Consider the following 65,389-nt stretch of genomic DNA (forward strand, 5'->3'; position numbering starts at 1 on the left):
CTGCCAATACTCCTAACTTCAAATAAAGGTTTCAGAACCTTGAAAACCTTTTTTGCAAGACTGAAAACTTGTTTCGAATCTCTGAAAAAATATTTTGAATCTCTGAAAAAAGTGTTGAATCTCTGAAAAAAGTGTTGAATCTCTGAAAAAAAGTGTTGATAGGCCGAAAAAAATATTCAAATCTCTGAAACACATTTTCAGAGTTTCAAATTTGTCACAAACACACTTTCAGAATATGCATTTTGGCACTGTTCTACCTGGGTATTATTTTGTTTTCCATGTTTGAAACCTTGTAAACTCCTGACTTAAAATAAAGGGTTCAAAAGGTTTGAAAGGTTTGAAAACTCGTTTTGAATCTTTGAAAAAAGTGTTGATAGGCTGAAAGTGTTTCTCAAATCTCTGTAAACACATTTTACAGTGTTTCGTCAAAACATTTTCAGAGTTTCAAATTGGTCACAAACACACTTTCAGAATATGCATTTTGGCACTGTTCTCCTTGGGTATTATTTTTGTTTTCCATGTTTGAAACCTTGTAAATGGGGATCGTTTTTGAAACTAGCAACTTTATTGTTGAAAGACTGGGAAAAAAATTCAATGGTTAAACTTTATTTTGAAACTGTGATTCAGCGTCACACACACACAGCAGCACACTCTCCTCAAATCTCTGAACGCACGCAGCAGCAGCAGAGGCAGAGCCTCAGAGGCATGCAGGTGCTGAAACTCATTCTACTCGAAACCTCGCAGGGAGGCGGGGGGGAGCGGAGGCGGGACCAGAGGCGGGGCCGTTTGACGTCCATTCCAATCACATTTTGTATTTACTGGGCTGGGTGGGACCAACAGCGGTCGGCCAATGACTGACGCTCATAGGGGATTGTCAGACTGCTCAGCCAATGAAAACCCACAAGATAGCCTACACGTCGCTATTCAAGGATTATTATAATAATAATAATATTATCATTATTCATTGCGCACTGGTCCAATACAATACAAACCAATGCGCTGTTGCGCATATCTAAACACACCCACAGCCTGGCACACAACATTCTATCTTCTAATTCTCCAGGAATGTCTGTGATTATAATTGTCCTATTATCAGCAGATGTGAGAGTGTCAATCAATTCCTTGTGTCAATTGCGTTTACATAAGATGATAGTCTATTCAAAGAAGACAATTTGTGCCACGCAATGCCATTCGCTCCAAATGACACACTTCAGTTTTATTCATGGTTACACAGGAAATAATGAACTGATTACAATAATATAAAATTCTCTCAAATCAGTAACAGGTAGGTGATACATATGCCCATCAAATATGGTTTTATTGAAAGGCAATCCAGGTACCAACATTCGGGGAATATCTGACGGCTTGGAGCGCCTCAGTGCGGCTGCAGAGTTCATCTTGGAATTTGTCATTACAATTTTACTGTAATCCACATTCCTAAACCCCCCCACTCCTACACCCCCCCCCCCCCCCAAGGGAACCCCCCCTGAACCCCCCCTGGCCCAAGGGGTCACTCATAATAATTGTATATCGGCATATTTTGCGCATTCAGACAGAACAGTTGAGATTTCATTTGGCCAGATCTCTGGCAATTGTACTTGAATTCTTATAATTTTAATGTTTATATGGTCTGTCAAGTTTATATTTTCATTTGGTATCAGTCATGAATTTATTAGAATGTATTAGAATTTATTTTCTCTATTGATATCAAGCCGGATTTTCCACGTGCATGCTGTAACATAATAATACACAACGTGTACTGTATATATAGCCCACTGTAGGCTAACATTTTTGGGGGTTTTAGCTATGGACCCCTAAGCTCCAAGCTCCACCTTAGCGCCGCTAATGGAGCAGTTTCAGAAAAGAAAAATGAAAAAAATTAAACAGAAAAAAAAAGGCGTGTCTGTCTGTCTGTCTGTCTGTCTGTCTGTCTGTCTGTCTGTCTGTCTGTCTATAAATCTATCTACATATCTATCTATCTATCAAACTATCTATCTCCAGCAATGTACCGCTCAGCAACATGTTGTTCAACAAATAGCAGATCTACAAGCTCACAACAACTGTTATTGTGAGCTTATCTGCTATTTTCAAATAGCAAATAGTATGTATAAAATATGTCTGAATTGGTTAGTGATTCATAATATAATCATTTATATCTGCGAAGTGGATTATTATAATTATAATTATTATATTAGGCTACAATTAAAGTAAGCCATCGGTTAGTGCGGTCTGTCTGTCTGTCTGTCTGTCTGTCTGTCTGTCTGTCTGTCTGTCTGTCTGTCTGTCTGTCTGTGTATCTATCTATGTATCTTGTAGATCTGTCTGTCTGTCTGTCTGTCCGTGTATGTATCTATCTATCTATGTATCTTGTAGATCGATCTGTCTGTCTGTCTGCCTGTCCGTCTGTCTATCTAACTATATATCTCCAGCAATATGTACCGCTTGCCTACAGCTCCCCCCCCCCATAAATAATATCAGTCCAGTAATGACAGCCCCAGATGTAAGCTCCCAACGCGGTGATTAGCAACACGTTGTTCAACAAATAGCAGATCTACAAGCTCGGTTATTGTGAGCTTGCAGATCTACTATTTTCAAATAGCGTATGTATAAAATAGGTCTGAAGTGGTTAGTGTATGGTTCATAATATAATAATTTATATCAGACAGACAGACAGACAGACAGACAGACAGACAGACAGACAGACAGGTTCAGTCCATTAATATTGTATTCAGAATAATAATAAAAAAATATTATTATTATTATTATTATTATTATTATTACCCTTATTATTATTATTATTACTCATATTATTATTATTACTACAACTACTATTACGCTATTGTTATTATTATTATAATTATTATAATTATTATAATAATAATAATAATTATTATTATTATTACATTAATGTTGATGTTCTGTCACAGCTCACTGTTGCGCGCACGTTGATTGACGGGTCAGTAATCACGTAGGCCTACTCAGAGACGCTCACATGCTGCAGGTTTCTCAGATGTTTTCTCGTTAATTAACCCACTTGTCACATCTCACATGAATAGTATACGCATCAGACAGACAGACAGGCAGACAGACAGATCTACAAGATACATAGAGACAGACAGACAGACAGACAGACAGACAGACAGACAGACACACCGATGCGCTTACTTTAATTGTAATATAATAATTATAATTATAATAATCCTACACTTCGCAGATATAAATGATTATATTATGAATCACTAACCAATTCAGACATATTTTATACATACGCTATTTGAAAATAGCAGAGAAGCTCACAATAACAGTTGTTGTGAGCTTGTAGATCTGCTATTTGTTGAACAACATGTTGCTGAGCGGTACATTGCTGGAGATAGATAGTTTGATAGATAGATAGATAGATATTTATAGATTTATAGACAGACAGACAGACAGACAGACAGACACGCCTTTTTTTCGGTTAAATTTTTTTCATTTTTCTTTTCTGAAACCGCTCCATTAGGTGGAGCTTGGAGCTTGGGGGTCCATAGCTAAAACCCCCAAAAATGTTAGCCTACAGTGGGCTATATATATGTACAGTACACGTTGTGTATTATTATGTTACAGCATGCACTTGCGTGCGTAGTTACGCACGTGGAAAATCCGGCTTGATATCAATAGAGAAAATAAATTCTAATACATTCTAATAAATTCATGACTGATACCAAATGAAAATATAAACTTGACAGACCATATAAACATTAAAATTATAAGAATTCAAGTACAATTGCCAGAGATCTGGCCAAATGAAATCTCAACTGTTCTGTCTGAATGCGCAAAATATGCCGATATACAATTATTATGAGTGACCCCTTGGGCCAGGGGGGGTTCAGGGGGGGTTCCCTTGGGGGGGGGGGGGTGTAGGAGTGGGGGGGTTTAGGAATGTGGATTACAGTAAAATTGTAATGACAAATTCCAAGATGAACTCTGCAGCCGCACTGAGGCGCTCCAAGCCGTCAGATATTCCCCGAATGTTGGTACCTGGATTGCCTTTCAATAAAACCATATTTGATGGGCATATGTATCACCTACCTGTTACTGATTTGAGAGAATTTTATATTATTGTAATCAGTTCATTATTTCCTGTGTAACCATGAATAAAACTGAAGTGTGTCATTTGGAGCGAATGGCATTGCGTGCTTCTTTGAATAGACTATCATCTTATGTAAACGCAATTGACACAAGGAATTGATTGACACTCTCACATCTGCTGATAATAGGACAATTATAATCACAGACATTCCTGGAGAATTAGAAGATAGAATGTTGTGTGCCAGGCTGTGGGTGTGTTTAGATATGCGCAACAGCGCATTGGTTTGTATTGTATTGGACCAGTGCGCAATGAATAATGATAATATTATTATTATTATAATAATCCTTGAATAGCGACGTGTAGGCTATCTTGTGGGTTTTCATTGGCTGAGCAGTCTGACAATCCCCTATGAGCGTCAGTCATTGGCCGACCGCTGTTGGTCCCACCCAGCCCAGTAAATACAAAATGTGATTGGAATGGACGTCAAACGGCCCCGCCTCTGGTCCCGCCTCCGCTCCCGCCTCCGCTCCCCCCCGCCTCCCTGCGAGGTTTCGAGTAGAATGTTTCAGAGTTTCAGCACCTGCATGCCTCTGAGGCTCTGCCTCTGCTGCTGCTGCGTGCGTTCAGAGATTTGAGGAGAGTGTGCTGCTGTGTGTGTGACGCTGAATCACAGTTTCAAAATAAAGTTTAACCATTGAATTTTTTTCCCAGTCTTTCAACAATAAAGTTGCTAGTTTCAAAAACGATCCCCATTTACAAGGTTTCAAACATGGAAAACAAAAATAATACCCAAGGAGAACAGTGCCAAAATGCATATTCTGAAAGTGTGTTTGTGACCAATTTGAAACTCTGAAAATGTGTTGACGAAACACTGTAAAATGTGTTTACAGAGATTTGAGAAACACTTTCAGCCTATCAACACTTTTTTCAAAGATTCAAAACGAGTTTTCAAACCTTTCAAACCTTTTGAACCCTTTATTTTAAGTCAGGAGTTTACAAGGTTTCAAACATGGAAAACAAAATAATACCCAGGTAGAACAGTGCCAAAATGCATATTCTGAAAGTGTGTTTGTGACAAATTTGAAACTCTGAAAATGTGTTGTCGAAACACTGTAAAATATGTTTTCAGAGATTTGAATTTTTTTTTCGGCCTATCAACACTTTTTTCAGAGATTCAACACTTTTTTCAGAGATTCAACACTTTTTTCAGAGATTCAACACTTTTTTCAGAGATTCAAATATTTTTTCAGAGATTCGAAACGAGTTTTCAGTCTTGCAAAAAAGGTTTTCAAGGTTCTGAAACCTTTATTTGAAGTTAGGAGTATTGGCAGTGATCCGATTCCATAAGTCAGTGCACTCGCCTCGCTGTCCCTTGTAGGCTACTGAATGGATGCGTGGAGACGGCCAGGACGCACAGCGTGCACCTCTGTCAATATGGTAATGGTAGACACCAGTTCTCTGGTTGAGATTCAACATCAAGTGAAACGCTGCACATAACCAGTGATAGGTTAGATTTAAAGCCTATATTCCAGTTTATAATGCGCGGAAGCCAAGCAACACTTTTGACAGAGAGAGGGGGGGAGCATGAGAGAGGGAGGGAGAGAGAGAGAGAGAGAAAACCCGACGTCGGATCAACAGCAATACAAATTAATAACTGCAAACAGATCCAAAGATTAGGCTATCAATATCATACAAAAGCAGAGAGAAGCTGTGATCTCACCGCTCTGATGGACAATAAATAAATAATCCTTTTGCAAAGGATCCGTTTTTGCTGCGCAGCTCCTGGTTTAAGTTAATTGCCTTCACCTGCTGCTGTGGTGCTGCACAACAGGGCAGATCTCCGCCAGGCCAGGTGGCCCTACCCAGGCCCATGAAATTCATAGGCAGTCTACAGAAGCCAATTAGAATGAAATCTGCTAAAACTGACTCATAGGCTACACTGATACAGATTGAACCATATATAGGCTAAATATTGTCTCTGACTCTCTGTCGGTTATTAAAAATTAAGAAATACTATATTTTAAATAGTGAAAAATCCAGAAAATAGGGGAAAATACATAAAATCTCTAATCTGTGATTCTAATGTGATTAATCACAATTTCCAAAAATAATTTGTGGGCTAATAATAATATAATATAATACTTTTTTTTTTTAAAGTAACTAAAAAGTAATATGTAATATTAATATATTACTGTTGCTCAGACAGTAATATGTAACGAAATGTAATGCTTTAAAAGGAAGGTAATAAGTAATAGTAATATATTACTTAAAGTAAAGTAACTTGCCTAACACTGTTTGGGAGTCAAATGTGGGATACAAATAAACTAGCTTTGCGTTGCCTTCCAATCTGTTTATAACAAATCATGTTCCACTGAATGAAAACCAGAGCTGGTAGTAATAGTACTATAATGTGTCTTTGTTCTTCTAAAAGGTGCTGTAAGTCATATCTTTTGGTTAAAACAAAAAGGCAAATTGCTAAAACGTTAAAGCTCTGTATTCTTCTGATTGTAATCATCATTGCTATAGGTTGTTTGTTCAGTAACAGGGATGCCCCCATCTCTCCAGTTCTATAATAAACAGAAAATACATTTTCAGGTGGCTCACCAATTTCATCCAATCGGGAGAGAGAACCTGTGTATCAGTTTCAATTTTGTAGTGTTCTAGCTCTACTTATGTCTGGGTTTTTGTTCCCAATATCAATTTCTCCTGTTTACCTTATATCCTGTATGAGTTATCTCTCTTGATTGGATGACATAAATTTCCTGACCTGTATCCTGTATTTTCTATTTACTAAGGAACTGGAGTTTGGAGAATAGGTTTGTTTCTGTACAAAACACTACTGTACAAAACACTACTTACTCTACCTTTATGCATAAGGAGCAGACTGGACCATGTACTGTTCTGGGGAAGGTATCGGACATGGTCTACCAGGTGCCACTGGTACCACGAGATGGCCCTTCACTGAGACGACTGGCTCCTTGCATCTCACCGACACGAAGAAATTGTGTTTTTTGTCACTGTATGTTTGCCTCTGCATCTACCCATCCTATAACTACTAGGAGCAGTGAGCAGCCATTAAGGGCCGGATCTAGGCATGGGCAAGGGGGGGCAATGCCCCCCCAAATGCCCTGACTGCCCCCCCCAAAAAAATCTTAATTTTTGGGTGTGAAAGCTACATTTATGTCATGATATGAAATGTGAGCTTACCATAATCAAAATAATCCTTAATCATTATTCCATCATGTATCATTGCACAATTCAAATAATCCTCTGCCCTGATTTTCCATGGGCAGTGTTGCCAGATATTGCGAGAGAAAGAAGCCTAGGAAAACAAGCCCAAAAGAACAATAGGAAGCAGTATTACACAAACAGCTGAAAAAAACAAAAAAAAAACGTGATTTTTTTTTCGTCACCTACCACCCCTCTCAACCCAGGGGACTTCTTTAGTTTTGCATTAGACCCAAAGAGTATGTTATGCAAGATGACATTATTGTCCAACATCCAGATGCTGATTTGTGGAGTTCTGCACTCTACAAAATCAATGCTTTTTCTAACTCACATCCACATGTTTGCTCTAAAGGATATCAAGATTTACGGAGTCGAACCCATTTTGAACATCCAACATCATGCACGTATCTACTCCTTTCCTATTGTGTTAAATAGAGCAGACAGGTATCCGTAGAATGAGATTTGCTGAAGCCAGATTGAAAACCAGGTATTATTTTTAAATGGTGTGTGTGTGTGTGTGTGTGTGTGTGTGTGTGTGTGTGTGTGTGTGTGTGTGTGTGTGTGTGTGTGTGTGTGTGTGTGTGTGTGCGTGCGTGCGTGCGTGCGTGCGTGCGTGCGTGCGTGCGTGCGTGCGTGCGTGTGTGCATGCGTACCTGTATTATTACTATAAATAGACATTGTCAGGACACTTTTCAATTCAATTCTCACAACAGAAATGGTTGTTTTATGGTTAAAAAAGATTTTTAGATATAGGCTTACAATTCAAATAAAATGCAGGTTGGGGTTAAGGCCCTGACACACTGAACGAGTCATTGACACGAGTCACACTATTGCAATCATCTATTGAATTATAAAAAACAGACTTTTGTTTCTAGATTGGTCAATAAAGTGAAAACAAACATTGATATGCACTGCAAAACGTGTTTGAAATAAAAATAGGTTACCTTTCTGTATTGCTCCAACTCATTTTGGATAGTCTGAGCCGCATGTTGACGCTCCAAAATAGAACCGAGCTCTGAACAGGTTTTGACGCACTCACTTGACACCTCCAGCAGCCGTTGTAAACAATGGGAGCCTTTGCCCCTTTGATGACGCAAGCTTCTGGCGCTTTCAGTGTGTCAGAGCATTTAGAGGTTAGAACTATAGGCATTTAGAGGTTAGGTTTATCGGTTGGGGTTAGAGTTGTGCCTGATTACTGTATACTTAGTTGTGCCAGAGGTTATGAGTGACACTGACAGCCATAAATATAAGTGAGTTGCAGTGAGAGTGGATTAATGCCAACAGCTGTACCTGGCAGTAGAGCTCACGGACAGGGAGGAGAACAGACAATCGATCCTCGTCTGTGGCAAATTTTCACAGGGGCCAGTTTCGATTAGCAACCACCTGTAAGTGCGGTTTTGAAGGAGAGTACGGATTTACACTCCTTTACGACAGTGGTATGGCGTTCCACATTTTTGTGGCGTAGCAGAAGAACGAATTTACCCCTCGTTTGAGCCAAATCTGGGTTGAACGTGATTAGTGGAGCTCCCTCTGGTTTTGTGATTGTGGACGTTATTGACGTTTTGGAAATAGTTTGACAGGCACATGGTTGTCTTTGTGGTGTAGTGTATCTTGTAGACAAGGCCCATTGCAAGTTGCTGTACTCTGTCCTCTACCCTGAGCTATCCGACACTAGCAAAATGAGCAGGGGTTAAATGAGTTGCCTGTAGCCTGTCCAGTTTGTTTTGGGATGTCTGGAGCCTTGTTTTTAAGGCCTTTGTGGTGCTATGGTACCATGAGGTACATGCATAGTCGAAGTGACTTTGGATGAGTGCTCCTCTTAGTGTCCTCAATGTATTCTTACTGACCAGTGAGGAGATCCTGTACAAAAATCGTGTGTGGTTGACTCTTTTGATCACTTTAGTTTGAGTGCCTAGAGAGGTTTACTATGTGGGTGATGATTGGAGCAATGGAGACGGCTAAGTCTCTGAGAAATTTGGAGGGAATATTGTCATGGCCAGTGACCTTGTTTTGTTGAAGGATGCTCAATTTTTTAAACACCTCATCTGTTGTCACCATGGTTTAGTTTAAAATCATCTTTGCGTACACCTAGATTTTTGTAGAAAGCTTGGATGTGCTCTACACCAAAACGCCCAGTTTTGGTGTAGCACTGTAAAGTTATTTATAAATAGAATGTATTATTGTTAATATTAAATAATCTATGCACAGTTAGACAACTTGAAATACAGTATTGTGTGTGAGTTTTGCCACACCGCCGACGCACAAATACACAGAGGGGGCGATACCAAAATAAACACACAAATTGTCACTTACTGAGACAAGCGAACCGCAAATCAAGCATGTTCTGAAGGACACACAAAAGAAAACAGATTGCTATAGTCTCTATAGAGCGTGCCAAAAATCCTGAAGTGGGCGTCAACAAGTGTCTTTTGGTAGCAGCGGACATCTTTGAGGGGTATAAACCAGGTTGACTGGTACACCAGAGGCAGCTCCACAAATCATGTTCAACCCATATTTGGCTCAACTAAGGGAATGAACTTGTTCTCATGCTATTCATCAAAAATGTGGAATGCCCTACCAAAAGGAGTAAAGGAGTGTAAAACCCTACTCACTTTCAAAACTGCCCTAAAGATACACCTTCAGGAGGCTGCAATTCGAAAATGGCCCCTGTCTAAGTCTTAACCTAAGGACATTACATGTCACTTATTAATGAATGGTTCAGCACCACTGCTGATGGACAGCAACAGGCCATGTGTGCACTGACCCAGCAACATGCCTTTTTTATACAGGGATAAAAGACACACACACACAAACACACACACACACACACACACACACACACACACACACACACACACACACACACACACACACACACACACACACACACACACACACACACACACACACACACACACACACACACACACACACACACACACACACACACACACACACACACTCTCTCACACACACACACACACACACACACACACACACACACACAAATAGCAACAGTTTAGCAATTACATTTAACCTCTTAAACCCTCGAGACTTAGTAAACTGGACCTTCTGTACTTGGACTGCTTTTTCCATCTACTCTACATCAAATCTCTTTGCCAAAAACAGCCGACACGTTGCGTTGTGAGGTTGTAGATCTGCTATTTTTGGCTAATGTTCCCCTCGGAATATGGATTCTGGGGTTCAAGTGGTTAAAGGTATCTGCTCTCTTGAATGTATCTACAGGTATCGAGGTCAGCATGGTGCAGATGATGCAGGAATACACATTTATGTTTTTTTTTAAGTTAGGGGTGTACAATGGTTAGTCCACAATATTACTTTTCTTTAAGTGAACTTCCATCACTGTGATGACCACTGTGACCACACCGCCCACTTCACACTGGGTGTGATTTTTTATTCTCAGTCAGTCTTTTTTGGGTGTTTGTAATCTGGGAATCTCTCTGTAATCTCTCCCACACTCTCTGTCTCTGTTCTACTCGACATAGCTGATAGCCCAGAGGATTACTTCCTGGTTCAGGTTCTGTCAGTTCGCTTCATCTGTGTCTCAGCAGATCCGATGGAAAAGCTGTGAATGTTCAAGCGCTCATGAATACAAACACATCCATGTTCCTGCTCTCTGGGATGGGGTGGTTTGGGATGCAGGGACCAAACTGTCAACTCTCCGAGTTAAAGGGATAGTTTACCCCCAAAATGTTTTTTTTCCTATCGATTACTCACCCCATGGAGACTTGAATTCATGGAGATTTTTTAGTTTTTGTCACATTCCTAAACCAATAATTTGATGGCGGCGGCGGCGGCTCCGGTAGGAGACTCAAAGAGTCAACTTTGAGTCTCCTACCGGATCAAGGTTTCCACAATTTTTGGGTCGGCCACCTTGACCGACAGGATTATATTTTACCGGCCAAAGAATAAATGAATCGGACATATTATAATTAACGTCACAAGCATGTTTGAAGAGGCTACATGCACCCAACTGATAATTACATCTTACCTTGTTACTTACAATCTGTTCCTGTTTTTATAGTTACAACATTGTTACAGTATCTTGTTGAAGTATTTTGTAAAAAAAAAAAGAAGGTTTATCCATATTGCCCAGCCCTATCAAATGTTGATTTTTTGGCAGCAGTTTTTCATTCAGGATTTGAATAGACAAGAACTTGTCTTGTATGTTAACCACTTTTGTGGACTGGTGTCAGAATATGACTGCTGTTTATGTGTTTCTTTTGCCACGGGGTCCCCAGCAAAAGTAGTTAATTTAACAATAATTTTAACCACTTTATCCATTTATATGTTGGCAAAAATAACAGATCTACAAGCTCACTGCGAGCTTGTACATCTGCTATTTTTGAAAATATTTTTCAAATGTTATCAAAAATAGCAGATGCACAAAATTATTCAAAATGTTTAAAACATTTTTTATTTAAAACTTTGGATTTTTCTTTTTTACACAGATCTTCTCTTCTGGGGGTTCCTGGCACAAAACATTTTCAGATGGGGGTCCGCAGCCAAATACGTATCAGTTTGCGGGTCCTTGACATGAAAACAAGGGAACCAGGAGACCTGGTACTGCCAGACCCCTAGTGGTTGAAAGATCAGAGCACTACGTCACGCTAAGCTTGGCCAATCAAAAAGAGGACAGAAGACAGACCTCTTTTATGCCCATGTATGGACGAAAACGTTTGGAGAGGGGGACAGACAAAGCCACATGTAGGCCTGACCCCCTCTTTTATGCCCATGTATGGACGAAAACGTTTGGAGAGGGGGACCGACAAACCCCCTCTTTTATGCCCATGTATGGACGAAAACGTTTGGAGAGGGGGACCGACAAAGCCACATGTAGGCCTGACCCCCTCTTTTATGCCCATGTATGGACGAAAACGTTTGGAGAGGGGGACCGACAAACCCCCTCTTTTATGCCCATGTATGGACGAAAACGTTTGGAGAGGGGGACCGACAAAGCCACATGTAGGCCTGACCCCCTGGGTCTGGCAAATAGCAAACCTACAAACCCACAATGTTACTTGGCCTGTTTTGATTTAGGATACTAGAGGTTTGGGCCGCTTCGCGGCCCTGTCATCTAGGCCCGATCAGCTACATCACAGTTACGTTGCACCAGTGATCCAACTGATATGGCCATATATGGAGATGCGCAGTAGGGTGGGGTCCTAGCGGCCAAAAAGAAGGAAAGCTGCTGTGGCTAAAATGTTAAAATGTAGTTTTATATTAACTGTACAATATGTAAGTACATTGAAGGCGGGGAAAGAAGCCTAATTATTAGCCAGAGCACTGATCAATAGTCTTTGGCAAGTTTGGAGGCAAGTGGAGTGACCGTGTGCTGACCAACCCCGGACGTACTTTTGGAGGTAATTTCAATTTTAGTAGTAGGATAGGATATGCTATTTCCACTGTTTAATCTTTGGCAGGGTGGGGGGGGGGGTATAGTTACAACATTGTTACAGTACCATGTTGGAGTATTTTGTCCAAAAAAATAAGGTAAAAAAAAAAGGTTTTATCCATATTCTATATATTATTATATATATACTAGAGGTTTGGGCCGCTTTGCAGCCCTCATATCTAGGCCCAATCAGCTACATCACAGCTACGTTGCACCAGTGATCTAACTGATATGGCCATATACTGTATGGAGATACACAGTAGGGTGGGGTCGAAGCGGCCAAATTTTTTTTTTGCCAGGGGGGTCCCAGCAAAAGTAGTTAAGCATCACAATCATTTTAACCACTTTATCCATTTATATGTTGGCAAAAATAACATATCTACAAGCTCACTGCGAGCTTGTACATCTGTTGTTTTTTGAAAATATTTTTCAAATGTTATAAAAAATAGCAGATGTAAAAAAGATATTCAAAAACATTTTTTATTTAAATTTTGGATTTTTTGGATTTTTGGAATTTTTCTTTTTTACACAGATCTTCTCTTCTGGGGGTCCCTGGCACAAAACATTTTCAGATGGGGGTCCGCAGCCAAATACATATCAATTTGGGGGTCCTTGGCATGAAAAAGTTTGACCGACTGATGTTAGATGTTAGATGACTGAAACAGACCGGTCACATGAAGTCTGAGATCCACAATGTCGTGAGAATCACATTGGAGCCATACTGATCCAAAGATTACACACATTTGGATCTTTTTTAAATCGACATTGATGTCGGATGGTGGTTTTGATAGTTGGCTAATTGACTAGTCTTCTGTCTTCAGACCTTCAGCCTGATCATCGTGGACTTCAGAAGGCGGGAGAGAGAGCACGCACCCATCCACATCAATGGTGTTGCAGTGGAACAAGTCGAGGACTTCAAGTGGGAAACACACAGGTGGTGAAAAAGTTGTGCTTTTTCACACCTTGATGGAGCTACCATTTTCACCAAACTAGATTTGCGTAACGCTTACCACCTTGTGCGCATTCGGGAAGGTGATGAATGGAAGATTTTAATACTCCTCTTGGACACTTTGAATATTTGGTAATGCCATTTGGATTGACTAATGCACCTGCTGTTTTTCAGGCCTTGGTTAATGATTACCCAATAACCGCAAACAGTTGCAACGTTTTCTTGGTTTTGCCAATTTCTATAGATTGTTCATTAGGAATTACAGCACTATTGCAGTCCCACTTACAGCCCTCACGTCCACCTCTATCCCCTTCCATTGGAATTCTGCAGCAGAAGCAGCTTTTGATGATCTTAAGGACCGTTTTGTTTCTGCCCCTGTCCTTATCCATCCAGATCTAGACCTGCAGTTCATTGTGAAAGTGGACACCTCTGACACTGGGTTGGGGGCGGTTCTGTCTCAACGCTCCCCTACTGGCTTTTCTCTCACGCAAGAAATGATGATGTCGGCAACAGGGAGCTTTTGGCAGTTAAAGAGGCATTGGAGGAGTGGCGCCATTGGCTGGAAGGTGCTGTCCAGCCCTTTTGTATGGACTGATCATAAGAACTTGTCATACATTCAGTCAGCAAAGTGACTTAATTCATGGCAATCAAGGTGGGCTTGTTTTTTGGCAGATTAAAAATGTCTCTCACTTATCGTCCAGGTTCCCAGAATGCAAGAGCTGATGCTCTATCTGGTCAATACTCTGTGGAGGAGAGTGGTACCGATCCTGAACCCATTTTGCCACCTACCTGTATAGGCTACTCGCCGCCGTCACCTGGGAGATTGAGTCGAGTGTCCTGCAAGCTCAAACTCAACAGCCTGACCCTGTTAACGGCCCTCAAAGAGGAAGGGGTACTGCCGACTGCCACACCCACTCTACCTTTCTCCCCCTCTTTCTAGTTCTCTCATCTAATTATATGAGTGGAGACAGGGGTGCAAGACAGGAGGCGGAGGCGACCAATCAGGAAGTCTTTAAAGCCAGGGTCAACACTTCATGCTCTGGCAGATCATCAGTCTCTGTTTGACCACCTGAAACCTGGAAGTCTGCCTCTGCTTTCACTGCTGTGACCTGATCCACCATTGCTGCATTCGAAACCCTGCAAGAAACTTTACATTATGACAGTATTTTATACATAAAAAAGGAATTGTAGCAAAACAAGGGAACCAGGAGACCTGGTACTGCCAGACCCCTAGTGGTTGAAAGATCAGAGCACTATGTCACGCTAAGCTTGGCCAATCAAAAAGAGGACAGAAGACAGACCTCTTTTATGCCCATGTATGGACGAAAACGTTTGGAGAGGGGGACCGACAAAGCCACATGTAGGCCTGACCCCCTCTTTTATGCCCATGTATGGACGAAAACGTTTGGAGAGGGGGACCGACAAACCCCCTCTTTTATGCCCATGTATGGACGAAAACGTTTGGAGAGGGGGACCGACAAAGCCACATGTAGGCCTGACCCCCTGGGTCTGGCAAATAGCAAACCTACAAACCCACAATGTTACTTGGCCTGTTTTGATTTAGGATACTAGAGGTTTGGGCCGCTTCGCGGCCCTGTCATCTAGGCCCGATCAGCTACATCACAGTTACGTTGCACCAGTGATCCAACTGATATGGCCATATATGGAGATGCGCAGTAGGGTGGGGTCCTAGCGGCCAAAAAGAAGGAAAGCTGCTGTGGCTAAAATGTTAAAATGTAGTTTTATATTAACTGTACAATATGTAAGTACATTGAAGGCGGGGAAAGAAGCCTAATTATTAGCCAGAGCACTGATCAATAGTCTTTGGCAAGTTTGGAGGCAAGTGGAGTGACCGTGTGCTGACCAACCCCGGACGTACTTTTGGAGGTAATTTCAATTTTAGTAGTAGGATAGGATATGCTATTTCCACTGTTTAATCTTTGGCAGGGTGGGGGGGGGGGTATAGTTACAACATTGTTACAGTACCATGTTGGAGTATTTTGTCCAAAAAAATAAGGTAAAAAAAAAAGGTTTTATCCATATTCTATATATTATTATATATATACTAGAGGTTTGGGCCGCTTTGCAGCCCTCATATCTAGGCCCAATCAGCTACATCACAGCTACGTTGCACCAGTGATCTAACTGATATGGCCATATACTGTATGGAGATACACAGTAGGGTGGGGTCGAAGTGGCCACATTTTTTTTTTGCCAGGGGGGTCCCAGCAAAAGTAGTTAAGCATCACAATCATTTTAACCACTTTATCCATTTATATGTTGGCAAAAATAACATATCTACAAGCTCATCTGTTACATCTGTTGTTTTTTGAAAATATTTTTCAAATGTTATAAAAAATAGCAGATGTAAAAAAGATATTCAAAAACATTTTTTATTTAAATTTTGGATTTTTTGGATTTTTGGAATTTTTCTTTTTTACACAGATCTTCTCTTCTGGGGGTCCCTGGCACAAAACATTTTCAGATGGGGGTCCGCAGCCAAATACATATCAATTTGGGGGTCCTTGGCATGAAAAAGTTTGACCGACTGATGTTAGATGTTAGATGACTGAAACAGACCGGTCACATGAAGTCTGAGATCCACAATGTCGTGAGAATCACATTGGAGCCATACTGATCCAAAGATTACACACATTTGGATCTTTTTTTAAATCGACATTGATGTCGGATGGTGGTTTTGATAGTTGGCTAATTGACTAGTCTTCTGTCTTCAGACCTTCAGCCTGATCATCGTGGACTTCAGAAGGCGGGAGAGAGAGCACGCACCCATCCACATCAATGGTGTTGCAGTGGAACAAGTCGAGGACTTCAAGTGGGAAACACACAGGTGGTGAAAAACGGCTCTACTGCCTCCGGCGTCTGAAAAAGTTCAGAGTGAGCCCCCGCATCCTTAGGGCGTTCTACACCAGCACCATCGAAAGCATCCTGATGAGCGGAACCACCGCCTGGTTCGGAAACTGTACCACAGCCGAACGCAAGGCACTACAGAGAGTGGTGCGAACAGCGCAGCGCATCGTGGGCGGTGAGCTTCCCCCTCTCGAGGCCATACATGAGAAAAGATGTGTGGCTAAGGCCGGAAGCATCATCAAGGACATTTTCCACCCCAGCCATGGTCTGTTCAAGGCGCTGCGACACCCACGGCCAGGCAAGCGATGGAGGAGCATCGGTAGCAGCACCACGAGACTCTGGAACAGCTTTTAACCAGCAGGCTGTTGAATGAGAACTAAGCCTGTAGATACTGTGCACTGAACTGTGTGTTTTATGTACAGATGATCTGATCTATGTTTTAATTACAGACACATTTTCCCCTTACCTTATTATGTACATTAGCCACTCTTTTAAATGCACTTTACTCTACTTCTACCTCTATCTTTTAACTGCATTATGTGGCTTGCACAATTAAGAATTTCACCCATATTACTTGTAATGTGATGTGACAATAAAGTTTGATTCTGATTCTGATTGATTCTCCTGTGCACTGACTATCATTCTGTTGAGGTAGCTGGTGCGCTGCAGACGGAGACCCTTGGCCATCAGGGCTATGCTGATGCTGATGGGAATCAGCCGAGTGGACACCCAGCCCATCAAAGCATGAGGGAAGTATCCGTTGGTCTGGCTCTGCAGACCCACGGTGGCCAGCTGGGCCTTTACATACCGTTTCGGGGTGGGCATGTCCAGGGTGGGCTTTGTGGTACCAGTCATCTTACTGCTCAACTTAGTGACCACAGCAAAAGGAAGAACGCTCTGGATAATTATGCCCCGATCCTTGTACTCCTCGTGCAGACCGCGGGAGAAAAAATCCACAAAGACCTTCGTAGCAGAGTAGACGGTCAACAGAGGGAATGGGAACATGCCACTGGAAGAGGACATGTTGAGAATTACTCCTTTGGACCTCTCTATCATTCTGGGAAGCACTAAGCGTGTCATCTGGCACACTGATGCCATGTTGACGTTCATCATGTTTGTGATGAAATTGTCCAAATCTGGAATGTTGTGATAGTACTCAGCATATTGGTAACACACACCAACGTTGTTGACTAAAACGCCGATCTCCAAGCCAGCCAGCCCAGCTTCAATTTTGAGGTAGATGTCTGTCCTGCCAAAGTCTACAGCTATGGTCTTTGTGTCGACTTTGAACTGTTCTTCGAGTTCCTTGGCCACATCATCCAACTCTTCCTGGGAGAGGCTGATCAGCACGATGGCAAATCCTCGACGCGCCAGCTCCTCTGTGTAGGATTTTCCGATTCCAGCTGTGGCACCAGTTACAACTGCCCATTTTCCCACCTTTGGGGTGAGAAGCTGCCCGTTACCCAAGACCCAAATCCTAAAGCCTGAGATCGATTTGTATATCAGCCATGACCCCAAGGAGGACATTGTGAAAGCTCCGACCAAGAAGAGAGGCTTTTCTACCTTAAGCAGTATGGTCTGAATATTAAGCAATGGCATGGCAAAAAGCATAGTGTTGATTGGGTGTGTGGAGAGATGACATTTAAAGGTGTGAGAAAGAATGGGACTATTACGTCAGTCATCGTCATATTTGGGAAAGTGTGATACTCCATATTTGGGCATATTTAACATAAACAGACAAGACATACATACAGGCATACGGAGATCTGAGGAATTTATACCAGGGTGATGCCCATTGGGAACGCATGGTTATGCACTTGATTGATTGATTGATGTAGTTTATTTAGTAAGACATGAGAATAGTACATAGTACATAACAGTACATGGAAGTACAAATTCACAATACAAGGTCTACTAAACTGGAACTCTCATTAAGCACTAAGCTTGTTTAAGATGAGAACCCCATGCACACAAATCATGATGACATATAAGAGGCAGTCAGGTATACACACTACTATACAGAATGTCATACAATCGGCTTTCAGGTTACTGGTATGAAGAGAGAAAAAAATAATATATATATACAAAAGAAGAAAATGAAGGAGGGGGGGGTAGGTTAAGACTTAGACAGGGGCCATTTTCGAATTGCAGCCTCCTGAAGGTGTATCTTTAGGGCAGTTTTGAAAGTGAGTAGGGTTTTTACAGTCCTTTACTCCTTTTGGTAGGGCATTCCACATTTTTGATGAATAGCATGAGAACGAGTTCATTCCCTTAGTTGAGCCAAATCTGGGTTGATTTGTGGAGCTGCCTCTGGTGTTATGATCATGGACTTCATTAACATTTTGGAAGTATTTTGACAAATACAGGGGGATCCCAATGTTGTGGTGTATCTTGAAGACCAGGCCCATAGCAAGTTGCTGTACTCTGTCCTCAACCCTAAGCCATCCAATCCTAGCAAAATGAGCAGGGGTTAGATGGGTTTTGTGATTGAGGCCAAGAAGTAGCCTTACAAGTTTGTTTTGGGATGTTTGGAGCCTTGTTTTTAAGGCCTTGGAGGTGTTGTGATACCATGAAGTGCATGCATAATCATAATGACCTTGAATGAGGGCCCCTGCAATAATCTTTAGAGTATTCTTACTGACTACTAGACGATCAATCCTCCACAAATAGAGTGTTGTTTGGTTGACATTTTTGATCACTTTTTCTGCATTTTTGTTACCAGAGAGGTTTGCCTCCAAGATGGAGCCCAGGTAGGTAATTTCATCCTTTCTTTTGATGACATCATTACCCACTTTGATCGTGAAGCTCTCTGCCTTAATAAGGTTAGGACTGGAGAGCTTCACGATCAAAGTGGGTAATGATGTCATCAAAAGAAAGGATGAAATGACCTACCTGGGCTCCATCTTGGAGGCAATACCCATTGTACCTGTTGTCAGATTACCCATTGTACTGTACCCATCGTATCATTATCATAGTACTTAAAGGCCACTTAAAGGTTTATATATGCCAACTCTTTTCGTCACAATGGTGCGGTAATAATTATGATGGTGTGGTGTGCCCATGATAGTCTCCTGAAATTTGTCTGCTGATTGTCGCATATTGCTTACTTTATGGTTATATCCTGAGGTGAGTATCACCAGAACATGCCGCTTGAATAGTCCACAAATATGTATGCAACACTGTTATATGTGGGAATGTGTAGCAGCATAAAGTCTTGACAAAAATACATGGGGAAACAGAAAAATGGACAATGAAGCTAAACTTAAATAAATAGGCTACTAAACAAAATAAGAAGGGTTTTAAACACGAGAGAGAGAGAGAGAGAGAGAGAGAGAGAGAGAGAGAGAGAGAGAGAGAGAGAGAGAGAGAGAGGAAACACATAAACACATAAACACATAAACACATAAATAAACTAAAAAGTTACAGGTCAGAGTCAGAGATCTCAACAGTCAATAAATCACAAATTGTGACAGCACCTCTACGAATATGCACCTCCCTGTGACTGGAAATCACACACACACACGCACGCATGCACGCGAAACTTGCTATATATTCTCAATGAAAGTCCACTGCTGGTGTGAATTCAGCTTTTCTTTAGGGCCCACTCGCACGCGTCTGAAGTGTCGGGTTCCCCGTTTACTTCCATTCTCTGGGAGCAAATGGGGTGCAGGCAGCATCAAGTTGTGTCTGACATGGAGTTGATTGATGAACCTTGACCGGGTGCCAACCAATAAATCCTGAAATAAATAGAATGTATTATTGTTAATATTAAATAATCTATGCACAGATAGACAACTTGAAATACAGTATTGTGTGTGAGTTTTGCCACACCGCCGACGCACAAATACACAGAGCAGAGATACACGGAGCACTCTTGAGGGGCCCTCCTGATACCAAAATAAACAGACAAATTGTCACTTACTGAGACAAGCCAACCGCAAATCAAGCATGTTCTGAAGGACACACAAAAGAAAACAGATTGCTATAGTCTCAATAGGCTACAATGGACAAACCAAGGACAGCACATGGCTGTTAGATTGACAGCTGTAGCTGAGTTAGATTTAGCACATTCATGTGAAGAGTGCATGGTTGACTAAAGACCCCTTCTGTGCGCCTCTTGAACCATGTGCAGAACTTTGGCAATATTATTCTCTCTCTCTCTGGAGTTTCTTAAATGTGACCTCTCTGGATCAGCTCTGCTCAGCTTGCTTCTGACTCTTGATGACAGCTTCACTCTGACCATGTGACTCTGTGCCCAATTACCGTAAACCCTCAAGCAATGGGCACAGCATTTTGACCTTAGATCTTGTACTATATAAACCCTTTTAATATTGTAACTTTTAGTACTAATTATTGTCTCCGCCAGGCCGAAGGCATGGCGAGAGAGTATGTTTTACCCCCTGTCTGTCCATCCGTCTGTCTGTGTGTGTGTGTGTGTGTGTGTGTGTGTGTGTGTGTGTGTGTGTGTGTGTGTGTGTGTGTGTGTGTGTGTGTGTGTGTGTGTGTGTGTGTGTGTCCGTCCGTCTGTCACCAGCTAATCTCCGGCACCGTTGGCCCGGTCGCTCCGAAACTGTGCACACACACTCCCTGGATGCCAATTCAGAACTTCTGCCCCAAATCTTTCACATGGGCCTGTTATAAGGCCACCAGGAGGCCGATTTGTGCAAAACCCATTTTTTTATATTACTCCTACAAATCTTATCCAAACGTCATGCAAATCAGTACACAGTATCACTATAGTCATGTGATCAACACAGATCTGTCGGATTTCCCATATTCCATCATCATTGCCTAAGGTTGGCTTCCAAAGTTTGCAGGATTGGTCCGTTTTGAACAAAAGCCTCAAAGTATACACACAGCTTGCGATTTCCGTGACATTTCACATGCACATTCCCACTAGGCCGAGGAAGAAATGCCACCCTTCTCACATTGGCCTGTTATAGCGCCACCAGCAGGTCTAATTTAGCAAACACATTTTTGGAACAAAATGCCTCAAATCATGAATGCAGTGTCAATGCAAGAATAAATGGCACTCTTTTCACATTGGCCTATTATAGCGCCACCAGGAGGCCAGAATAACGTACCTGACCTGGCGGAGACCTGTGCTCCGAGGAGCACTTTTTCTAGTTCATAATGAAATGAATCTTTTTAACTCAGTGTGTACTGTACATTAATTTTTACTTAAACAAACCATATTTATATTTATAATTGAAACCACTTGTCTGTCTTGGGTCATTTTCATGTCATATGTGATGGAAGTACAGTGGACCCCTGACACCTCTGAGCACTTTTCTTTTCCCAAATATGTATTTTATTTTGATTTATTTTATAAATGGGGGCCAAATATATATTATATTTTATTATGACATTTAACGCCCAATATTTCTACAATTGCTACAAATTGCTGAAAACCTGGGGATGGATCACCATGTCATTTTGGGCATACATTTTTATCTGATATTGTACCATGCATGTTCAAAATATGGATTCTGCATATTATTTCTGACTATTTTCCACAGCATTTATTATTTATTTTTTTACAGTTAGGAAAAAATTGGCAATTTAACATTGAGGTGCCCACTATGTTTATTTGACCATTTGACCTGTAGTAGGGATCTTCAAGGTTTTTCAGGCGAAGGACCCCGTAGCTGAGAGAGGGACCCCACAACGTACTGTATAAAATTGTGTTTAGGCCTACACATTATCTTTTCTATTAATATGTCGGATTCACACCAATGTCCGACATTTAAAGGGATATTTCATTTTAACATCTAATCAGACTTTTGTGAGCAGCACCCCAGATAGTTTTTTAATTCTTTGATTCAGTATTTAGATGATATTCATTTTTATCAGACACGCCACCTTCTTTTACAAACCCATACTGTAACTTCAAACTCCATTATAACCATGTTAGATTCATTTAAAATACACTCCATGGTTCTGGTGACTGATATTTCTAATACTTGAGGGGGCTGTGTTTTTTCAATAACCTTTTTCATCAAATAAAATAAATAAAATAAATAAAATAAATAAAATAAATAAAATAAATAAAATAAATAAAATAAATAAAATAAATAAAATAAATAAAATAAATAAAATAAAATAAATAAAATAAATAAAATAAAATAAAATAAATAAAATAAATAAAATAAATAAAATAAATAAAATAAATAAAATAAATAAAATAAATAAAATAAATAAAATAAATAAAATAAATAAAATAAATAAAATAAATAAAATACAATATTTTATAAAATATTATATAAAATGAAGAAATGAATTGGAAAAAAACACACACACACACACACACACATTAGAGGGACAATATCAGTCACCAGAACCAAGGATGGGTGTTTTCAATGAATCTAACATGTGGAGTTTGTAGTTACAATGGGTTTGTATAGGAAGGCTTGATAAAAGGAAAATCAAATATCTAAATACTGAAAAACTACTGAATCAAGCAACTTAATTAAGTCTGGGGTGTTCACAAAAGCTAGAGTAGACGTTAAAATGACCCCAAACATGTTTGAAAGTGAAATATCCCTTTAACCACTTAAGCCCTCAATACTTCGTATGCCTAAATGTGACATTTGGCTGTGTACTTGCATCGGTCATCTTTTCCCCTCCGCACCAAAACTCTTTGCTGAAAATAGCCGATCTACAAGTTCACGTGTAGATCAGAGCATCCCAGAATAGGGATGCTAGTTCAAGTGGTGTAAAAAATATATAAAAGAAAATCTATCACACAAAGATTTGGCGGCCCCCCCCTATAGTAACTCTGAGGACCCCTAGGGGTCCCGGATCCCCGTTGAAGACCTGTGACCTGTAGCCTGTGACACATCACAAACGTAATTTAGCAACCTGGCCATTGTCATAATTATTAGTAGGCGGGTGCAGTTATGGTTTGACCCAAAACAAATTGCAACAAAAGGTTTTTCAATGGATTATTGTAGTATTAGGTGTACTTAATAACATATCAAAAGTTTACCAAAATCGGACCACTAGAAAGGTAACATTTTCAAGATGGCCGCCGCCAGTTCCTTAAAAAGACCATTACTCCTTCATTATTCATCCTAGACAAGTAATGTTGGTGCCTAACCCCATGTTTTGGTAATCTTGAAATCTAATTAAGATATATAAATTATAGTCAAGTGATTACAAGTTCAATTATAAAGGAATTGGTTATAAGCATGGTTATAAGCACACACATATATATATATATATATATATATATATATATATATATGTATATATATATATATATATATATATATAAAACAATGTAATTTGACATTTCTCCCTTTTCTACATAATCCCAGGATTGGTGAATTGGTAATTCACATTCTGTTGAAGCTTTCAGGAGATTTCTTTTCATACCAAAAAGGAATAAATTCATTATTACTGGGTGGTACTGTGACATTTGTAAACATTGTAAGTCAGCACAGAGCTATCACAACATTTAGTGTCTACTGTCTTGGGTAGGGGTGGTAGAGGAGTGTGGCCGGATAGGGTTCAGATTTGCTTGTCACAGACATCTTATTCCTGAGATTGTAGTAGTTGTGTGGGGTTTTAGTGCAAAATTAATTTCACATGTCTTTTATTTTGTGATTGGTACTGCTGGCAATAACCTTGAACTTTGATCTTTTTGTCTGGATAATTTTAACTTTAAAATTTTATTTGAGGGGAGGGGACGCTCTGAGCCATAATGATAAGTCACTGGGGGCCCCTGGGAATATTAATGGTCAGCCACCAACCAGACACCGACTCTCCTGTGAGCCAGTCAGACATAGGGACACCCCTGACTGCCTGACACACAGTCATGCACCACGTGGAGGTCTTACAACCACAACTATGGGGGGCTCCTCACTAACTATGCCCACTCACGAGTGCCCATCTCGGGCATAGGAGCCAGCATGGAGGTCCACTTGGGACCAGTGGGACTCAGTGAGCCAGGCGACATAGGGATACTCCTCTCAGCCTAACGCATAAGCTTCATTTCTGCCTCCTCCTCACTCTGTCCTCCAGCGTGAGGTGAGCACAGGCTCCCTAAGCCACTTGGAGTGAAATCTGGGAAGATACAAGTGTATCTTTCATGTATCGTTTGGGGAACTGTCTTCGTTGAAATGCGTGGCGTATAATTTCTCCTCCTCCACATGACAACCCTCCGAGCTCTGGAATAGTCCAGCAATCCAACTGTGTGACACGTCATAATTGCTGTCACTTCAAAATGACGCTCCTTGCCTCCTCGCCTGGAGGACTTGAGGATGGACACTTGAAAATTGGAATTTGGCTATCGCGATGCACAACGTGCATCAGGGGCTGACAAGCCCCATTCTCTTTAGCTGCCTATGAGCACTCGTCCTGAGCTCCACACGTGCCCCACTATAGCTTTAATGGGACATGTCTGAGCCAACTGTTGAAGGTTTTGCACCTCGGACATGGGGGAGAGGAGAAGCTCAGGGTCTCCTTGGCTCCTATAACTTTGCTCTTCTGTGCTCCAAGTGCCCAGGGAGCAATCCAGTGACCCCCACTCCCCATACTCCCCTGTACCCACCTGAGGGGAACCCTAGGCCCACTAAACTCTACACCAGACCCCATTTTACCTCCTCACACAACCCCACCCTCATACTACCCTCTGCCTAGGCACCCAGAGAAATGGGTTCTGACAGCTCTGCACTAACCTCCGTAGCCACCCCTATTTACACACTCACACTGATTGCCTTCCTAATGTGTTAAAAAAGTTTTTAAAAATGTTGTCTACAAGATGACAGTTTGATTCACATTTGATCCGCAGAGCTATCCAAAATGTTTCAATATTGCAAGCAATACTATATCAACTGACAATATTCTCTTTCTCTGCCACCTTCTGAATGACTGAAAATTGTGACTATTGTTTTGTTGTGTTTTGAGGATATCTTGAAGCCTTGTTCCAGTAAAACAAATATAACTAGTTGAAACGGGTGAACATTTCAGAGGGTTTTAATAGAGTCAAAAACAAAATATTGGATTTCACAATTATCTAAATGTATATCTGCAATTTGGACAAGTCCTGTGGATTTCTATGCCCCCAAAACATAGGGTTAGACACAAAAAGTACTTGTCTAGGATAAATAATGAAGTTAGTTAGGTTATTTTAAAGATTTTTTGGCCATTTTGGACGCCATCTTGAAAATAACACCTTTCCAGTGATCAAACTTTGGTAAACTTTTAGTATGTTATTAAGGACACCTAATACTACAAAAAACTGTTGAAAAACGTTTTGTTGCAATTTGTTTTGGGTAAGGTGCTTTTTTTTCATAACTGCACCCGCCTATAGGCAACACTGCTCTCTGACAAGATGTAACACGAACAGAATTCTGCTGAGTGCTTCTTATGACACAACTAGCATTCCACACAATTCTGTGTGCGCGCGTGCGTGAGTTTCAATCATGTTTTGACAGCATCACTGTTTATTCATGGTTACTCTATAACAGTGGTTCTCGAAGTGGGGTCCAGGGACCCCCAGGGCCAGGGGTCCCCAGCTAAATTAGTTAGGCTATAGCATAACAGTCAGTCCACTCCACTCCACCATTAACCCCCTTTGGCTATTTGAAAATAGCCAATCTTCAAACTCAGTGCGTTGCAATGCATTGTGAGCTTGTAGATCTGATATTTTCCTTTTTTAATAATAATAAAATATTTTGCTTTTTTACTTGCATGGGGTCCTTGGCACACATATTTTCAGATGGTGGTCCGTGGCCAAATACATATTAATTTGAGGGGCCTTGACATGAAAAAGTTTGAGAACCACCGCTCTATATGGAGCTTTTATTTTGAAATGTTGGTGTGCGTGCGTGCGTGCGTGCGTGCGTGCGTGCGTGCGTGCGTGCGTGCGTGCGTGCGTGCGTGCGTGCGTGCGTGCGTGCCCATGCCCGTGTGTGTGTCATCGCTCCACCCTCCCTCCTCCCCTATCCGCCAGCGTTGCCATGTCTGCTTATTATAAGCAACTTTGGGCTTGTTTTTCTGTAAAGTTGCTTGTAAATATTAGTTGTGAGTTGTGGTTTTTCGGGCCTGTTTCTAAAAGCGTAGTTGCTTATTTGAGCTTGTTTCCTAATGTTGTTTAAACCTGCTTATGACACAACTAGCATTCCACACAATTTTCAAGACAAGTACCCCCAAATTAATAGGTATTTGTCCACGGACTCCCCTATTCTATATAATGCCTGATATAGGCCTACCAGATTTGTGTTAAGGGGGTCAAATATTAAAAAATATTTCACGAATGTGACGCGTTGTGAGCTTGTAGATCAGCTATTTTCAAATAGCCATGAATGTACTATAAAGTGCATTAAAGTGCTCGCGTAGTAGCGGTAGCTCCAATCGGAACCTCTCCCTCCGCTGTATAGCTCCCAGATGAGGTTCCTCGTTTGTCGGTGCCGTTTGAGCGAAAAATGTCCACACATTTTCCACTTTACATGTTTCTTACCCCTTTCTGCACATCGTATCCAAAAAGTAAAGGTTTTCTGAAATGCTCTCAGATGTTTGACATTTTAACGTACAATAAAATCTATCCAACAAGTTGAAAAAAGCGTTTAAATCGCTTCTCTCCTAAGCCGGTTCCATAATATTATGCATTAGAATATGCAATTCAACAGTTGACCAGTAGGGGAATCAGTAGTGTCATCTCTACGGGCGCAACTTCCGGGTATGTCTTAAAAACATTTAGGAGAGAAGCTATAAAACGCTTCTTTCAACTCGTTGGATAGATTTTATTGTACGTTAAAATTTCAAACATCTGAGAGCATTTCAGAAAACCTTTACTTTTTGGATACGATGTGCAAAAAGGGGCAAGAAACATGTAAAGTGGAAAATGTGCGGAAACTTTTCGCTCAAACGCCACCGGGCCACGTAGGACCTCATCTCGGAGCTACATAGCGGAGGGAGAGGTTCTAAATGGGGCTAGCGTAGCGGTAGCATGTCGCATCTTTTGGGCTTGTTTTCATAGACCTGGTTGCTTATTTCTCTCACACAATCTGGTAACACTGCTATCCGCCCTTGTGAGTTCAATTGAACCGAAGTGAACCAAACATCACATCAGTGTGGTTCCGTTTGACAAGAAGAAGCTGAAGTGACTCGCAGAAAGAACAAGTTGAGAAACAAAGTGTAACATCATGGCATCAGAGAACATCAACAACAGCAGGACGGGTCCTAACCTCCAGCAGGGAGCAGGGATCTTCGCCAAACGGTTCCAGAAGTCACTCAATCGAGCCCAGGAGAAAGTAAGTTTAAACTTTATACTTTCAGTGGTGGAAAGTAACTGAGTAGATTTACTCAAGTGCTGTACTTAAATACAGTATAATTTATAAAATAACCAATATTCAATACTTTCACTTCTACATCTCAGAGGCAAATATCGTACTTTTTACTCCACTACAATTATTAGAAAACTTTACTTATTACTAGTTACTTTGTAGATTTCGATTATTATTACAAAACATACATTAACCACTTTAGCCCTATATACATTTCGGCCATTCGAAAATATTTTCAAAATATTTTTAGACATTTTATACATTGTAAAATGGGACATTCCGTATGAGTACTTTTACTTTTGCTACTTCAAGTACATTTTGATACCAGTACTTTTGGACTTTTACTCAAGGTACATTTTGAATTCTGGACTTTTACTTGTAACAGAGTATTTCTACATTGCAGTATTGATACGTTTACTTAAGTAAAACATTTGAGTATTTTTTCCACCACTGCTCAAACTCTGAAAATAGCGGATTTACAAGCCCATACATGGATCGACTATTTTTGGCAAGTGAGAAAACTATCATCATTTATGACGACAACACAAACAATGATGGGCTTTAACACACTATAACTGGGGGTTGTTTGTGTTGAACTGTTTTGGATCATTGGCACAGCTGAGCTTGTTGTGTCTTTAAACATTTGTGACATCTTCATCCATTTAAAATTTGGATTACACTTTTGCTTTACTACTGTTTTGTGACTAGATTAGTGTTCTGGCCACTCGTCTGTCTGTCTGCCTGCCTGTCTACAACAGTATCTATCGTGTGTGTGTGTGTGTGTGTGTGTGTGTGTGTGTGTCTCCCTCTCTCTATGGTCTCTCTTCTCTCTCTCTCTCTCTCTCTATACTACTCTCTCTGTGTGTGTGTGTGTGTGTGTGTGTGTGTGTGTGTGTGTGTGTGTGTGTGTGTGTGTGTGTGTGTGTGTGTGTGTGTGTGTGTGTGTGTGTGTGTGTGTGTGTGTGTGTGTGTGTGTGTGTCTCTCTCTCTCAATATATATATATATATATATATATATATATATATATATATATATATATATATATATATATATATATATATATATATATATATATATATCAATAAAAGAAATACTGCATATAACGTGTTTTTCCAGTCTCTGGCTGACTGTACAATATAACAACATGTTGCAACTTCCTGAGTCTGCATTTTACTTCCCGTCATCACAGCTGCACCTCCTGCAGCCACTGATTGTGGTTTACTGGTCTGTAGGGTTGCCAAGGTAACATATTTCTATCATGGAGGCAGTCATCAACATGATAATGTCAGCTTTTGACAGCTTTTAGAAGAAAATCCATATGAAGATCCAAATCTTCATATCTCGGACCCCAATATGAGACATTTTTGTATTGTTATTGGTTGTTATTGGTTGATAGATTGAATACTTTAATAACAGTTTGCAAAACGTGCAGTGGTACGGTTATGCAAGGAGGTTGAAAGCACAACACAAAAAGGCTCGTTTCCATTGTGGTCCTGTGTATTCAATTCATCAAGACATCTAATGACGTACAATAACATATGGGGGGGGGGGGGGTCATTTCTGGTGCCAAGCTTAGAAGACATGTCTAGGACCAGTTGCAAATTGCAGACATAATTGGTCTGTCATTTGGTCCAGAATTCCTTTATTGTCCACATGTACTGTATGTATAGAGAGATTGTCTACCTGTCCTCTATGTATTGTAGGTAATAGATATAACATCTATCTGTCTATCTACTGTATATATATATATATATATATATATATAACATGAATACTGTATGTTCTGTTGTACATGTAATTATGGTGAAGATTAACTATCGGTCATCGACTGTATCTGGGACTGGGACCCCCCTCAGGCCCATGTTGAGAATCACTGTTGAGTGCTTGTTTGACTGCAGTGTCATCTCTTCAGGCTTGTAGAACATACCATAAACAAGTTCTTAAACACTAGTATGTAAAGATCAGGTCCTGTGCCAGGGAAGATTTGTCTGAATGTTTTGAAAATGGCAGATCTACAAGCTCACAGCGTGTTTTGTGAGGCAATGCATTGTGAGCTTATAGATCTGCTGTTTTCAAATAGCTGAAGTATAAAATAGGATTTAAAGTGTTTAAACCTCTTTATGCTGGGGACCCCCTGGAACCTCCTTCAAGTACCCCTGGACCCACTCTGCCATAAACCATCAGTCCTGTTACGCACGTACGTGACTTCTCACAGCTGACCTTCTCTCTCATACAGGTCCTCCAAAAACTGGGGAAAACCATGGAAACCAAGGATGAACAATTTGAACAGTGTTTCCTCAACCTCAACAAACAGCAGGTATCTGTACTAAAACATGACATGAGCCTTTCTTCATGTAGCATTGCATCGCTACACAGTGAAATCCTCAGTGTTCATCTAATGTGACCAAATGCAATTACAATTACCATGTGGGCATTTAGCAGACTCTCTGATCCAGACCCTAGAATTATAGATCAGACTAGAGCAGTGGTTTTCAACCCTATTCATATCAAGGTCCATTATTTATTTGGCATTTGAGCCACAGACCACTATATGAGCCACGCCCATGGACCCCCATTTGATGAGATTTAGACTCTCAGACCCAAGACTTAACTCTTGAGAGTGTAAAATGAAACCGGGTCCATTTGGTTTCATTTTACACTCTAAAGAGTTAAAGCTGTAATAAGGATCCATTTGGTTACCAACTCTCCATCATTTAGCTGGGGACCACCTGGAACCCCTTCAAGGACCACTGGTGGTCCCCTAACCACTGGTTGAGAACCACTGGACTAGAGTAAGCACACATTCTAGAATAGAAAACAAGAAGGTAAATGGTCACTGAAGTAGAGTGCAGAGAGAATAATGTAGTCAAAACAAGACCAGGAGACCTGGTTCTGCCAGACCCAGAATAAATTCCTAGTACTTTATAAGGACTTCGTATGACGGACTTCGTATGACGTGTCAGCCTGTGTCCCTTTTATGCCCATGTATGGAGAAGAAAGGGTCCCTTTTATACAGCCGGTCTTTTTCGCCCATGTATGGACGAAAGGGGGCAGAGCCTCATGTAGGCCGACCCTCTGGGTCTGGCAACTAGGATACCAGGTAAACAATGAACCTAGCATCTGTCTAAACAACATGCTGTATAAAACCAAATGGACACATTTGGTTACATCTGTGTGCACAGATGGATAAATATACACTGAGGATTTTACTGTGTAAGGTCTAGGCCGGCAACTTTGAAACGTCGTGTCTCGGAACACCCACATTAGGCCATGGACCCCCATTTCAAATGATTCTGATATGAAAAGATGACTTTGGTTTAAATTAAATTGTCTAAAGTCAGACATTGTGAATAAGCAATAGATTCAGTGATACTAAAACATTGTTAGAATAGTCACTCTCATATGATTAGAATTGTAATAATCCCATGTGAATTGAATTATAATTCATTATACTACTCATCATTTGGCTGAGGACCTCTGGAACCCCCTCAAGGACCCCTGGGAGTCCCTGGACCCCACTTTGAAAACCTCTGGTCCCGGTTCAAGCATAGAGAGTATGAACATTAATTGTTGCATTCAAAGTTATCGGCAACTGTTTTGTCACCAGGATTCAAATTGAAGTCACATTGTGTCACATTGAAAAAGCTCTTATCTGCCCGGCCTCATTCACCCTCAGAAAAACAGAACAAACGCTTCTCAAACAAGCATGTTTAGTCTAACAATGACACTGTCATTTGGTTTTAGAGGTCAAGCTGCAAGCTCAGCGAATCCATGTAGCTCTGACAACTGGATTTGTTGTTGTTGTTTTCATGAGAAACTGCTCAATCAGTTTTCTTATGTGATGTGTTGTGTCTTTTCCTTTCTACATGTGTTGTGTCTATTCTGACAAAGCATCAGGAAACTGGAGATCATCAATATTTTGATGGGGAAATCAAATAAAATCCTTAGTGTTCATTTATCACCATACACATTAAAGCTCAATTTATACTCCATCGTATCAATCAATCAATCAACTTTATTTAGCAGACACATGGTCCAATAAGAACAAGACACATAAAAACATATAAAAGTACAAAAATATTAGAAGATAATAAATACAAATATTATGAAGGCGTTGCTTGCTGAAATGACATGACAGATCTGGCAAGCAACACCGTCGTACTATATTGAGTGTAAAGGCTTTACTAGGCTTTACTGTAATGGTGTTTGGTAGTAACATGTTCTTTTACTCTGGTTCCATATAATTTGACATTACATTAACAACCCCTTATAACATTATAAGGGGCTGTGTCCACTGAGTTGTTTTTTCCCCTGTGCGCAGCGTATATTTTGAATAGTTTTCAATGGGAGCACCATGTATTTACACCATGCTAGAAACACCAGCAGCATGACCAGGCACCGATTGTCTTTTCTGCTCTGCGTGTTCACATCTGGTGTTTTTATCTAGTCACAGAGAGAAATATTTTCAACTCTGGGCGTTTGGAAGAAAGCACAAACAAAACACTTTGTTGGACACACGGCCTAAGGAAGGACTTTACTGTGTAGTTGCTAGTTTTTTATATAATGTCAAATTAGATGGAACCAGAGTTAAAAGAAGGACAAGACATGTTGAACTATTTTATCTCGCAGTAACTCAGGTTATTTAGTCTAAACCTAGTTCTCCATTCTTCCCCACACAGGTCGATGGAAGCAAGTTACACAAAGACGTCAGAGCCTACTTTAATGCAGTCAAAGGTAGGTTCACACAACTCACTACTTTACTAGGTAGGTAGGTTCACACAACCCACTAATTACTGTAGTCAAAGGTAGGTTCTCAACTCACTACTTATGTAGTCAAAGGTAGGTTCTCAACTCACTACTTATGTAGTCAAAGGTAGGTTCTCAACTCACTACTTATGTAGTCAAAGGTCACTACTTGTGTAGTGAGTCGCAGATTATTTATTGTAAATATTTCTTGTTTTTCATACCAGTAACCTGTAAGCTGATTGTATGACGTTCTGCATAGTAGTGTATATCTGTCTTTTTTCTTAAATGTCATCATGATTTGAGTGTGCAGGGATCTCATTTTAAATAAGCCGCTGTGCTTTTTTGAGCGATCCAGTTTAGAGGACCTATCATTGTAAATTGTACTTCCCTGTACTGTTTCCATGTCTTTTCTAAATAAAGTATTCAATCAATGTAGTCAAAGGTAGGTTCTCAACTCACTATATCAAAGGTAGGTTCTCAATGTAAAACTTGGCCCCACTGAAGATATGTGCCAAAAAAAATCAATTACAGATGGATTAGTGGAAGAAACTGATACATTTGTAGACTCTGTTAAACTACTTAAGCCCTATATACTTTGTCGTATAGGACAAATAGCCAATCTACAATCTTCTAGATCTGTTATTATTTGAAGAAATGTTTTATTTATTTTTTTACTTTGAAAAGTTTTGAAAATGTTCACTTAGGCTAGAATGACTTGCCCAAAATAGGGACGTCAGCTTGGAACTGGTTTTAAAAGTTCAAACGGTTACACACATTCTCTGCTGTAACACTAAAAAAAACAACACTGACAGTGAGAGTTTTCTGATGAGTGAGAAATCTTCTCTGCGGGCTGCTCAGGAGAGAAAGTGAAGAAGGAAGTGGCTAGTGTCTAATTTTAGAGGATGTGCTGTCTTTTGCATTTCTGGCTGACAGAGACATAGATGGATGAGAGGTTGATAAATATAAACATACTGTAAAATCAAAATGGAAGACAGGAGGTTGGGCTAACATGATATCAGTACCATAATCCTGACCTACCTCAAAAGCTATTAGCCCCCCAGTTTGATATGGCTGCATTAGGCCACAGACCTGGATAAGGATAATTCCTTTTAACAGGACGTTCATGAAAGTCCTTGCGGGCTTGTTTCCAATGAGGGCCTGTGAGCTATTAGGGGTTAAGAGTCTTGCTCAGGGACAAATTTCATTTCATCGACACATATGCTGGCGTGGCCTGGAATCGTACCTGGGGCAACCAGGGCCACTGGCTCCCTAGGCGGGCTCACTAACCACTCAGCTATGACCTCCATTTGATATTATTTGTATCTCTGGGACCCCAATCTACACTTTAAACCGATATCCACAGTGTTATTTTAACTCAGAGAGTGTACAAATGGAACCAAATGGACCAGTACATTCTGAGTTACAGACCCTTGGAGGCCCATTTGGTTCCTCGAAACTCTCAATCGTTTAGCTGCGGACACCCTGGAACCCCCCCAATGGACCCCTGGGGAGTCCATGCAACCCACTTAGAGAACCAGTGCCCTAATTGTTTTATGACCAATGTTGCATGTTTCTCTGGGTGAAATTAATCAGAATAATGTTTATTGCGAGGTATGTCTCAGTGAGGAAGGTGCATTATGCTGAACTAGGTCGATGCCCATTGGGAACATATGCCCCTCCGGTTATGTTGTACCTGCTGTCAGAGTACTTTGTCCAGTACCCATTATCACAGTACAGACCGATGCAGAGATAATTCTGGACGACCACCGATCCGGCACATCACTCCCTTGTGTCCTCTGCGATATACCCGCCTAGTTTGAAGGCCGGACGGACGGTTCCCAAGATATGTGGGGGACAGACAGACAGTCAGAGATTATGTGCATTTATAGAGAGATAGCAACTGTATAGAAACATTTCAGTTATTTACAATTATTGTCACACACAATCTAAACATAAGCAACAATATAAAGATAGAGGGGTTAGCAGAAATGTCTAGAAACTATATCAAATGTACACTATGCAATATCATATAGTGATATTGATGAAATTGATATTGATGATCAAATTGATAAGATGCTGATCTACTGTAGGTTACTGATTTAAGTCTAATCATTAAATATCTTTCCCCAGCGATGCATGAATCATCTAAACGTCTGTCAGAGACATTGAGAGACGTCTACGAATCTGACTGGAATGGAGGAGAAGACCTGTCTGTCATCATGGAGGTGTGTGTGTGTGTGTGTGTGTGCGCGCGTGTTTGTGTATTTGGTGGAAATGCAGTCTAGATCTTCTCATTAATTAGATGCCAGATTTTTATTTAATTACATATTTGTCGAGACTTAGACATCAATAACCGATGTTTTGACCATTGAACATTTTTTAATCAATATGAAGGAGGTGTTAGTGATATATTTTGATTAAAACTAAGTGTATATCGGTTGGCCAATAGAATGAGCAGGAACCTTGAGGAAGTCATGTACTGTATTATATTTGCTTAAAGATGTGTCAAACTTGAACCCTAGCATGCAGAGATTTGGTTTAGATTAAGATAAATTGGTACAGAGCCAAATCAGCTCTGTTTCACTAAGAATAGAGGGTTCAAAGTGATGCTAACTGGTAATGTTGTCTTGCAGAGTGAGGACTTGTTATGGAACGATTATGAGGAGAAACTAACTGACCAGATTGTTCGCACCATGGAGAACTACACAAGTCAGTTCCCAGAAGTCAAGGTAGCGTGATCATTTTCTTTTTCTGTCCAGTGTTGATTTTTATGTTTTAGAATATAATAGATTTAATTAGCCACGCATGGAGGCATTTGACTTCGGCTTCCCTGTGGCTGGATTAAAACAGACGGGATACAACAATGACACAATAAAACACCTTCAAGTTATATGATCATTTTCACTTTTTTTATTATGTTTTTTGGGGGGTGTTATGACCCCAAAAAACTGAAATTTGAACATTCAGTGGATTTTCTGTGGTCTGGGGTTTTCTGAATAATTAGCCTGAAAAGTAATCTGTGATTGGCCCCTGGACTTTGATGTCACAGTCCATTAATCCCGCCCCTCCCCTATCCATTCCTTTGGCGGGGGGGGGGCGGAGCAGAGGCGATGATTGGCAGTCAAAATCCGCGACACCCGCAGGCAAAGATTTATTTTTTCATAGCAGTTGAAAAGGCTTTAGAAATCAGAGAGAAAAAATCCTGCAATGGATCACTGGAGTGGATTTTTCAGTTAAAACCTTTAATACACGCTTGAAAGACCATGATAAATACTTTTAATGTGTTGTAAAACTGAATGTCATGAAACCTTTAATGAGACATAAAACCTGACTACAGTACACATTCCAGTTATTAAATGTACTTGAATGTAGCTTTTTACATTTTGTCCTTTGCTAAGACCCTCCCTAAAACGGCCACCGTCCAATCCTTCATTAGCAACCGTAACCGTGTGGGGGAGGCCTGTCAAGCTTTCAGCACAAGATAAATCACTGACAGTGTGCATATCGTAGCTGTCGGGCAGAAACCTTGTATCTCCATATTTCATCTTTTCATAATTATGTCATTTGTAGTGCCCTATTTTAAACTGACAGTGTCGTGCGAAAAGAGACAATCTACAAGTTACGAGCTTGTAGATTGGCTATTTTCACTATTTCTGAAAGATTTTGTTACAAAAAGTAACTTTTTGGAGATACAAGGCTGCGGCCCGACAGCAACGATATGCAATGTGCTAGTCCGACAGTAGATACCCTCAAAGTTTAGAGGGGGTGCGTGTTGTGTTTTCCCCTTTTTTTCCGAAGCCAAATACACGAGAGGAGAAATGTTGGATATAGATTAAACAGTGTGGAAGACCTCACTCACAGCTTAATCCATCCAAGATCAACAAACACTCTCTCTCGCTTTCTCTCTCTTTCCACACAGTGCACTCGTGGCAGTGTGCACTCGCTAAAACCAAACAATGCTTTCCGCTTACCATGCTCTGTTCCTGACAGATTGGCACTGAAAAAACTATGACCATGTGGACACACACACACACACACACACACACACACACACACACACACACACACACACACACACACACACACACACACACACACACACACACAGACACACACACACACACACACACACACTCTGACACACAGACACTAATTTGGAATCTCTGACTGTTTAAGGTTGAGTTTAGGAGTCATTTCAAGAAAGTGATTGTGCCCTTTTTTCCAGGAGCGTGTGGCCAAACGTGGTCGCAAACTAGTGGACTATGATTCAGCCCGCCACCACTTGGAGGCGCTGCAAAGTGCCAAGAAAAAAGATGATGCCAAAACAGTCAAGGTATTTAGTTACTCTATGCAAAACTTACAAAACAACATTAAGAAAAAAACATCGTCTATAGCCGCCAGTGCCAGCAATTTTCAAGTGTTTTCACTCACCTTTGAAAAATTATAGAATATTATTCTTCACAGCGATCGACCCGCCGATCACTTTAAAAGACGTAGGGGTTGACTCGTAGACTCGGAGAAAAAAATGTGTGCCGCCGCGATCGTCCATTCCATAGTTGTGGGCAGTTGAATGAGGGGTGGTTTTCCCCCAAAGCAACAGAAAGCAGAGAAAAAGGCTTCTTTTTTTTTTTTACGGAAGTGGACGTGGTGTTTTTTTTGTGATCACATGGTTTTGCTGCTTCTGTGCCTCTGAGGGACTCAGATGGTGATTGCGGGTTGGCGAACAGCGCCATGTGGTCCATAGCTCAGCGGTCAGCCTATCTCCTGTTTCTGTAGCGTCAAGCAACTTGATATCGTTGCTGTACGGCAGAAACCAGCTAACTAAATGTTTCCGCTTTCGCTTTGTTTCCCCATAAATCAGTGCTATTGAACACCCTTTACGTCTGTGTGTTGATAACAAAAAATTGAACCAATAAAAAGTATTAAAGTGCTTCTGACAAAACTAGCTTCTGACAAAACCAGCTAACTCCATTGGATCCTCAGGCCTGGCTTGCGTTAGGGGAGGGGGGGTCCCCTTAGCCATACTTATCAATGATGAACAAAACCTCTTTTTGTCATTTCCTGAAAAACTAACATTTTGGAGTCAGCTGGTTTCTGCCGGACAGCAGAGATATACAAGCACAGTACATCCCTCTGGACATGACGCTATTATGTCACATGATGTAAAAGTACAAGCCCTGGACATGATGCTAGTATGATTTACAAGTACACTCCCTGGACATGACCCTAGCTAGTCTTAGGGACTTACCCACAATCCTACCCTTGATGCTGAGTGCCAAGCAGGGACGCATTGGGTACGATTTGTTGTCTTTGGTATGACTCGGCCAGGGATTGAACCCTGACCTCCTAATCTGAGGGCAGACGCTCTAACCACCAGGCCATTGAGCTGGTATTGCTGCTTATCTTTGATAAAGCTTTGACTGCATGGTGTGTGGTGCGTGGCACACACCAGTCCGCTGATTGTGAGCCAGGGACCACCATCCTGACTAAGAAGTAAACCTGGGGACCACTGTTGTGTTGGGTGGGGATTTGAGATTTGAGTTAGGATTAGGTTACACAGAGTCTGTCTATTCTTGGCGATTGTGGTGGACACTATTAGCCAAGCTGTAAGCTCTGTGAATTCTGCCTGACAACTCATCCAGAACATCACAAGGGCCTGTGTTTCATACATGTTTCTTCACAGAGTGTGTGGATCTTAATGAGCTCATCCTCTTCTGTAGTAGTTAAGCTTGAAGTACTTTGGGAATTGAAGCACAAGCATCCTCAACTGACCACCGAACATATGAATGTGTTAAATTCTACTGTTTCTCATAGAACACGAATACCAACAGTAACAGTTGTGGTCTCTGTTTCTCCAAAAATAAAACAAAATAAAACTAGAAAAAGTGCTCCTCGGAACACAGGTCTCCGCCAGGTCAGGTAGAATCGGCCTCCTGGTGGCACTATAACAGGCAAACATTTGGGTCAGAGGTTTGGAATTGGTATCCATGGAGTGTGTGTGCAAAGTTTCGCTGCGGTCAGGCCAACGGTGCCGGAGATTAGCTGTTCACAGACCGAAGGACGGGCGGACAGGGTGCAAAACATACTCTCTCGTCAAGCCTTCGGCTTGGCGGAGACAATAATGGGGGTGGGTGTTTCACTTTTCTACCGTATATTACTGAGGTTTGGTCTTACTAGTCAGAGACCACATTTAATACCTCCACGGACCACCAGTGGTCCATGGACCACCAGCTGAAAACCCCTGCTTTAGAGATACGCAGAGTGCACAAAACCGCCTGGGTTTTCAATGGTAAGCTTAAAAAACACATGAACACATTTTGGGGAAGTGGGTCTGTAAGCATATAGGCCCCGGCTATTTTTAGGAATTGTCACCTGTGTGAAACACCCCAAATAGTGAGGTTAATGTGGTTACGGTGCGTCAGCTGTCCTGGAAGAGACCACTTCCTTCACTGTAGGGTCAAAAGGAACTCTCACAATGGTTGTGTTTTTCATTTATTGATATTTTGTCTTGCTGACATACTGTAAGTAATTTTTGTTGTTACAGTATTTTATTACATACAAAGGAGGGAAAAAAATCACACACCGGCTCCATATGCAGTAGTTTTTCCTCCTTTTTAAGATTGTTCCCGAAGGTCAGCACCTCACCAAACCCTTGGTGTGCGTTACCGTTCCTGCTACAATATATTGCATCCCATACAGGTATAAAGTAAACAACATTTCAGTTCCTCTGCATTGCAGCAGCAAGACAAAATGGCAAATAAATTGCAATAAAATAACAATATTATTCATACTAAATAAATATCAAAACTTTAATGCAATAGTTATTGAGTTGCTTTTGTTAGGTGTTGTGTGCATGGTTCCTATCTAGATGTCTATGGATGGATGGATAAATCAATCAATCGATGGACAGATATCTAAATCTACAATGATGATGCTAGGACAATGGACTCCATGATGGAGCTTATTATATTGTGGCACATGCAAATAAAATAACTGAGAACACAAAATTGACTCTTTAGTGTCGTGAATCAGATGTTACATAGGGGTTTATTTTATTCATCTAATATAACTGTTAAAGTCAGTCATAGGGGTTTATTCCTCCCATCTTCCCACCAGGCGGAGGAGGAGTTCAATAAAGCCCAGAATGTCTTTGAAGAAATCAACAATGAGCTGAGAGAGGAGCTGCCGGTTCTCTATCAGAGGTAGAACATCACATCTTCTGTTCTCTATCAGAGGTAGAACATCACACATTGTTCTCTATCAGAGGTAGAACATCACATCTTCTGTTCTCTAACAGAGGTAGAACATTATACCTCTGATAGAGAACACATTGTTCTCTATCAGAGGTATAACATCACACATTGTTCTCTATCAGAGGTAGAATATCACATCTTCTGTTCTCTATCAGAGGTAGAACATCACACATTGTTCTCTATCAGAGGTAGAACATCACATCTTCTGTTCTCTAACAGAGGTAGAACATTATACCTCTGATAGAGAACACATTGTTCTCTATCAGAGGTATAACATCACACATTGTTCTCTATCAGAGGTAGAATATCACATCTTCTGTTCTCTATCAGAGGTAGAACATCACACATTGTTCTCTATCAGAGGTAGAACATCACATCTTCTGTTCTCTAACAGAGGTAGAACATTATACCGCTGATAGAGAACACATTGTTCTCTATCAGAGGTAGAATATCACACATTGTTCTCTAACAGAGGTAGAACATTATACCTCTGATAGAGAACACATTGTTCTCTATCAGAGGTATAACATCACACATTGTTCTCTATCAGAGGTAGAATATCACACATTGTTCTCTATCAGAGGTAGAACATCACACATGGTGTTCTGTCTGAGGAACAATAGAACCTTCTGTTTTCTATCAGTGGTTCTCCCCCCCACCACATGAGCATGGCCACATATCTAAAGCCCTATATATATATATATATATATATATATATATATATATATATATATATATATATACTCGTTTGACAAATAGCAAACATAGACGATCTACAAGCTCACAACGCGTGTAGATTGCCTATTTAGCTGCTTTTGAAACCTTTTAAACAATGTTAATGTGCTCCACAATGATGTTACATCATAATGAATTTATTGTCACTTCCATAATGCACACTCAGCATACATGGGAGCAAAATGCCGTTCTCCTGTAACTCATGGTGCTTGTCACATTAAAAACAACAAATGTGGGATGCATGTGGAAGTTAGCTATGATTTTGTGAAACATGTTTAAAATGTTGGACTACCTCCAAAGAGACAAGGCCTCACTTGTTACTTAGGCTTGTTTTTCTTGGCCACAGTGTAACATATTTTGTAATTTAGATAGCATGTTATTTAAACAGATGCTACATGTAGGTTCATTGTTTACCTGATATCCTATAGTTTGTATGAACTAATGTACTGTATTGTTTAGGTGCACTACACTCTGCATTCGATGTATGTGTTTACCTTGCTTAGTAAGTCGCTCTGGAGAAGAGTGTCTGCTAAATGCCTACTGTACATTGCACATTTTAATTGTAAATTTTCCCCCCTGTGATCTTAATGGCGTGCCCCCAAGCGGGGCCCAGACCCCAGATTGGCAACCACTGGAGTAGAACAATCACACCCTTTTCTGAGATCTCTTCATAATGCACAGATACTCACCAGGTATCTTGGGTTTATTTGGGTTCTAGTGTGCTCAGCCTAATTTGCTGTCCTTTCTGTAGTCGAATAGGTTGCTACGTGACTGTGTTCCAAAACATATCAAATCTGAGGGACGTCTTCTATAAGGAAATGAGTGTGGTAAGATAACATCCTCCTTCGCGTTGTTTATGTTACTGGTGTAAATGACTGTATTACGGTACTATGATTACACTGTGTTTTATATACCTAGTTTGAAAAGAAGGAGTCCTGCACACTGTCTTCACTTACGAAACTAGTTTGATTGTTGGACCGAAAAGTGTTTCTGTTTTCAATAAAAACAACTTTTGAAAGTGAAGACAGACTTCTCCTTCTTTTCATGTTGATTTCTTCCTACCCACCTGTCCTTGCAAGTGGTACGCAAGAGGACTCTTTCTACTGTATGTACCTAATTTGAACCAGTAGTGGTAATATTCTTACTATTGTGCTCATCTATGGCTGAATTAATAGAGGTTAAAAACCGTAGTGCTTTTTAGTGTTTGCGTGCGTGTACGCGCGTGTGCGTGCATGTTGCGACAGCTTGTAGTGAGATTGTGATAGTTGAGTGATAAATCAGGTACATTTCTGTGTATCTGTGACTCAGCTAAACCTGTGTGTGTGTGTGTGTGTGTGTGTGTGTGTGTGTGTGTGTGTGCATTTTCAGCTGAACCATGAGTTGTACAACATAATGAAGAAACTGGAGACTCAACACTCAGGGAAGGCTTTCATCATCAAGGGTCTTAATAGGTAATAATTACACTTGACAATCTTTTTTGTGTGTGTGTGTGGTTACACTTTTAGGGGCCGTGTCCACAGAGCGTGTTTTATGAGTGGAGGGGCGCTTTGGATATCATGTTCATATAGCGCTCATATGCTACGTTTATTAACACCTGCAACATTCAAACCGATCAACCATTGCTGTGCTCGAATGTCCTGATGTTATTAGCACAAATAGCTTAGCTGAAACAGTGAATATGAACTTCTCATGATTGAGATAATCGTCAAGTCGTAAATTATTAGGTTGTCAGACGCAGCCAGGAGGAGGGCACTCTCCAAAAGCAAGAAACGGCGGGTGTCGGGAGCACTGAAGCGCTAGGAAGTGTGCACCAGCGCATCTTTACCATGCAAATGCATGGCAGACTGGCACTGCCAGCTCAAAAGACGCTCTCTGTGGTCCTTTAAATGTTCATGAACGTTGACGTTTTGCCAAGATGGCAAAATGAAATGTTACTCTATACAAAAAAAAACTGTCTGAAAAAAAAACTGACTGGTTCTCAACCAGTCCGGGGACCCTCAGGGGTCCTTAAGGGAGTTCCAGGGGGGTCCCCAGCTAAATTATTGCTAGTTAGGAACCAAATGGACCCTTAGGCACCTGTAACACTTGAGAGCGTACAAATGGAACCAAATGAGGTTCCATTTGTACACTCTCAGTTAAATTAACACTGAGAAGTTTACAGTGTAAACTGGAGGTCCAAGATTAATAAAGAGATTAATAATAGCATCAAATGGCGGTCCGTGGCTAATGCATATCAAATTTTGGGTCGTTGAAATTTAAAAGGTTGAAAATCACTTGCCTTACTGCAGAATGTGAGTTACACCTTCCATGCTACTCATGTTTTGGCTTTTTCAGCAGCACCAGCAAGTCCAAAAATAGGAAGTCCCTGGTCATCTCCAACCCCATCCCTTGCAACACGGCCTTCCCGGCCGACCACATCAGCGTTCATTCCTCCACGGACACGTCTGGACCCTCTGCGCCCCGCACGCACACTGAAGACATCTCAGAGGAGCCCGGCCTGCCGGAGCAGCAGGACGCCGCCAGCGCTACCGACGTCCCTGCCAAAGACGTCCCTGCCAAAGATGTCCCTGCCAAAGATGTCCCTGCCAAAGACGTCACCACATCCGATTCAGACCAAGGTTGTTAAAGTTTTGCGTTTTTTCATTAGTATCTTTAACCCAATTAATACCGATTCTACAAATGCCTTCTAAATCAGTAGTTCTCACACTTTCAAGATTTTTCAAAAATAGCAGATGTACAAGCTTGTACATCTGCTGTTTTTGAAAAGCAACGCAAAAATCTGAAATGACACAGATGCTTTCCCTATTTTAATGGGTTAAAGGTAGGGTAAGTGATATTGCTTTGTTAAAATAAGTGTTAAATAGCTCTATATTCTGATAGTAATCCTTGCTATAGTGATTGTCCAGTAACAGGAGTCTCCCTGTCTCTCCATCGCTTTAGAAAAGATAAAATGTATTTTCAGGTCATGATACCAATTAGAGATCTCTCCAATACAGGAGACAACATAAAGTGAAATTTGAAGTGATGACACAAAGAAATGAGCAGACAAAATTGTGAATCATTTTCACTAGTTTCAAATAATTTATATATGTTTTTTTTACAACAGGGCAAAAAACGAATGTATTGGAAAATAAGGTCATTTCCACAAATTAGTGAAGTCTCGTATTTGTTTTAATCTTGATTCAGAGGAGCTCAGCTCCGGTGGTGCAGACACACCTAAGAGCCAGTCAGTGTGCGACAGCGAAAGCGGCGACAGGAGCACGGGCAGTCAGAACCCGGAGGACGCAGAGGAGGAGACCACCACCATCCACTCGGATGACTCCGGGGTGGGGGATCCGAGGTCGGAGGGCACAAATCAGGAAGTGATTGGCCCCTCTGAGTCTGAGGAATGCGACGTCCCACCAAGGTTATTGTAGTTTTGCAATTTTTCATTAGTTTTTATTTTGTTTTGGCTTTGTTTTCAATTTGAGTTTGTCAAAGTGGGTTTTACTTTCGTCTTTTTTTTTTTAAAGACTTAGTTTTAGTTTTTATTGTAATATGGGGTAGGGGGCGAAATAAAAAACAGTTCAGGACGATTTTTTTGCATTGACTAAAATATTCGAAGACTTCATATCCACCCAAAACATGAAGCTTATGTATGAATTACTGACAAAGACAAAAACTTAAAAGGACATTTTCTATTTTTTATTTTTATTTCATTTTAGTTAACAAAAAAGTTTTTTGTTTATTTAACTATAAAAACCCTGCGTCCCACACAGCCTCGAGCAGCAGGAGAGCGCTGGTGATCCACCGCCCCAGAAGGCTAAGAGTACTAAGCCTCCACCGGTTCCTGCTCCACGACTCTCCTCCCGACCCTCAGAACGACGTTTAATCCCTGCTGCTGCTGAGGCCAGCCAGGTGGAAGAGAAGGAAGAAACTGCAGCGGAAGACCAGAGGATGAGTAACTGTGACGACTCTCTACAGAATCCGCCCGGCTTCCTTTACAAGGTACAATGATAGTAATCAGGTTGAACCACTTTCAGCCTGGCAAACAACCTATTTTGGGCATGCTATTATCGCTATTTGTCATGTGATCGTTGAATTCATAACCTGAGTTGAATTGGCAGTGATATAGGTTGATATTTCCACTTCTAGCTGGTCATTATATTGATGTGAGTTTGTATACACCACCAGGGTGTGGCGCAACAGAATCAAGCAGCATCAGAAGATGGCCTGTTGCAGTTTGAAGAGGGAGATGTCATCCTTGTGCTTGAAGACACTCATGAGGTTGGTGTGTTCAACATGTATAGTAACACTATTCATTAGAGATGCTCCAATCGATCGGCGAGCGACCGCGATGGGCCGATAATGCCTGTTTCGGCTTTGATCGGGACATTCCAATCTCAGGTAAATTCACCTGTGCCAAGGGAGACACAGGAGGAGAACTACTTGAACCCTAATATCCCTATATTCTGAGGGGAACTTTAGAAGAGGTAGAGTGTAGAGGGAAAAAGAGCAGACAAAGTGCAGAGCCTAGGTTCAAGTTGACTAAGTACTGAGAGTTTTAAATGTCTGATAAATACACTGATCACAGTGCTGTCAAACAAGTCTATGAAGCTATCTGTTGCAGATAAGGTTTCATCTGCAACACATTTTATACAATACGTAGTGGGGGTCCCTGCTTCATCTCTCCCTCAGCTAAGGGGCCCTTGACCTGAAAAACGTTGAAGACCCCTGCTGTACAGTAGACCCTCTCCCTCATGCTAAACTTAAAGTGACTTATAAGTTCCACTTCTCCCCAAAAGGACAACTTTATTTTCCATCCTGAGTGACAAGTCTAATTATTGCATTTTGGCTATGTGCAATAAATGCAAGCCAATGTTCAGAGGCATTGTCAGTATTTTAGTACTTAATTTCTTTAATTCATATTTCTTTAGTTGGCAATAATTCAACTGTAAGCCAGTGTTTGGTGACATATTGTCTTTTATTGCTACAAAATAAATGATAAAAACACATTCTACATGCATAAAAAATTATCAAAATAAAAATAGAAATGCCCTCCCACATGATCGGATCAGTGTTCGGTATCGGCTGATCAGACTTAGGTGATCGGTGATCGGCCCCAAAAAACCTGATCGGAGCATCTCTACTATTCATATATGTTCAACGTGCACATGGTAACGCGGAAGACCTGGGTCTTCCCTGTGGAAAGCCAACATCTTATCCACTAGCCTAAGCCTAAATTCCCCCTTAATCGGGGGAGATACAGGCTTTCATTGGTCATCAGGCGGAGGCTCTGAGCCACTACTGCTACACATACAAAGACTAATTATAATGCTGTTCAACATGCTCACTAAGACCATTCTTAATGATGTTTAACATGAACACTAAGACTTAGCCACCGTAGTTACTAATCATGCTGTTGTTTTGTTGGTTGGTGCAGCAGGAAGGCTTGGTGACGGGGCTCAGGGAGGAGAGCTGGAAACAGCATAGAGATGTTAAAAACCACTGTGGTGTCCTTATGGAGAAACTCATTCAACCACTGCACCAAGACTGACACACACACACACACACACACACACACACACACACACACACACACACACACACACACACACACACACACACACACACACACACACACACACACACACACACTGCACAAAGACTGAGGCAACATACACTCCATCCTGCTGTTGGTGACGCACACGCCCGCAGAGTGTGCTACACAGGATATGACTTCACGACTTGTTGGACAATGGCGATTGAGTCTTGGAACATTTGGATTGTAAGGGCTATCTGAATTGTTATGGAATGTTTGGTTTTATGTGGTATGCAGTATTCTGGTCTTGTTTGCGTCTTTATATGAAACACTGTGAAACAAAAGAATGTTGTTTTTTTTATACTGATTTTCATATTAAAGTTGAAATTAAAATAGGAGTGTATATAGTGTGTTGTATCATTGGTACAGAGGCTGATTAACATACATACACATAGTGGTCTAAATAAGCCTAGAAATCTGCTCTTGTCGAGTATGAATCATGCTTTAGATCCTGTGCTGTTTAGGAATACATGTTTTGCTGCTTCATTTCCTTTTGGGAGATGATTGATACGTTTGATAATTTAACAATGTATGTTAACCACATTTTAACTATACATTATTATTACATTACATTATTATTATTCTTTCAAAGACATTATGAAATGGCTTTTTTGCAGAAGCGTGTTCTGCTGCTGGCTATAGCACATTTATTGCTTGTTTTTCACCTCAAATATTTCCCCTTTTTATTGTATTGAAGACAAGCCAACAGTACTGTGTCAGTATAATTTTCCCCAGCGAAGCTACTCTGAGGTAAGCCTACAACCATCAGCTGAATCAGCATCTTCCCAGTTCCAAACAAGGACCTGTAACTACATGTCTCTGTGTTGAAGTCATTTGCTGTTGTAATAAACAACATCATGCATGTTTCTACCAAGTCCCCACAATGACGCAGACCTTGTGTAATAATGGGCTGACTACTTCTACAATTATGTTTGCCTTTCAGCCGGAAAGAATATCAGCATTTGTATTTCACAATAACTCATTATGATATCAGGGAGTCAGGTGTGAAGAGGAATGAGTCACTTAATGTATTAGTCACTTCAAATATCTGTGTGATGACTTAGAAATGAGCAGAGAAGCATGGCTTAGTATCCCTAGTTTTCCACACACACACACACACACACACACACACACACACACACACACACACACACACACACACACACACACACACACACACACACACACACATCATCCAGAAGGTGAATAAGTGTGTTTTCATCCAGTCACAATTATAAGAATTAGATTAAGAACATAACGGTTGTTCATGAAAGGATAAAAATAAAAGCTTTTTTTCTTTTTACGTAATGGTCACAATGTAAAATTCACACCACCACCATTACATAAAAATACCACAGCACATGTTTTGTGCTAACATGTCACCATTAATCAAGAAGAATTTTAACTAGTAAACATTTAAATCAAGGCTGGCAGAAAACAAAATCATTTATTCCTCCCTAATCCACTCCCAATTCAACAGGTTGTCATTTGTGGTCTACTACTGCTATCTAGTGGGCACTTAGGCGAACACGTACAAAAGTACCTACAAATAAGCAGATATTAATGTCATGGCAAATCGTAATTTCTTAAGCCCTGTTTAATCAATATTATTTCTTCACCTCAGTTCATACAGGGTAGGTTGAGTGCGGAATGGTTTTCTCTCTCTTAAAGACATAAGATTATTACAAACCCTGTAGTAGCATTATTGTGTGATATGGTACAAATTTATTACATAAATATGGCGTTTCAGAATATGTATGTAGTTCAATTAATTAAAAACTAGGCCGACCATCACAACAGCCCTTTGTCTGTTTCCAAGGCCCAACATGGGCTGCCTTTACGGCTACCACCATTCCCCTCAAAGCTATGGGAGACTTGCCTGCCTGCCATTTTTTATTTATTTTTAAAAATCCCGTATTTTATTTATTTTGTATCCACGCCTCCTGGAGGAACTTAAGGATGTCACAGCCAGGAGAGGGGTCCAATCTGTCTTGTGTTGCTCCATGTGTGAAACTCTTAAGACCACTTCAGACTCCACCTCACCCCATAGCACTCACCTCTTCAGATTCCAACTTACCCCATAACACTCACCTCTTCAGACTCCACCTCACCCCCTAACACTCACCTCTTCAGACTCCACCTCACCCCCTAGCACTCACCTCTTCACTCTTCAGACTCCTCCTATCCCTCAAGCACTTCACCCTCTCTTTTGACTGATGCTAGCGATTGACAAGGATATGGCTACAATTCAGACATATCTTGGTCACTCGTTCTCATGTCTCGGGTTTCTTGATCTGTTTTCTCAACCTCAAATGTTAAGAATATGATTGAGAAAGCATCTTAAGAATGTGATAGACATATATGCTACAGTAGGTCCATTGTTTACCTGGTGTCTTATAGTTTCCATGTTATTTAGATACTGTAGCATGGTGCTAGGTTAATTGTTTACCTGTTATCCTAGTTTCTTGATTCACTGACTACACTTCATGCTTCAATTGTAAATTGTAATACACAGCTGTAGTCGATGGAGCCTGGGGTCCTTGCAGAGTGCAACCATAGACTGGGGCAACTCCATGGCTAGAAAAATGGTTCCACCGAACCGGAAGCTCCCAGGGTTGCCCTTGAAGGAGAGGTGGAATTGCCGAGATCTGGAACATCTGCCATCAAAGGTGAACCTGAGATAGGATCTGTATCCATCCCATATTGAGATCCTCTTGGTGGATCGTGGCAAAAGAGACGCCTTGGGGGATGGATGGCCTGTCGGACCCTTTGCACATTTAACATCTTTTATCGTAGGGGTCTCAAAAACTTGTTGAGCCTCTTCAAATCTAAATAGTTTTGTCACCTGTCAACATATAACTACCATGTAACAACAATATGAAGTAACAATAAATCACACTCGCTGGAGGTAATGAAGGGCAGTTTGTGACACTGAAGTCACAAGGAAAGGCGAACTTCAGAACGGTCACCACTGTTTTCTACTTGCCATATTAGGGCATTGGCTTCCTTGATTGGCCAAACGAACCCATAGGATTCACTGATAGACAATCTTTGCATGACGTCACACTGTACAATATAAGGGGTAGCACACCAGGTGACATTCTATCCTTCCCACTGGTCAATCGCAGAATCATGACATATTGTTTTACATGGTGTATAAAGCGCACAAATGTATTTTCATTTTTATTTTCTTCCTCTGTTTTGTGTCGGCATATAGAGATCTTAGATCCATCCAAGATCTAAAAGATCTAGACTTTGGCCACAAGTACCCACGGCATGGGCGCCTACTACTGCATTGGCTAGCCAATGCCGTTGACATTGACCAGGACAACGTTGTTAGACTGAACTTTGAACCTGAGAATGGAGATTATGGGATCCACCGCTATAACAACTTAGAACACCTGCTAGAGCGATGCGTAGGGTGCACTTATTACACTTTGGGAAATATAAATCCTCATGGCACCAACTGGCGGGTTCTTCCGGATTATGTGACTCAAAACTATTGCTCAAACCGTGAAAGTAACACGGATAGGATCATCTTGAGGATGCCGGATACAGCAGATATGACCGGCCAGCCTGGCAGGATTATTGAAGAGTTGTACATTACGCAGCACTATAATCGACAGAACACTTACCGCGTCACCACTGAACTTTTGAGAGAGATACGTGACTGCTCCAGAGAGATAAGTGACTGCTCCAGAGAGATACAAGACCGCTTGAGAGATATACAGAATTGTTCGAGAGCGACACAGGACCCCTCAAGAGAGATACAGGACTGTTTGAAAGAAATACAGAATTGTTTGAGAGAGATACAGGATTGTTCGAGAGCGACACAGGACCCCTCAAGAGAGATACAGGATTGTTCAAGAGAGACACAGGATTGTTCAAAAGAGATACAGGATTGTTCGGGAGAGACACAGGATTGTTCAAAAGAGATACAGGATTGTTTGAGAGTGACACAAGACCCCTCAAGAGAGATACAGGATTGTTCGGGAGAGACACAGGATCGTTCAAAAGAGATACAGGATTGTTCGGGAGAGACACAGGATTGTTCACGAGAGACACAGGACCGCCAGCATTGCTCAAGAGAGATAGAGGACTGCTTGAGAGAGATACAGGACCATTTCCACATGGACATCCCCAGCATGAGCTCTATGGAAATGGAACAAGTGCATAGCAGTCTGAGACTCCAAAACTGGCTGCCGTACTTATCATCTGCTGGACTGCTGTTCCTACTTCTCCTGTCCACGTGCATGTCAGGTCGGAAAAGGAAAAAGAAGAAAAGGCGCTACGTAAATAATGACTGTCGAATGGAGTATAAGCGTAGGCATAGAAGATAAAGCCCAAAATGTGAATGTGAATATTTTTTTTAGGCTGAATACTGTGTGTGTGTGTGTGTGTGTGTGTGTGTGTGTGTGTGTGTGTGTGTGTGTGTGTGTGTGTGTGTGTGTGTGTGTGTGTGTGTGTGTGTGTGTGTGTGTGTGTGTGTGTGTGTGTGTGTGTGTGTGTGTGTGTGTGTGTGTGAGAGAGAGAGAGAGAGAGAGATAGTAGGAGTGGCCTCTGCATCTGCTTCTGTTTTCTGCATCCTCCTCAGTCACTCCAGCCACCTGTCCTCTCTCACCACATCCATGAACCTCCTCTTTCCTCTTCTTTTACCTGGTAGCTCCATCTTCAGCATCCTTCTCCCAATATAGGCTACCCCTCATCCCTTCTCTGCACATGTCTAAACCACCTGCATTCTGCCACCTCCACCTCCGCCTCCTGTCTTTTCATCAATGCCACCATTTCCAAGCCTTACAGCATGGCTAGTCTCACTACCGTCTTATACATCTTCCCTCTCACTCATGCTGATACCCTCCTCTCACAAATCACTACTGACTCTTTCCCCCATCTGTTCCACCCTGCCTGCACTTTCTTCTTCACCTCTCTTCCACACTCCCCATTATTTTGGATAGTTCGACCCCATGTTTTTTAACCTACCTCTACTTGCCTTCACTACCTTCACTACCTCTACTTGCATCCTCACCATTCCTCCCTCTTGTTCACGCACACATATTCTGTGTGCGTGTATATATTCTGTCTTACTTCTGACTTTCATTCCTTTACAGATTCTCTTCAACCTGTTCCCTCGTCTCACTACATATCACAATCAAGGTTGTGCTTTATTGTTACATCTTGTGTACAGGACAGGTACATAAGAGTAAAACTTATTTTATTTTTGTTTGGCTTGGCAATGTCATCCACAATCATCATAGTCCACCGTGCCTCGCCTTCCCGAGCTTCTCATAGCTTCATGCTGTGTTAAAGGTGGTTTAGGTGGTATGGTATACTTTAGCCTGATTTGATGAAACTGGTATCCCAAACTGTATGCACTAAATGTATGTTTATCGAAGATAAGACATGGATAAGCATAATGCCCCGGTGGAGCGCTTCAAGGGGACAGGCATGTTAGCTGTATATGTTGCGCTGTCTGATTCAGTCAGGCGACCCGCCTCCACTGCTCGTATTGCTGTGATTGGAAACACATATGATCGCGAAAATCAATTTCAGCTTGTCTTTACAACCAGCTCCTTATGACCAGTATATATATATGATAGAATTATTAGTAATAGTTGTCTCTGGTTAGAATGGCTACAGTACTGCTTTAGTCCTAACCAATCATTTAATGGATATTATGATCAAATCTACCGGTTAAAGCTAACAGCATCTGCCTATTTGCCGTGTAGACTTGCCTGGTGTGTGACACCTGCCTTGTACCTCTTTTTCTTACAAATGTTATGCTTTTTATACCTGATTTTGGAATATTTCTTCATGTTTATCTAACTTCCATTGGTAGCACATAGTCAATGTCACCCCTTGTGTCCAAGAGGAACAGATTGTGTGTGAGCTCTAGTACCTGTAAAATTACCAGTGAGTCTCTAAACACTTCTCTCAACTACTAGAGAATGATGCTCTCAGCTTTCCTCGCTAAAACTGGGTGGAAACAATGAGAGAGTTAAAAACAACAACAATAACTGCATTGCAGGACCAATCCATGATTGGTTTCTAAATCAGTGGGGCGTAGCTTTGTGTTCTCGCCAGTGTTCTTGGAGCTAAGTGGGGACCTCCCAGGGGTCCATCGATTAGAACCAAATGGACCTTTACAGGTCTGTAACTCTGAGATTGTACAAATTGAACCAAATGCCGTAAGGGTTCATTTGGTTCAGTTTGTACACTCTCAGAGTAATGGGCATCTGTGGCCTTCAAACCTACACATTTTAAGGGTGGCAGTGGTGCAGTGGTGCCCACCACTGCCCACCACCACGGTGGAGGTTGTGGGTTCGAATCCACCGTGGTGCATCCGGCTTTGTCGGGCGTCTATGTGAACACAAATGGCCCGTTTTCGGGGGAGGGAAGCCGAGCGGGGAGGGTGATATTAGTCATTACACATATTCCTACGGGCTGGGGGCGGCACCTGTCAGCAGGGAGTGTTGCGCGGGAGGAGAGGGACGAAGGCCCTACGTCCTCCCGGTGGGGGGTCCTCACTGGCAGGTGAGTCAGTGGGATGCAACAGCAGTGACAACACAGAAATGTGTGTCGGGAGGAATTAATTGGCATATCGACTAATTTGGGGAGAAAAAGGGGGTAAAAAGCAAAAAACCTGCCAAACTGGCGGTCCTTGAAATTAAAAAGTTTGAGAACCACTGGTCCAGATGTAGGCAGACATCTCTGATCATCTACACCAGATATACCCAGGTGGGTACACATTTAACGTGAGCTGGGCAATCAAATGCAGGTGTGCGTGTTTCCCAGTGTAGTGATATGAACGCAAGGCCGTCCCCCAAAATTGGACTTATGCGGATACGTGCATTTTTGGATATTAAAGACAAGTCAGGTTTTCTCCCCACAAGCTCACAGGGCCAGAGTAACTGTGGACATCTGACCACCGTGTCACCTCAGCGACCCCTGGGACTCTGAGGCGAGGCCCTTGCAGGGCCATAAAGATAAGGAGAAAGAAGGAATGCAGTTTGCCAGCCTGAGCTCCGATTACACACCAAACCACTCTCTCTCTGTCTCCAGCTTCCCTCCACTCTGGAAGTGAAGGGGGGGAGCCCAAAGTTATTTATGACATGCAGGAAATGGACTCAGGAAAGAGAGAGATGACATCACACTCACACACACACACACACACACACACACACACACACACACACATCCCCGCTCTCTCTCCCTCTCATTCCCACTGGGACAATGGGACAAAGACATTGTATTGCAAATATTATGTCCTTGGATCGAATGCCTGCGGGCCTGGCCCCAGTCGGGTGAAGAAAGGAACTATTGAATGTGTTGTGTGTGTCGCCTATGGATGGGTAGTAGAGCCCACACTGTTTTGAGTCATTTACTAACAAACCTAACCTAAATGTATATGATGTATAAGATATGCCTGAATTGCATTTTTGATTTCACGTACAATAAGAAGCCCAAAAAGACTCAGTGACGATGCGTCATCAAGGAACGAACAATAAGTCAATATCATTCACTGAATGATGTGTGTCAACATGAGATCTACACTGAGAACGGGAGGCCGCCTCCCGAAGAAGGTGGGGGGGGCCTCCCTCACCGTCGGTGAACCGGCCCCCTTACTATAAAGACAGAGAGACACCCGCACTCACTCTCTTCCTGCACCAGAACACCAGACCACCAGCTCTTCTCTTCTCTGATCCCAAAGGACCAAAGGGGGGGTGGGAGAAGGGGTGAGGGGCGCAGCCCCCTTGCACTCTATCTCTCCCACCGTACCCTGGAAGAACTCTGACCGCTCTCGGGACTTTGAAAAAAAGGACTGTCGTGAAAAGCCTCCCAACCAGGTCGTATGAGTCTTGAACATGTGAATTGTGGCAACATCTAACGATATGCTGTATGTATGGTTCGGTCTCTTCCTCCCTAAGGCTCCATGATCCATTCTTTTCCCCTTTTCTCATGTCCAGATAGCGTTGGGTCATTTAAGTATCTGTTCATTTCTTTCCACACACGATATCCTATGTTTTACTTTATCTACTAACATTTAAGCCCTCATTTGAGTGGGGGAACTAATACATTCCTTTTGGTTCTAAGTTATTTAACTGGTTCCCTAGTAGTTAGCATATATTGATGGAGAGCATGGCGTTACAGGCCGGCCTCCCTCAAAATATGGCCTACGATGGAAACCTACATAGGTCTAAGTCATGACCTTTGAGGACAGCACCAGCCTGTCATTAAACGTTGAATGAAAGATCACCTAGTTATGACGTACAACGAAATGCAGTGGCATTTCTGATCATTTTTGTGCATTTATTTTCATTAATAAATTTCTGAGACTATTTTTATTAAGAAGGCGTGTGTCATTCATTTTTCTCTGTTTACAGTAATACTATTGGGATATTTATTGCAAGTCTGACAAGAACTCACGTTACTGTTACAGTGACGTAAGTTTCAATATATATCAATATATATATTGTAATAATTCATAAATTATATTTATATGATTTATGGAATATTACGTCCTGTACCATGCTGAAGTTATGATCTCGGCGTGTGATGATTACAGGTGGTGCCCCGAGTGAGGCAGACTCTTATCCCAATACTGTACGTACTGTAAACACCGAGATATCAAAAATCATATTTTTGATAAAAAGAAAAAAAAAATTATATTTTTTTCTGGTAAAAATAAGAATAATAATAGGCCAATTATTGTTGTTGTTTTCTTTTTTTTTTCTCGTAATCAATTTTAGTGAATTAAGTTGATCATAACTGTGGATATCTGTGCTGAAGCAAGTCTGTCTGCTGTCCCCAGTGGACGGACGACAGCTGAGTTGAATAGACAGTAGCACTTTTGTTGCCCATAAGTGTGTGAGTAAAGAGCAGAAGTAAGAGCCTCAAGATTTTTAAGAACTGTTTTTAAGCAGTTGTTGGAAATATTGAGTTTAAAAAAAGCATAAAAGGGGTTGCTGCTGATAACCGCTGAATGCAAGTTGATCCGCCCTTTTAAAACTGTTTCAAAAGCGTTCGGCAGAACGAAGGAGACACAGTAAAAAGAGTTTTTGTCTTCCCCCCGGGAAACAAATTAAGAAATGTTTTAAGGTGAGTCCGGCACTCAAAAGGTTGAAAAATATTCTTTTTAAACTAGCTACTTAGAAAGAGCCTTTCCCTTTTAAATCCTGACTAATTTACAATGGCCTTTTTATGAATAAAAAGAGAAAGATAGTTATCAGATAACAAAAATCTAAGCAAAACCAAGTGTAAATTACGTCTAAACTGGACTGAGATTTATAACTTTAGTAAAGCTGTTATGGTCTCTAGGAAACCTTTTAGATAGTTTTAACTGTCTTAAAAGGAGGGGATTACTGAAAGGATAGCAACTGTGACGCTTCCTCCTCGCAGAATCCCATTAAAAGCTTACAGACCGTGTTTGAAAAAAATAACAGGTTGAAACTTTTGATTTGGAATGGTTTTATTTTATTCCTATCCTCAGATTCCCAATTTCAAACCCCAGTGGCACAGAGCGGAATGGAAATTCTGTTCTGACCACTGAACCAGGAAACTAAGTTTATGGGTCTTTGTTTCCCTGAGTAACTTGATTACTGGAGGTGGGGGTGTATCCTCTCTCTCTGAGAAAAAGGACAGTAGCCTGGTTCTGACTAAACCAGACAGCTGAAAACCATAGGGCTCTGTGAGACTAGAGAGAGGAGGTGAGACGTTAGAAATGTTTTGGCTTGTCTATGTCTTGCAGAGCGTGTCTCAGATTTCATCTTGACCGGCTAACAAGAGCCTACAAGGTGAAATCTCAGACACTGTCACATGGCTCCAATAAAACACCTATTCATTCATAAAAGTTCAAGACAGAGAGTAAACAGCCCTCTTGAATTTTATGGACTAATAGGTAAGCCCCCTGTGACGTAAGCACGTTGGACGGTGAGGGAGGTCCCCTCTTTTAACCTAAGGGAATTAAAAGGCTCCCTCCGTCATGAGATATTTTCCAGCAAAGTGCATTTGGGTAGCATTAGGCTACTATTTTTGGAGGTAGTGGGTGTTTGTTGTCACACTCCAAATGTCTTGCTCTGGTGTTTTTCTAACTGAATCCAACATGGATTGGGGGGGAAGTTTTACAACCTTCATGTGAGGGCCCTGCCACTCAGCTTTGTAGCTTCCAACCCAAATGTTTATCCAGGCGTGGACAGAATGACAAGAAATCACCCCTCCTCCTCCTCCCTGCTTGGGCTCAACATAAACATGTCTGTTGAATATTGTGATACTGTGATACTTGTTTGTAGAGTACTAGGACTGAGAGGTGTACCGATCAATTTAAATGTTGTTGACTTACTCCTAAAATTAAGACAAGCATAGGAACTTTTATTGAATAAATTCTATTCAAGTTCCCAATTTATCTCAATTAATCTCCGCCGCAAACTTTGATTTATACTAGCCTACTGTGGCTACCTGGCTTTCAAATGAGCCAAAATTCTGAAATGAACGACATGCAAAGACTTGGTGTGATTGTTTGATTATTCCAAATTTTACCTATGAGTTCACTTAATTTGATTTTGAATTCATGATTCTTATTCTGTCGATCCAAAGCCATGATTTGTTGATTGTTAAGAGAACAACTACATACGATGGTTTAATTATGACAAAACTCTGACTGAATCGAATTGGATTTCAACGTGAAGTCATCATTTTATGGTGATAATATTTTTTTTTGAAGATTTTAAACAATTACATGCTAAATTGCTGTTAACATTTTTTAACTTTTCGAATAAGGATTCAAATTTTAATGTACTTTAAGTCCTCAAATTTTTATCCTGATGATTTCAAAGTTATGTTCGTCTATTTAGGAAACAATCTTAGGCTATTAAATGATGAGAGTCTGTTACCAGACGATTAAAACTAAAGGTTACGTGTGTGGCCCCTGTGTTCTTGTCTTCAGCGTAATGTACTTGCATATGGGATAACATATGTAAGGGTATTACGAAGAGGAGACAGGATGACTAGAGGGTACATATGTAAGCCCAGTTTTCTTATCTTCAAAGTGGTATACTGGCATATGTTATCCCATATGTAGGTATATTACGAAGAAGAGACAGAATAACTATAAGTACCGGATGTAACCCGGTTTGAGAAATTACAGCACCTATTATTTTACCTCCAGTGCCATGCTGTGAGGCCTTGCAAGTTCAAAAGGGACTTTAAAGAAAGGAATGTAGGTGACCACTGCTAATTTCACCATGATTTGATGGGAGCCTAAGTATAATTGGTTTAATGTTTCCGCCTCAATTCAAATTAAGGACAAAACAATGGTATAGGTCAAAGTTTGGCAAAATCCTGATCAAAATAGTGCTTGTTTTGAGTAAGCTCGAACATTTTGCCTTTTTCCCTAAGAAACCCAGTTTCTTTTATACTACCATTCGGAACTAGGCCCATAGTCCTAAGTGTGTATGAGAGTAGTTCCATGCTATTTGTTCCGGTTAATCCGGGCCTCCGATTTCTCTGGGAAGATTGGACTGAAATTGCATTTCACTTCGATCCTGTTTACTCCCAGTTAAATGAGAAAACGATGTCACTGCACACTGCTACTGCATACTGAAATTAACTAAAAGTATTTGATTGTATGCCACTCGTACGCAATTTTTGCAATCTAGTCATACTCACCAAGCGCTCAAGTGTTAAAAATCCAATAACAGTATCACGATCATTCAATAGAATTCCGTATACACTAGAGTATCCTCTCAGTGATACAGTGTTTACATTGCCGGCCCATGCAGTATATATTGAGGCATCAATTTTGTTTGTTGTGACCACTCCGAAAAAAAAAAAGGAGAGTGCCCAAACAAAGACATTTGTCCAGCACGAGGTGATTAATGCACTGAGAAAAGACTAGGTGGGCTGTATTGAGTTGAGTTGAGAGCCATGACTCCACCGTTTCAAAAAGGTGTAGAGATCAGGTTGCTTCAACAGACCTGTACAACTGGAGCTATAAGAAGTCCCCTCCTGTCACAAGAGAAATAGAGTCATGCCCTATACTCTGTAACAGCCAGAACAGTTGGTATGGCGATTGTTATAAGCAGCCATAGTTCAAGGGACGTAGTTTACCTGTGTTTGTGTATCAGTCAAGAATGATACTCTGTGAGTAACTAAAGAGTAGCTGCAAGGTTGCATGCTCTTAAGTGAAACAAATGTCTTCAAAGCGTCTACAGACCCTGGCCCCAACGCTACATGTGTCTCCTCTGTGCTTTCCTATGGGGGGGACGAGCAGTTTTGATCTGCTAGTTTCCCCCGGACAGATGATGGTGATACAGTTGTGGGAGCTATATATATAGACATGGGTTTTGTCTCCGCCAAAAATCACAACAAAATTTACAAATTACATAACGGTGACCTACTATACTTTGTGAGTGTATGAGGTCTCATATGGTTAGCGCTAACCGTATCTTAGCACCTCCCTACACCGCAGTATAGTCAGATTCCCCACAATCAAGGTCGCGTCACGGTTTGATAGACAGACCGCATGGAAAACCAATGCGCGTCCTAACCTAGCCAAATGCTGTCCTCTTCAAACTGACCCGTAATCTAACTTTGAGTGCAAAATTGCTGTCCGGAAGGAAAGCCGTGTTTTCAACACAAACCCAGCAGGCATGTACAGCCTGGCGACTGCGGTCTGGTCCTTCCGTGACATTTCAGTTAGCGCCATTTTGAATTACGTCAACACGCCCCTCCCGTTTATAACGTCACAGCACGTGCAACGGCTTTGTGGAGCTAAGAACTCCTTCCCCCACTACAGTTGAGCTCCAGTGAGACATTCACTTGAGATAAAGATCTGTGGTGGTGACGTGACGTTGTGTGAAGACAGACTGGGATCCAGTGTTGTTTTTAGAGGTTTAGCTATAAATGGTGCGTTCGAATCGGCGAGAGTTTGACTGTGAGTTTGACAAACAAAACCGGGGTGACAAAAGTTTCATCTGGGTCATTTCATTGACAACTCACAGACAGAGCCTGGTGGATCCAAACCCAACGGACCATAGTAATTTTCTGAGTTAAAGTTTGAGCTCGTTTTAAAGTAAAGGGTTAATAAGTTAACTGCTTGATTCGGAAAGCTAATCTTAGTTCGAATTTGGAAACAGATTATATATTTTTTTTACTTTTTGAAACAACACAATAAATCTTGACAGTTGCAAAGTATTTTCGGTTATAATACCGTCAGTTTTTCAACGTTTCGGTCGCCAAAGATACTTTGCAGATTGTTCACGTTTATTCTGAAGTTTTTATAATTGGTTAAAATTATTTAAAGTTTAATAAAAAAAAAAAAAATGAATTTTTTTTTTTAATTAATTTTTTTTGGGATTAATTGTTGGAGATTGAATTTAGTTAAGGTTTATAAAAAAAAAAAATTGGAATTGGAATTAATTTTTCAAATTAGATTTTTTTTTTCTTCTCGCATAATTTTTTTTTTCACTTCTCTCTGATTAGTTTTTCCAAATTTAAAAATTTTGTTTTCTCTTTTGAATCTCGGTTATTTTGGGGAAAACCCAAAGGAACCTTCAAAGACTTTTCTCTCAATCAGAGATACTTTACTATTCGAACAGATAAACGTTTATTTAAAAAAATAAATAAACTAAACTAAGGAACCTGGGACTAATAATCCCTCTTAAATTTTTAGGTCTCGAACAAAGCTAAACACCTCAAAATAATTATCAGGGAAACCTTGTCTCATCTTCACACGGCCTACTAAGTACAATTCCACTAGTACTTCACCAGTTTTTGCTGCATGTACCACTCCTTCTAGTTTTGTGTCCTACCCTAGCCAAATGCTGTAGGGGGGACCCTTAATTTTGTGTGCATTACAAGCAACCTGTGCGAAACAATTTTTGTCTATTTCAAAAGGTCATGTCATGAGACGTATGGGCCATGTTTCTGTGTGAGGCGCGCAATGCACCCTCCCAGAAACCAGTCCTGCCCATGACGCATGACTAGTAGTCATAGCAACAGACATGAGGTTGACGCTTGTACTATATTTCCACACAGGAGTGACGTAAGCCTACCGCCCCATGAGGGCTATCTAACCAAGACACACCTCTAAGTCATTTAATGATAGGCGTATTCTTTAAACTCATGTAAACCACTGCGGCTGAACTAACCATGATCATCGGGGTCGTTTAAACAATTCCTATTACCTTTTGGTTTATGCAAGTCTATAGGTCCCCGGACGGAACTTATAAGTGTTGGAGTTGTGTGATATATTTTTGGGCACTGCCTAAAAATCAATAACTTATGTGGTCTGCTATATCTTGTAATTGTACAGTAGGGCGGGCATATGGTTTGCACGCGTGGTATGAGAAAGCACACTTCGAACGTGTATGAAACCGCCCCATACAAACCAATATAGTAGTCACCCAAAACCCATAGGCGTTAATAGTTAACTGCTTGATTCAACTTCAGGCCCATGCGGTGTTGAAAAGTTTTTCTTTCTCCTTTAAAACGACACATTAAGTTTGACGGTTGTAAGAAACTCTCGGCTATGTAGTTTTTATAATGGATTGAATTTATTTTCATAATCAATGGTAACTAAAAACGTACCTATAATCTACTATTTACACTGTTACAAACTGTTTTTCCTAGGACTAGGCGCTGTCAATGATACTGATGACCTATGCTAAAGGTACCAGGTGTAAATCAAAGTGTTACTATGTCCAATTAAAATTGGACCCAGGCATTAGTGCTACTATAATTTCTTTTGTGGCTCCTGTCAATAAAGCTCTTCTCCTTATGGGTCAAAAGCTTAATGAATGGTTGCAGCTCGGATAGATTAGGCACATTTGACATTTTCCACGTGGCTCCTGAAGCCCGTGCCATTTGCTTTTACTAACTACACTTGGGGCCCTCAATGGGCCCACCATGTCTACACAGACACCCTGACCGCTGGAACTCGATTTCCCGCCCATATAGTCTACCTCGTGGCTCGCTATGCTAAGCCACTTCACAGACCCCAACCCTTATGTGATACAAAACTTGGCAATTTCAGGTGTGACATTATAATGCGGCGCTGATCAATCACTGCGACAAGCCTTGTTGACTACTCAACTCCTCATAAGGGGGGTCAGTCATAAACAATGATATCACCCTAAGATTGCCAACTGTTGACCAAGTCTGTTGACACAATTCAGGGACAGCAGTGCTGAATGCTGGCACCAGGTGCTCATGTCAGCCTATCTAATGATAGCTTGAGGTAACCCCAGGGTGACCCCAAGAACACGTGTAAGTTATGGTCTAACTAAACCTAGTTGACAATGGACCAAGGCTCAAAAGCCATGACAGCATGGTGCCCAAATAGACATATTGACTTTAGGTAACTAAGTAGAGGTCACCATGTTTGTAGTTCTTTACTGTGGTAGGGTTGCAGTTAACACACTGAAACAAAATCTCCGACCTCTCCCTAAACAAGTGAAAATGTGCTATATAAGTCACAGCTACTAAAGGTTGCTGAACACTAATCGGATCGGAAACTAACAACATCATTTAGACATTCAGAGAAGACCATCCTTGCATGACAAGTCAAGTGTTAGGACTCATTTGATGAGTTCAATAATACTTTCAAGGTTTCTTTTGTTTTGTTTTATTTTGTTGCTTGTCTGTTTTTCTACATAGATCCAAGACAAATACCAATAGGGTATTATAAACCAAAAACTCTCTCCCACACAATATTAGGAATGGGATAAGAGCCGTTTTGTTTGTGTTTGTTTTTTTTTAATTTGTTTTCCTTCAGGAAAAAACTCATAGAAGTAGGCTCACTTTCACAAAGAGCCACTCTGACTGCATGCTACCCCTTGTGTGTGTCCCCTATTATCATGGCCCTTAAACCAGCTGTTCACCACTCAAAGCAGCCTGTACTCTGAATAGAGAAAGTAAAAAGGTATACCAGAAATGGGTATAGAGACCCCTATACTATGGTCTAAACATCCTCTTTCTTTTCACCTCTGCGCTTTTCAACCTTGGTGTGTATGTCTCGAATGTGTGGCTTTAGTAGTGTTGCCATAATGACATGTTAAGATGATTACCGATCACAGAGGCCGGAAAGTCTCTGGGCCGTGTCCAATTTTTGGGTTTTTGCCCTGCTGTTTTTCTTTTTCTTCATAGACTGATGAACCCTTGATGACATCAAGGATCCATCAACCATGAACAGGGGGGTCTGTAGTGATATGAACGCAAGGCCGTCCCCCAAAATTGGACTTATGCGGATACGTGCATTTTTGGATATTAAAGACAAGTCAGGTTTTCTCCCCACAAGCTCACAGGGCCAGAGTAACTGTGGACATCTGACCACCGTGTCACCTCAGCGACCCCTGGGACTCTGAGGCGAGGCCCTTGCAGGGCCATAAAGATAAGGAGAAAGAAGGAATGCAGTTTGCCAGCCTGAGCTCCGATTACACACCAAACCACTCTCTCTCTGTCTCCAGCTTCCCTCCACTCTGGAAGTGAAGGGGGGGAGCCCAAAGTTATTTATGACATGCAGGAAATGGACTCAGGAAAGAGAGAGATGACATCACACTCACACACACACACACACACACACACACACACACACACACACATCCCCGCTCTCTCTCCCTCTCATTCCCACTGGGACAATGGGACAAAGACATTGTATTGCAAATATTATGTCCTTGGATCGAATGCCTGCGGGCCTGGCCCCAGTCGGGTGAAGAAAGGAACTATTGAATGTGTTGTGTGTGTCGCCTATGGATGGGTAGTAGAGCCCACACTGTTTTGAGTCATTTACTAACAAACCTAACCTAAATGTATATGATGTATAAGATATGCCTGAATTGCATTTTTGATTTCACGTACAATAAGAAGCCCAAAAAGACTCAGTGACGATGCGTCATCAAGGAACGAACAATAAGTCAATATCATTCACTGAATGATGTGTGTCAACATGAGATCTACACTGAGAACGGGAGGCCGCCTCCCGAAGAAGGTGGGGGGGGCCTCCCTCACCGTCGGTGAACCGGCCCCCTTACTATAAAGACAGAGAGACACCCGCACTCACTCTCTTCCTGCACCAGAACACCAGACCACCAGCTCTTCTCTTCTCTGATCCCAAAGGACCAAAGGGGGGGTGGGAGAAGGGGTGAGGGGCGCAGCCCCCTTGCACTCTATCTCTCCCACCGTACCCTGGAAGAACTCTGACCGCTCTCGGGACTTTGAAAAAAAGGACTGTCGTGAAAAGCCTCCCAACCAGGTCGTATGAGTCTTGAACATGTGAATTGTGGCAACATCTAACGATATGCTGTATGTATGGTTCGGTCTCTTCCTCCCTAAGGCTCCATGATCCATTCTTTTCCCCTTTTCTCATGTCCAGATAGCGTTGGGTCATTTAAGTATCTGTTCATTTCTTTCCACACACGATATCCTATGTTTTACTTTATCTACTAACATTTAAGCCCTCATTTGAGTGGGGGAACTAATACATTCCTTTTGGTTCTAAGTTATTTAACTGGTTCCCTAGTAGTTAGCATATATTGATGGAGAGCATGGCGTTACAGGCCGGCCTCCCTCAAAATATGGCCTACGATGGAAACCTACATAGGTCTAAGTCATGACCTTTGAGGACAGCACCAGCCTGTCATTAAACGTTGAATGAAAGATCACCTAGTTATGACGTACAACGAAATGCAGTGGCATTTCTGATCATTTTTGTGCATTTATTTTCATTAATAAATTTCTGAGACTATTTTTATTAAGAAGGCGTGTGTCATTCATTTTTCTCTGTTTACAGTAATACTATTGGGATATTTATTGCAAGTCTGACAAGAACTCACGTTACTGTTACAGTGACGTAAGTTTCAATATATATCAATATATATATTGTAATAATTCATAAATTATATTTATATGATTTATGGAATATTACGTCCTGTACCATGCTGAAGTTATGATCTCGGCGTGTGATGATTACACCAGCGATGACCTGGCTCAGTTGTGATGAAATAGTGGCTCAACAGGTGCAACGTTGAAAAAAATAAAATAATAATCTGGTCCAATGAGACGATTGAGTCACCAGAGATTGTTTCAAAACATGCTAACCTTAATTAACAAGGACACAATAGTGCCATGTTTACTTCTGTAGGTAGGTCTGTTGCACAGAGCCAGAATACAGACTGGGATTGAGCAAGACATCGTCACTCCCAACCCGTTTTCATTGGAAATTTCATCATTTATATGGATATAGTTTCGGCACTTGCATGCCTTTTATTAACATTTCTAGCTAGAAACGTGCATTGTATTTTCATAATCTCTGTTGTAGCTTATATGAAGTTCAGTTAGTACGTTATTTTAGATCTGGTTATTGTTGTGTTAATGTTATGTTATATTATATATTATGTTATTATTATTATTATTATTATGATTAATATTATTATCATTATTATTATTATTATTATTATATGAACTCAAGATTTCACAGTGTATGCAGCTAACAATTACATTGAGGATACAGTAGGTTACAGAAACCACAGATCTGAGTTTGAGGTTGTCATGACCGCCCCACTTCTGATGTGAAGAAGAACTGTTTCACCTGATGTCATTTTCATCCCTATATGTTCATCAAATTGCATTTCAGCATCAAAGGTTAACAGACCCTCTAATGCATAATTATGCGCACAGCCTCTCTCTCACACAGCTGATACAGTCCAAGGTTGTTGTCACATCTTGCCTATCAAATTAAATTGATACAAAATAACCTTAATCCAAATCCAGTCGCTTCAGTGAATAGTCTATAGTCAGGGGGGCTGCACACAGCTGAAAAGGTCCCCAAACTTGACTCAAGAAAAATTAAGGAGGTTTTATTTGTCTGAATGGTTACATTTGTACACTCTCAGAGTAACATTTGGACCCCTGGTGGTACCCAGACCAGATGCTGAGGAACCGTGGCCTAACACAGCCATTCTCAACCGGTGGTTCTCAGAGCACTTCCCAATTGGCCGTGGAGATGCTGCCCCAAACAGTTTAAACTGCTTATTAAAATATATGATTTATATATAGATTTCTTCATTGAGATATTAATGTTTTGTTTTACACATTTTGAGTTTGCAGACAAATAACAATCAATGACTGGGTGGCAATGAAACATGTTCAGTGACTGTTTCTGGCTCTGGAATTTAAGGCTGTACAGTGTGTTTGTTCTGTTGTGGTTATTGTTGGGTAAAGAGTTGTGACAGGGTACGGTATGTACTGTATACGTGTTTGT

The 65,389-nt window shown here is 41.1% G+C and overlaps 2 protein-coding genes across 3 annotated transcripts; one reads left to right on the forward strand and one right to left on the reverse strand.

Annotated features, from left to right (window-relative positions):
- Window positions 1-17,049: 17,049 nt before the first annotated feature.
- On the reverse strand, window positions 17,050-18,141 carry LOC308081965 (very-long-chain 3-oxoacyl-CoA reductase-A-like; the record flags this gene model as incomplete). Its single annotated transcript, XM_080423579.1, has 2 exons — window positions 17,050-17,060; window positions 17,163-18,141. The coding sequence occupies 2 exons, from the start codon at window positions 18,139-18,141 to the stop codon at window positions 17,050-17,052; spliced, it is 990 nt and encodes a 329-aa protein (XP_080279705.1).
- A 9,427-nt stretch (window positions 18,142-27,568) lies between these two features.
- On the forward strand, window positions 27,569-46,470 carry LOC308079123 (myc box-dependent-interacting protein 1-like). Of its 2 annotated transcripts, none has more exons than XM_080420488.1 (14): window positions 27,569-27,788; window positions 30,059-30,139; window positions 32,502-32,556; window positions 34,699-34,793; window positions 35,202-35,297; window positions 36,794-36,901; window positions 39,685-39,770; window positions 41,308-41,383; window positions 41,925-42,007; window positions 42,894-43,174; window positions 43,743-43,962; window positions 44,315-44,543; window positions 44,730-44,822; window positions 45,979-46,470. In XM_080420488.1, exons 1-14 carry the CDS (start codon window positions 27,681-27,683, stop codon window positions 46,090-46,092), a joined length of 1,725 nt encoding a protein of 574 aa, XP_080276614.1. In that variant the 5' UTR covers window positions 27,569-27,680; the 3' UTR covers window positions 46,093-46,470. The 2 variants fall into 2 exon arrangements, with proteins under 2 accessions (XP_080276614.1, XP_080276613.1); XM_080420487.1 differs by having other exon boundaries at window positions 27,570-27,788; window positions 42,891-43,174.
- The last annotated feature ends 18,919 nt before the right edge of the window (window positions 46,471-65,389 follow it).

This window comes from Gymnoscopelus braueri (genome assembly GCF_963280865.1).
Source record: "Gymnoscopelus braueri genome assembly, chromosome: 3".
NCBI lineage: Eukaryota > Metazoa > Chordata > Actinopteri > Myctophiformes > Myctophidae > Gymnoscopelus > Gymnoscopelus braueri.

Excerpts from the sequence above, each read along its gene's own strand:
- LOC308079123 (XM_080420487.1), top strand. The coding sequence starts at position 27,681 with ATGGCATCAGAGAACATCAACAACAGCAGGACGGGTCCTAACCTCCAG. Across the intron at positions 35,298-36,793 it reads GTCAGTTCCCAGAAGTCAAG|GAGCGTGTGGCCAAACGTGG; the intron begins GTAGCGTGATCA and ends CCTTTTTTCCAG. Across the intron at positions 43,175-43,742 it reads CACATCCGATTCAGACCAAG|AGGAGCTCAGCTCCGGTGGT; the intron begins GTTGTTAAAGTT and ends ATCTTGATTCAG.